The sequence below is a fragment of the Acinonyx jubatus genome, chromosome C1, assembly GCF_027475565.1.
Source record: "Acinonyx jubatus isolate Ajub_Pintada_27869175 chromosome C1, VMU_Ajub_asm_v1.0, whole genome shotgun sequence".
Classification (NCBI taxonomy): domain Eukaryota; kingdom Metazoa; phylum Chordata; class Mammalia; order Carnivora; family Felidae; genus Acinonyx; species Acinonyx jubatus.
In genome coordinates, this window is record NC_069381.1 from 9425448 (window position 1) to 9496407 (window position 70960).

Sequence of the window (70960 nt, forward strand, 5' to 3'; positions counted from 1 at the left end):
TTCAAAGGAATGGCTCCCAGGCCCCAGAGAAAAACTCCTGAGTTATAGGACAGATGCATAATCTCAAAGGGACAGAGGAAGCACCCTTAACTGAAAGCCCTTTTGAGTAAATGCTCTAAGAGAGGGAAGTTGGGCGCATTGTCCTGTGTTGGCTAGCACAGTGAATTCTGATAAGCTTCCTCAGGCAGGCACTTGATAGGGGGCTGGGGTCCTCCTAGGGACACAGCCATACGCTGTTAGAAGGCCTGCTGGAAGTCGCTCATGTCCTAGAGCAGGAGTTTGGGCACAGTCCTTAGCTCTAGCCGCGGACCCTTCTCCTGGTCCCTCACCCTGGGCTGGCCCCTGCCCTGGGCTCTTCGGGTACCTGCACTTCCTGGCAGGGTAACGCGTTACCTCTATCGTGATCATTGCTTTACTTGTTTTCTCTGCTACGACAGTGCTTGAAGTCAGAGACCGTGTTTGTTCTGTTTGCTGGTAGAGGACGGTGCCTGGATCCACGTCAACACTCAGATACTGAGTGAATGCATGAATGAGTGAATGAGCCAGTCCCAAGTGAGAAGCATCTAGACGAGGAGGATTGATGCAGGGTGGGGGAGAATGAGGAGGAAGTGTGGACCCACACAACCTCCCCAAACCGGTTTGAGGGGCATCTACACCTTGCTTGGGCTTCTGTGCTGTGTGGGCTGGGGGGCTCCGGGCGAGGGAGTCAGAGTGGGGACCAGAAATCATCCCGGCACTTAATCCCACGCTGAAGAGAGCTCTCCCCCCACCTCTCTCTTGCCCTCACACTTATTTCTCCCAGCAAGCAATCAGGCACTTTAGAAGATTCAGGATTAGCAAGAGAATAAGCTTTTAGAGGGAGCGCATTAAAGGGACAGACTGACCTCCACTGTGAGCAAATGGTTGGAAAAATCGAATAACCTGACTGGTGCACAGTCTCCTCCCTCTAGAGGCAGGTGGTGGACAAGGACAGGTGAAGAACATTCCCCCGTCGCCATCGCTGGGTTTTAAGCCTTTCTTGCAGGGAAAGCCTGTCCAAGTAATTAACGGAAGTAATTAGGGGTCAGATGGTCACGGATGGAGATCACTCAGTACCCCGCCGCTGATGCCAAGGCTGGCAGGGCCAAGGAGAGGAGAGTAAGGGGGAGGAGGGCTCGGGGAGGAGAGGAGGGGGGAGGAGGTGGCCCCATAGCCTAACAGGACTCGGCAATCTGACAGTCTGACCAGGGCTTGTTTTCCTGGGGCTCAGACAAAAGGCGAGGTGCAAAGTCTGGGGGTTGTATCCGTAATCAGCAGCCCGCACTGGGGCAGAGGGGAAGGTTCCTGAGCTACAGCAAAGGTGGGCAACTGCTAAGGAGGGAAACACAACAAGTGGTCCCCGATGTGGTTATAGCCCTGGGCTCGGAACTCTGCCCCCCTCAAGGTGAAGAGGCATTCTCCTTTAACACACTCAGTATGTCTTGTCAATCCTTTCTTGGTTGTATTCCTAGCACATTATGTGTGGCTTTCAAGTCCTTGGAAAGGGTAGAAACTTTTCTATCCACCCATCCATTCATCTACATGCCCAACCATCCATCTACCCATCCATCCATCCATCCATCCATCCATCCAGGTATCCATCCACCCATCTATCCATCCATCCATCCACCTGCCTACCCGTCCATCCACCAATTCATCCATCTATCTGTCCATCTATCTACCCATCCACCCACCCATCCAACCACTTCACAAATAGTTACCACTGAGGCTCTGTGGAGCCCATGACAAATCCGGGCTCTGGTCCTACAGGATAAACAAGACAAGGATCGACCTTGCTCTTGCAGTTTACCATCAAGAGAGGAGGAGACAGAGCAAACAAACAAGGAAACAAAACCCAAGACGCCCACACAGCAATGAGCGCTCTGGAGAGAAGGAAACAGAGTGAGGTGCATTAGAGGTGGGCAGGGGACGGTTCTTTAGCTGAGATGGGCGGGGAAGGCCTCACTGAGAAGGTGATCTTTGGGCTGTGACCAGAAGGAAGGAGCAAAGATGTGGAGGAAGAGCATCCCAAGTGGAGGGGACAGCCAGTTGCAAGGGCTCTCAGGCTGGAGCAAGCAAGGCTTGCATGCCCTAGGGCTGCAGGCTTGAGCACTGGGGACAGGAGCAGGCTGGCAAAGGCTGGGACCACTCACAGCAGTGTCACACAGACCAAGGGTCAGCTGCACGAACAGAGGCCCAGCTCAGTCACCCTGCAAAGAGTCAGGTGGAATGTGAGTACAATTCACATACCAGAATATTTTATTACTCTGTTTCGACGCTCCAGTATTACCACTCCCAAATACTCTGTTGGAACCATCTTGGTTGCTGTGGGTCAAGTGTAATAGGCTGCGTTGGACTCCAACTGGGACTCTGCTCTGCCTCCTTACCCCCTTGTACTTCCTTAAGGGAAGCTCCTAGTGTGGCTTCTTCAGATGGAGAAGAGTGTGTGTTCCTCATTCATGTGACAGTGGAGGGCTCCTTTCTGCCAGGCCTGCTCAAGGTGTTTAGTGATGGGGACCTGTTGCGTCTGACCTCATGGAGTTTACACTACCACGGGAATCTTTGGGGGCAAAGGGCTCCATGGGGCTGGGGGAGACGTCCATGGTGCCAGCTTGGAGCCCTGTGGTGGGAACATCTTGCCCTGTATTTCTTGTGTTCCCAGGCAGCTTTGCAAGGGTGTGGAGAGCCCATGGCTTTCCCCATCTCAGCAGATCCCTGCAACCTCCCCTACCAATCAGGAAGGAATGGAGGTGCTGAATGTCACCAATGTCCCTATCCCTTCCTGTCCCACCTGAGCCTCATCTGGCTTGTTGCCACCGAAGCTGGCTTGTTGCCATGGCTATGGATGGTGGTGTCCCTGCCTGGGAAATCTATTTGTTCATGTCCATAAACCTGAGTGGAGGAGGGCCTGATGAGAGGGAGATTTTGGTGTTCAGGGAGGAAGCCCAAGAAATGGAGAAATTAGAAGGATCTTAAAAGGTCTGCTTCTAAGCCTAGCCTAGAGACTAGTCTGACCCCATGGAGGGGGCATTGTCCCCATTTCCATGAGAAACACACTGAGGCTCTGTGGGGTGAGTGAGGGTTGAAAGGAAGGTGGCCCATGACAGCACCTCCAGGGATGGTGGTGTGGGACTAAACACGTGGGCAGGGCACCAATCATGGGGTAAGGGTCCCCCAAGGAGCCCCAGCAGGGCTCATGGAGGCCACACTGTCCAGGACAAAGGTAAACCTTCAGCAGACACGATGGATGCTTGGTGGACGCCAGTTCAGGGTGGGTTTTAAGCCTGAGACAGACTCTCCATCCCCAGAAATAATTAGAGTCTGTGGGGCGAGGAGTGGGCAAGGCAATACTTTCACGGACTTGCAGTCAGGCAGGGATCCAGCACGACAGCACAATTTGAACGAATCTTCACGTGGTGCCATTTGTATTCTGGCGAGTGGACCCCCGGGGATGCTCAGGTTTCACACGTAAGAGCCGCCTCTGACATTTATGCAGACTCCGTGAGCACCAAAACGCATCGAGGGCAGCCAGGCCACTAGCAGTGGGGCTGGGGACTGATTATAAAATGGTGACAAGGACAACTGAGTTCCTTCATTATGTGTCCAAGGTCTTCAGATTGCTCGCCTTTGGCTCCTGTTATCTAATGCTGGGATCCTGGCTATGATTCTCTGGTTCTCTTGAGACGGTCCCCTCTACTGTGCACCTGTGAGCGCTCAAGGAGACACCACTGGGATTCTGAAGGAGTGGGGGCGGACCTGTGTGCCAGGTGCTGGGTGGGCCGTCCCTCCCATTGTTTCATTGTTGTGGCTCAAGAGGGTCCGTGGCATGGCCAAGGGCACTTGGCTACAAGGACGAAGCAGACAGGCACTCCATTGGAGAGCTAACCTTCCACGCCCAAGGGCTCTTTTGGAGACTGGTAGACCTATGGTTACTTCACTCTGATTATTCAGTTAGAGGCTTGGATGGGGATGGTGGTATCATACTGAGTAGCACACCCTAAAAGAATGATTCTTGGAAAACCAATCCTTAGCTTAGATATCAGCAAAACTCCAGACAGCAAATGAGTTCTTAATGAACGGTCCCAAACACAGGTATGAGGTTTTACCAAAAAACACGTCGTATTTTTTGCCAAGGCCAAAATACAACAACTCGCACCCTGGAAAGGTGTGTTTTCCGAAAATGGATCGCATTTGCAAATAGCAGAAAAGTGTTCTTTTTCATTTTTAAAAAGTCTTTTCCGTGGAAAAACAATTTCAAGTTTGGATGTGTGTTCATTAGCCTGGAGTCTTAAAGAACAAAGCTACCTTGTTGACTGCAGGCACATGAAACCCACAGGGGTCTGCTTTGGGGTGGTTTTACCATACAGGGTTCAATAGACCATTTTTGCAAATAATAAATTACTTAACCCTCAAGGCTACTGGGAGCCACTAAAAAGGAGTTTATGGCCAAGGCCCAGGGCTGGTGGCTGGCTCAGCTGGTGGTGGCGGGATGTTAAGGAGACTTAGAGACTTGATATGCTCCGGGGTCCAGTTAAATTTAATAGCGTTAGAAAAAAAACACCCGCCCCCAGCCGCTGTTGGAACCTAGAATTCGTGTCTGTAACTTTGGCCATCTGAGCCTATAGGGACATGGCGGGGAGTGGGGGGAAGGAAGAGGAGGAGGGGGAGAAGGGGGTGGCTGAAGCATGGACGTTCAAAGCAAACCTTCTCTGTGGGTGGTGAACGCAACTGGTGTGCGTGCATTTTTCATGCTTTCTATACAAAGGCTGGTGTGGGTCAGCTCTGCAGAGCAGAAGCAGTGTTGGCCCCTAGGGCCACAACCGGGGCTTGTGGCTGCCCTTTGGTTGCTGCTGTGGTACCCAGGCCCCCCTGTAAGAATCCATGAAGCCAGGACAAGAGTAAAAATACCCTTCACATACCCACATCGGAACCGTTGTACGTCATAAATGAAGATGAACTGATAGAGAAATGTTCCACCCAGCTACCTTGGCAGAATTACCTTCTTAATGCTTGGAAAACCGGCTTCAAATGATTCTTGCATTCCTAGAAATCTGCACCAGAATGTGGCATGTGGGGAGAGCTGAGCTATCTAAGACCTCCCCCATTCTCTTCTATCCTGTGCCTCCAGGGGTCTTGTGCACACTTACATGGACACTCCAGCTTGCACAGCCAACCTCTGTTCACACACCCTGCCAACCTCTACTGCCTGGCCACTCGGTCCATCCTGGCAGAGGGATGGTGGGTGCAGATCATTTGACACCGTTTGTGCGGGGAATTCTGGGGTCCTGTGTTTCCAGAGAATGTTCTAGAAGAGGGCATTGGTTTTGAGTGAGTATGTACCCTGTCCCCTACAGATCCTTCACTCCAGGGGGAAGAGCTCAGAGTAAGGCGGGGATAGGACCCTCTAAAGCGCTGGGGCCCCAGGCCTGGGGTCAAGGGCTGTACTGGGGGTACCCGCTGTCATCATCATAAGGTGAATTCATCTGTGATGCCTGCCAGAATCCTGGTCATCAGACATCAAGGAGAGCAAGACAATGAGACAAGATGTCTTGGTGGTTTTGACTCTCCGGAAGGGGTCTGAGACGTTAGATTCGAGACTCCAAATAAATTCATCCTGGCTGCACCCAGCAAGGGCAGCTACTCTTTCTGGAGCCCAGCACACCGCTCCGAGAAGAGCGCCACCCGGGCTGTCCCCGTCAAGCCCGCTCCCACTGGCCTGAGAAGGGCATGCAGTTGGGTGGAGAGAGAGTGAGCGGTGGTTGGCGCCCTGTGGCCAAACTCCACTCCCTCACGGGCTGTGTCCTGCCAGCTGCCAGGCCGGTTACTCCCAGGCCCAAACCAGTTCTCTCAACGGCCACCCAGAGGCGATGGGTCTGTAAAAGGGGAAGTGATAATGGTACCTGTGTGTGATGGTTTGCTTCCTGGGTCAAGTTGGCTGGTGCTCAGATGTGCGGTCAAGCGTTACGCTGGATGTTTCTACAAGGGTGTTTTTAGCTGAGATTATTTAAACCGGTAGACTCTGGGGAAAGCAAATCGCCCAGTCAAGATGTGGCCTCGTGGACTCAGTTCCATTAAGTGGAGCTAAAAGGGGATTATACAGGGGACGGTGTCCAAACTTGAACTGCAAGACTGGCTCTTCCCTGGGTCTCCAGCCTGCCAGCCTGCTCCATAGATTTTGCACTTGTGAGCCTCCACCGTCACACGGACCAATTCCTTAGAATAAATCTCTTTCTCTGTCTATACGCATCCTATTGGTTCTATTTCTTGGGGAAACCCGGATGAATACACTGCCTTACAGGGGTTGTGAGTCACCTAATGGGCCTCGTCCAGCATCTGGCATAGAGTGTCCTCAATGCACACGAACTATGATCGTAACCAGGAGCACAGGCCTCCAAGCCCAAATGTGAATCTGGTCTAGCTCTGCCAGGTCCTGTCACCTACCCACCTTCTCTGAGCCTCAGTTTCCCTCATCTATAAACTTGGGATAGTAGCAGCTCTCCCCCGGAGTTATAAAGAGGTTTGAAAAGAGCTTATGTTGGTGGTGTTCCTGGTATGGTGCATGGAATTCTTTTGTTTGGTCTTTTAATCAACATGCATATTGGTTGTGCCACCGCTGTGTGCCAGGCACGGCTCTGGGGACACGCACAGCCCGAATCCCGGCTCTTGGGGAGCTCCTGTTCCAGTCCAGAGAGGTAGACTATAACCACATAAACAGGTGGAACAATGTCACATCATGGGTACGTGCTGTGCAGAAAGTAGCACGAGGTACTGTGCTACTCTGAGGAGGTGACATCTGAGACACAGTGACACTGGTGGTGATCTGACAGGGGGTATTTCTGGTGCAGGAGGCCCTCAGTCGGTATGTAGCCTTGTCCTTGTTGCTGTTAGTTATAACCTGAGACCCCACAGCCAGCCAGAGATCACTGAGTCACTGCCTCTTGCTTGTGCCACTGTCACTTCTTGAAAGGCATTTTCCCAGTGGAGCCGGGGCGCCCGGTCAGTATATATTTTCTTGGGCTTGGATGTCCCTCCCGTCCCCAACGTCCTGAGCATTTCACAGGCTTCATGTCCGGGCAGTGATGGTTTCAGCTGGTAATATTTTAAAGCCCTTCTTCCCCAGAGTCATGTTCCTTCCAAAACTCTGGGGTGCAGCCAGCAGAAGTGGGGGCTGATCTGTGCCCAGCGAGCCCCTGGCTGTCCCTCCCCCACTCACTCGTTCATTCACGAAATAACCACGGGCCCCTGTGCCATGCAGGGCTTGTGCCTTCTAAGGAAACAGCTGACTCTGTTGGCCACGAGGGGTGAAATAGACTCATTAAGTTTCATTAAGACTCATTAAGTCCCCCTGGAACCCATCAGACCAAGGCCGTGGTACTAATTTCGCAGCCCGGGGCACCAATTCCCCAGGATTCTGGGAGAAACAAGTTGTAACTTTGGCAGGGGCCCAGTTGGATCCAGGGCCTTTAGCGGTGTCCCTGGTAGGGTGCTCCCGGGGGTGGGGACCGGACCCTGTGACAACAGACAGCAATTCTGACCCCACACAAATCTCAGTGAGTCCGCGGCCAGGCTGGGGAGGTGCTGACGTTAGACTGTTTTGTGCCTCACACTCTCAGCCTCCGAGCCTGTGACACACACCTCTGCCATGGTCTTTTCCCTGTTCTCAGGTAGCCCGGTGTCAGTAGAATCCCCTCCCCTGACTGAGCACCTTCTCCGTGAGCCTTCATTCACAGGAAGGTGCACATGACGGCTGGAACCTGGAATTCACGCAGCACCTAACGTTCATGATGATCGCCTTCAGGCTGCTCATACAGTTTTCTCCAGGGAAGTGGTACCTGGGCTGAGGGGGAGCCCACAGAGGTGGCTCCTTCTGGCGCTGGGGTGCAACGGAGCGTGTGAAAGATGCTGCCCGCCTGCCCAGTGACTCTGTGACAAGACAGCTCCTGAGCTAGTGGTCTCCCCTGGGGCCAACAATGCTGGGGGCCAGACAGGGGCCCGAGTCTCCTCCAGGGGGAAGGGGGAAGAGGAGTAGAGAGAGTAGAAGAAGAGAAGAGAGGGAGGGAAGGAGGCAGGATTCAGCTTGAAGCTACCCAATGAGACCTTCCCTGATGTGAGGGTTAGTTTCATGCATCAACTTGCCTGGGTCTGGGGTGCCTGGATATGTGGTGAAACATTATTAAGGGTATGACCTTAAGGATGTCTCTGGATGAGAATAGCATTTTATCTGTAGACACTGTAAAGCACAATGTCATCCCCAGTGTGGGCGGGCAGCATCCAATCCATTGGGGGTCTGAATAGAACAAAAAGGTGAAGGAAGGGAGAATTATCCCCCCCGCCCCAAGCCCCAGCTTTCTCTGTCTGCCTGACTGCTTGAGCTGAGTCCTCTCCTGACCTTGGACTAGAACAGAGACCAGTGGCTCTGTCAGTTCTCAGGCCTTTGGACTCAGACTGGAACTACACCACTGTTTTCCCTTGGGTCTCCAGCTGGCCAGCAGTAGATACTGGGACTTTGCAACTTCCATATAATGTGAGTCAATTCCTTATAATCTAGATGGATGGATGGATGGATGGATGGATGGATGGTTGAATGGATGGATGAGTGGATGGACAAACAATAATAGATATATAGAATACATATCCCCTGTGGGTTCTGTTTCTCTGGAGAGCCCTGGCTAATATACCCATTTACCCATTCTTGTATAGCTTCTACCATTACTCTGTTGCAGGACCTCATTTCTTTCTTTCACGGTGCCTATCACCACCTTAATTACAGTTCTGTCTACCTGCTTGTTTTATGTTTCCCCCGCAAGAACAGAGGCCAAGAGAGGGGCGCCTGGGTGGCTCAGTCAGTTGAGCATCCAACTCTCGGTTTTGGCTCAGGTCGTGATCTGGCAGTTTGCAGGATCGAGCCCTGAATCGGGCTCTGCCCTGAGAGCACAGAGCCTACTTGGGATTCTCTCTCTCCCTCTCTCTCTGCCCCTCCTCATCTCTCTCTCAAAATAAATAAATAAACTTAAAAACAAAGAGGCCAAGCGAGCAGGGGCCCTGTCTTCTTAGCACACACCCACGCTGCCCAGACCAGTGCCTGGCCCTTAGCAAGTGACAGTGGGTCTTTGTGGAGGCAGAGATGGGAGGGAGCAATGGAGGAAGAGCACATAAGGAATATATTAGGAGAAACAGTGGAGAGGTGGTTCCCAGAAACACCCAGGGCTTCTCTCAGGCTCCCTCAAAGTCTCAGTCCCCAGCAGAGTCCAATGCTGCTGACACCGTCGCCCTACATTAACCCGCCAGGCACATGATGTGGCTTCATATTATCTCTGAACCAAGCACCGTCTTCCACATCCAGGAAAACACGGCCTGTCACAAACTATGCTCCAAGGAAATGTAACACACACCCTAAGGCCACTGATGGAGGTTTCTCAGAGGCCAAATCTCTGGTGTTTTTTTTTTTTTTGTTTGTTTGTTTGTTTGTTTTGTTTTTTTAGCATTTTCTTGGTCCAGCACAACCTGCTTTTTGGAATCCTGGCCTCGGGGGAAAGTTTACCACAAGTTCTGGAGGTGACAAGTCTGGACCCGTGCCAGCACAGAGACCAGCCAGGCATTAGCTGGCTGAGGAGGGATTCCAGTGGTGGGGGGGCTGGGGAAGGGGCCAGGGAAGGGAGACAAGTGGCTGTGTTTCAGGGGAAGGAGTGATGGGGCACAGAGGCCATGGAGACTGTATACAAGACGGACCCTCCTTCCTCTACAAGTTGCTTCCTCTCGGGCTGAGGACAGGGTGTGAGCTCTGTCAGGAAAAGTCTTCCTCACCTGCTCACCAAATTACAGCAACAAACGCCCTTTGGCCAGATCTTAGCTTTTCCCTCGGTGCCACTTTAGCCAAATGGGGATCCGTCCTGTGGACCTCTAGAGGCTGCCGAAGCCCTGTACGGCAGAAGTCCACTCCAGGGACAGGGCCCTGGACGTGAGTCCCTGTCTGAGCGGCTGCATCCCGGGACGAAGAGGCTGCTGCTCAGTGTCCCAAGAGAGGCCAGAGAACAGATGCACAAGCCAGCTCGGTGGTCAGAGCTGCAAGCGTCTGCTCTCCCCGGCTTGGGGTTCAGGGTCAGCGGGGAAGCCTCTCTCTACCCCATTCTCGAACCTCAAGCCAAGAGGCAGGTCCCTCCAGAATCCTTCCTGGGCTCGTCCACCCCTAAGGTCTTAAACTCTGAGATGGGAGGTCCCAGCGGGCACCCGGGGTGTGTGGCCAGGTGCACGGCCAGGTGCACGGCCGGGGGCAGGTGCTGCTCTGGGCACCGTGGGTTGACTGCTTCCCACTTCCAGCTTCCCCTCTTCCCGCTAGGCTCGGAGGGGAGCCCCGCCTGGGCTCTGGCAATCCAGGAAGGGAGGGGGCGGCTCAGTCGTCCTCATCCTCGTCCTCCTCGTCTTCGGTGTCCTTGTTGGGGGCACATCTCTGGAAGCACTGCACCACGGTGGCCAGGAAGAAGCTGGAGATGATGGCAGCGATGGACACTGCCACGCCCGAGAAGATGATGATGAACAGGTCCGTGAGCGACAGGCTGAACCTACACTCGCTGAAGCTGGCCTCGGACAGCTCATGCAGGAATATCCTCCTGTTCCCCAGGGGCAGAGAGCACTGGATTTCCTCAAGGCCTGTGAAAGAGGCAGGGGGAGGGGTGAGAGAGAGGTCTGCAGGGTTGCCTAGAAGTTGGCAAGGCGAGTGCTTACCGAGTGCAGAGCAGGAGTGTTCCCCCAGAACGGAAGAGGGGAGGGGATTGATTGTATAAGCTTTTTTTTTGTTTGTTTTTTAAAGTCCCAGAGTAACCACCATGAGAAAATCCGAACGCCTTGGTCTCCCTTGCCCTGCTCTTAAGGTGTGGAACTCTAGGTTTTGAACCACTCAGATGGTGACAGAAGGGGAGATTGAAGGTCAGGGCCTCTGTAGACCTTCATCCAGACCTGGGTACTATGTGGCCTTGGGGGTGGCGGGTGGAGGAGGGGCCAGTGCAGGGGGAGGGGAAGGGGGGTGACAGTGCCCATCCATACAATATGCTCCAGTGGGCAACGTCACTGCCCCAATCTTCTCCGTCATTGTCTTCAGGGCATAAACAGGGTTAGCACAGCACTACCCTAGAAGGGTTTTCCTGCGACAGGAGTGGGGAAAATAGGCTATATGTGAAGGAGGCCTTCAAACAGCAGGTACTGAAGCTTCTGCGAAGCCTCCGTGTTTTTCACAACCACCTGAAGAGTGCTTTAAGATGTGAGTTCCCCCGGGGAGTTTGAGAGCTTCTGGGACATCCACTCCAGCTGTGCCCAGAGGAGCCCTTGTTAACCTCTGTGTTATATATTGAGGGTCCCCTTAAGATTTCACTGGAAGAGTGTTTGGCTCATTTAAAAAGGAGTTTCATACCCTCCAGTCCAGAAAAACAAGGCATCTGAGTACGTGTGAGAAAGTGCTTTAAAACAATAACCATGAATGGGGCGCCTGGGTGGCTCAGTCGGTTAAGCGTCCAACTTTGGATTTCAGCTTAGGTCATGATCCCAGGGATCAAGCCCCACGTCAGGCTCTGTGCTGAGCATGGAGCCTGCTTAAGATTCTCTCTCTCTCTCCCTCTGCCCATCTCCCTCACTCACATGCCTTCTCTCTCTCTCTCAAATAAATTAATTAAAAAAACACAATAACCATAAATGCTAACTAGAACTTACCATGGGCCAGACGCTGTTCTAAGCACTTCACATACAATAAGAATCCTCATCATGCCATCAGGGGAAGAGAGGGAGACAGCTATGAGGATTGCAGGTGGGTGAATTCTACACCCTCTGTTGATTCAGTAAGCCCAAAGGAAAACTTGCCCAAGGCATGATAATCTGAGCACCATAAGGATGGGTCTCCAGATACTCGTTTATTCATTCAACCCACATTTATTGAGCATTTTATCCTGTGCCAAGGGATTGGTGATAAACAAGGCCCCCCCCCCAAAAAAAAAGGCCCCTACACTCAAAGAGTATCAATTCTAGCAGACACTCATTCATGCATTCAACAAATGTTTATTGAGTATCTACTATATACTTGGCCCTGGGGATACAGCAGTGAACAAAACCTAATGCAGCTTAGGTTTAGACAGTTAGTGAGTAGATCAAGAAACATATAAATGTTAAGATGACACACTAGCATGAAAGGATGAGTGTCTGGGACAGAGGACCGTCTTTAGATGGGTGTTCACAGGGTACTATTTTAGTGAAGATCTAAAGAATGAGATGGAACCAGTCATGAAAGACCAGTCTAGGCAGAGGAGACAGGAAGTTGGCAAAGAGTTTCGTGTTTGGGGAACACCACGTAGCCAGGGACAGAAGAGTGAGCAAAGGGGCATTTAGTATGAGCTGAGGTGGGAGAGGTGAGCACGGCTGAAGATGAAGCCCCCAGCTCACCAGGGTCTCCAAATGAGTATGATGAACAGAGGCCCCACCTGTACCACCAACCTGGACCGAATTGTATCCCCCTGAAATTTATATGTTGAAGACCTAACCCTCAATGTGTCTGTAATTAGAGATAATAATGAGAGATAATTCAGGTTAAATGAGATCAGAAGGGCGTGGCCCTAATCTCATAGGACTGGTGTCCTCATAAGAAGAGGAAGAGACAGGGGGCACGTGGGTGGCTCAGTCAGTTAAGTGTCCGACTTCAGCTCAGGTCATGATCTCACAGTACATGAGTTCAAGCTCCACATTGGTCTCTATGCTTCAGATTCTGCGTCTCCCTCTCTCTCTCTGCCCCTCCATTGCTTGTGCTCTGTTTCTCTCTCTCAAAAATAAATAAACATTAAAAATTAAAAAAAAAAAAAAAGAGAAGAGGAAGAGACATGGGTCACCTGGGTGGCTCAGTCAGTTGAATGTTCAACTCTTGATTTCGGCTCAGGTCATGATCTCCAGGTTGTGGAATCAAGCCCCACATCAGGCTCTGCACTGAGTGTGGAGCCTGCTTAAGATTCTCTCTTTCTCCCTCTGCCCCCACTCCCATGCTTGTGCATGTGTGCTCTCTCTCTAAAATAAATAATTTTTGCAAATTAAAAAAAAAAAAGTAGAGGAAGAGATCTCGCTCTCTCACAGATCTCACTCTCTCTCTCTCTCTGCATGTGCACGGAGGTAAGGCCATGTGAGAACTCTGCAAAAAGGTGGCCATCTACATGTCAGGAAGAGAGGCTTCACCAGAAACTGACCATGCCAGCACCTTGATCTGGGACTTCCAGACTCCAGAACTGTGAGAAAATACATTTCTCTTATTTAAGTCACCCAGTCTGGGGTATTCTCTTGTGGCAGCCCTAGAAAACTACTACAAACTCTCACTGGGCATGAACAAAAGATAAAGACTCGTGTGAGTAGTCAGCCAGCAAAGACTGTTTGTTACCAAGGGTAATCTACACAATCTGACTGATACACAATATGAACTATATACAAAGTCGAGTTACTACCATGATTTCACAAACTTCAGGTACAAGAAAGTGCTTAATATTAAAATCCATAAAGAGATCAGATCATCTGTTTCTGATCTGGAAGAGGGGAGAAAAATAAAGCAGTAGAAACTAGGACTCATACTGCACTTACTATGTGCAAACACTCTTCTAACTGCTACGTACATACTGACTTTTAATTCTTGCAACAAGTTCATGAGGTAGGTGGTACCATTATGTCTGTTCTATGGATGAAAAAAACTGAAGCATCAAGAGTTTTCACAGCTTGCTTTTAGCAACACACCTTCCCGGAAATGTGAGGACACCATTGCGGTGAGGACACTGCAGGACACTTACCTTTGGCTTCCTTTCAACTTTCAGGAAAACCTTCAACTCCTCTCTTTTTCAGTGCCTCCAGGTTTCAGAAAGCTGGCCCTCAACCCATCTCCCGAATTGTCTGAAAGTCAGAATGATCTTTTCACATCTCACTAATTAACTGGCTTCTGTACTGCAAACAGCAGCTTGCTAATTGCACGGCAACCCAGTGACCACCCTTTGGGTCTTTATTTGCATATCTTTCCTTCCCCAGCTCAGAAACAGAGGCTTCCTCCCTCCTTGGGTCTTGGCCCACCTTTTCTGTAATGTACAGCCAACCCACTGGGGCTGATGCTCTCCTCCCCATGGGAGCCGTTGCCTGGCAACCAGCCTTACAGCACCTCCTCTCCCTGATTCAATGCCGACCTTATATCCCCAAGGGATTAGCTGGACAAAACTCTGTGTCTTTCTCCAGGTATGCTTGACTAGTTTTTGACTTTCTTTTTCTGAAAGAAGCCAAAGTTGTTTTTTTTTTAACATATGAAATTTATTGTCAAATTGGTTTCCATACAACACCCAGTGCTCATCCCAAAAGGTGCCCTCCTCAATACCCATCACCCACCCCCCATCAACCCTCAGTTTGTTCTCAGTTTTTAAGAGTCTCTTATGCTTTGGCAGAAGCCAAAGTTTTGTTTACTTCTTATGAGCATTTTAAATGCAATTGAACAGAATAGGAGAACTTGAAGACAGAGTTATATTGGGGTTCCCTTGTAGACAGTTTTCTTCAATGGAAAAGTGGGAAAAATCCACTGACCTGCCTCTTCTAAACACCCCTTCCCCTGAGCCAAAGATGTTATGAACATAAACAAGGTAGACGCGAATGGACTCCATGAAACACAGACAGTTTCTAACTCTAAGATAATACAGTAAGACCCTGGATTGCGAGTAACTTGTTCGAGTGTTCCGCAAGACGAGCAAACATTTCTAGTAAATTTTAACCTCATAAACGAGCGATGTCTTGCAATACAAGTCGTATGGGACATGATCATCATGTCACATGATCACAACTGAACCAATGGTTCTTGAAATTCGTTTTGATATACAAGTGCTTTGGATTACAAGCGTGTTTCCAGAACAAATTCTGCTCGCAAATCGAGGTTTTTACCGTATTTGTAATCTTCAAACCCACAACGGGTCACTGTTATCTAGAGAAACTTTCCAGCAGTCCCTGTCTTCAATAAGCCATATTCACTGGAAAACAACCACAACAGAACAACACCAGCCCACAGCACCTGCTGTTTAAGCCCAACCTTGGCCTGCCAAGACTCCTTGAGTCAATTCTGATTTCTACGATGTTTTTTGTGCCTTGAGATTAAGCTTGGCATTTTTACAAAGTGACCCTTTTAGAAAATGTCATCTCACATTTCTCTGCGGCTGGAAGAAACAGGCTTGTTTGCCAAACGTCACATGCAAACCCACCAGGGGTGAGGGACTCTGGAACCACAACTGATGGAGCTAGCACGATAAGATACACTGTCTTCATGGATTTTCGTAGCTCAGGAAAGGCAGAGGAATAAAAAAAGTCAGACAAAGAGCGTTAGCTGGGCAGACAAGGCCCAGGAGAGGGGGCAGGGCATTGCTGCCAGAGAGAGCATTCTGGAGACGCGTTCTAGGCAGGCTGCAGAACTCAGCAGTCAAGGTAATCTGATTTTGGGGGTCCCGTCCCGTCTTCTCCCCTGCAGGATCTTACTCTAGACCAGAGCTTCTCACCCTTGACACTATTGATATGTTGCATCAGATCATTGTTGTTGGGGGACACCTGGGTGGCTCCGTCGGTTAAGCGTCGGACTTCGGCCTAGGTCACGATCTTGTGGTTTGTGAGTTCGAGCCCCGCAATGGGCTCCATGCTGACAGCTCAGAGCCTGGAGCCCTGTTTCAGATTCTACGTCTCCCTCTCTCTCTGCCCCTCCCCTGCTCACGCTCTGTCTCTGTCTCTGTCTCTTTCTCTCAAAAATAAACATTAAAAAATTAAAAAAAAATATATATATATATACACTTGTTGTAGGAGAGCTATCCCACATGGTACAGGACGTTTATGAGCATTTCTGCCCTCTACCCACTAGATGCTGGTAGCACCCCACCCAGTATGACAATCACAAATGTCTGCCAACGGTGCCACATGTCCCCTGGGTGGGGGGACTAAAGTCCCTTTGGTTGAGAACTTCAGGTGGAAGTGCCTGGAAAAGTAAGTTACCTTCTAAGGCAGGGCTATTATTCATTGCTGAGCTTAGTTATTAAATGGCTTTCTTTGATTAGGGCATGAGACAAAACAAGCGAAGCTTTATGCTAGAGGCTGTGAAGCACACACCAAAAAGAAGAAGAAGAAGAAGAAGAAGAAGAAGAAGAAGAAGAAGAAGAAAGAAAGAAAGGAAAAGAGGAAGGAAGGAAAGGAGAGAAGGTGGGAGGGAAAGAAGGAAGAAGAGAAAGACACAGTTCAGGCCTCAAGGACTTTAGGTCTAACAGAAGGGTCACCAGGACAGGGTGAGTGGAAAGGCGGGTGGGCATGGGCACGTGAGGGAAGGGAAGGAGTCGCTGGGATGTCCCTACTTGATTTGGAACGTTCTCCCTCCTTTCCTGACCCGCATCTCTTCAGCTGTCCGAGTTAAGAAGAGCAGATAAAAGCCAGCACAGATATAGCACTTTGTGTATGCTAGGTGCTGCAACTGGGGTTTTACACCTGTCAGCTTAGTTAATCCTCATGCCAACCCAATGAGCGACCTACTGTAATTATCCTCATTTTACAGATGATGAAACTGAGGCACAGAGACATCAAGTGACTTGCCCAAGACCACACAGCCAGGGAACGACAGAGCTGAGAGTGACCCCAGCCAGTCTGGCTCAAGTCCACACTCTGACCACTACCCTGCCACACCCACTCTCCCAGGGCTGCACAGTCCCACCCAGCAACTCAGAACAAGTTCCCTTTGGGCAGGTTGTCTCTTAAAGAGACTCTCTAGAACTCTCCAGCAACCCTCCTGTTCCCACGCCCTGACCTAGACAAACTGGAGTAGTCTCCCTCGTCAGGAGATGGGTTCTGAAATGCAGACGTGGAGGGACAGCCTCTAGTGAGTCTCAGAATAGACCCCCGGCTCATGGTCATGAGCATGAAATAAAGGGATATCTGAAAAGCTCTTAACATGGCGCCTGGCCACCATTTGTGCTTGACAAAAAGTGTTAGTTTTGTTCAGATTTTCAAGGTTTCAAGTTGTGCCCACACCTGACTCCAGATATCTGAGGAGGGTGCTTGCATTAGTCAGGGTTCTCCAGAGACACAGTTAATAGGGTGTGTGTGTGTGTGTGTGTGTGTGTGTAAAGGGATTTATTATAAGGAATTGGGCCCCATGATTACGGAAGGTGACAAATTCCCAAATCCACAGCCAGGAAGCTGGAGACCCAGGAGAACCGAGGGTGTAGTTCCAGTCTGAATACTGGCTCAACATTCAGGAAGAGACGATGTTTCCGTTCAAGTCAGAAGGCAAGAAAGAAAGAACTCAAGCCCCAGCTTGAGGCCATCAGGCAGGAGGAGCTCCCCCTTATTCACAGGAGGGGAGGGCCAGTGGTTTTGTTCTAATCAACTGATTAGATGAGGCCCACCCACCTTGGGGAGGACCCTCTGCTGTACCCACTTTCCTGGTGCAAATGTTCATTTCATCCAAAAACACGCTCCTGGGCACACCCAGTAATGTCTGCCCAAATATCTAGGCCCATCACAGTGCTCTCTGTGCTTTTCCTCAGCAACAAGAGAGAAGACATTTTTCTCATCATATTAGTCTGAGGTGGAAATTAAAACGAAATTGTCTTCTGTCCTCTACTTGCTTGGAATAGCTGCCGAGAGGCGGAAACAGCTCGGGGTTTAGCAGTGAGAACGGACGATCTGCACGCCCAGAATCATTCTCCGTCTACAGAGGGGATGGCGGCTTCTCCTCCTTCATCTTCGCTCCAACCTTCTCCTCCTCCTCCTCCTCCCTCTCTCCTCCTCCTTCTTCCCCTTTGCGCTTTTCATTGTGGCCAACTCGACACGACACAAAGCTTACCGTTTTGTTTATAAGTACACAATTCAGTGCCATTACGTATACCCACAATGTTGTACAATCATCACTACTCTCTGTTTCCAGAACTTTCTCATCTCCCAAACTCCGTGTCCAAGAAACAATAACTCTCCCCTTCCCCCTGTCTCCCTCATCCTACTCTCTGTCTCTATGAACTTGCCTACTCATATACACGAAATCATACGATATTTGTCCTTGTGTGACTGGCTTCTTTCACCAAACATAAGGTTTTTAAGGTCCCTCCATGTGGTAGCACGTATCAGAATTTCCTTATTTTTTAAGCAGAACGGTCTTCCATTGCAAGGATACACCACATTTGTTTGTCCATCCATCTGTTGACGGACACTGGGTTGTTTCCACCTTGTGGCTACTGTAAATACTTCTGCTGTGAACATCGGCATATAAAAAGCTGTTGGAAGTCTCTGCTCTGTTCCTTGGGATATATACTCAGAAGTAGAATGGCTCGATCATATGGTGATTCTACGTTTAACTCTTCGGGGAACCGCCATGCTGCGTTCCACAATGGTGGCACTATGTTACATTCCCACCAGCGGTGCACGAAGGTTCCCATTTCTCCACGTCCTTGCCCACGCTTGTTATGTGACATTAAAATAATAATAATGGCCATCCTAGCGGGTGTAAAGTCTTATCTCATTTTTTGTGGGTGTGATTTTGTTCTGCATTCCTCTAACGACTAGTGACATTGAGCATCCTTTCAGGTACTTATTGGGTTGCTCCTTCTTTTTAAATGAAGGCCATGGTCTCCTAAAGAGACTCTATGTGATATTTCATCAGGGATTAGCAGCCATAGCGCAAAGGGCTAGTCCCAAGGGAGTCAACACTGGAGGGTAGGGCTGGGAGAGCCCAGGGGAGACCCACTGGGCCGATTGCTGAAAAGAGAAAATAGGCATAACCTCCCATTCAGTATAATTCACCTACACCTTCCTGAGCTCTCACCCATGCCCTCAATCGGAAGGACATGTGTGCCCGTGTGGGGGTATCATGTGTTGGGCACCTACTGTGTCATACAGAGCATACCCCTTAACACACGTCATTCATCGCTGACTTCCCTCTGGGAGGTGAGCGGGAATATGCCCAGGGCATAGCTGAGGAAACGGGGCTCAGAAATCGTTGGCAATGCTTCTATTAAGTGATGGAGCCAGAATTCGAGCTACACTCGGTCTTATTCCGAAGCCCGTGTTTTTTCCGTCTGCCTACGTTGTCTGTAGTCCTGAAGAAAGTGAGTTCCCGGGCCCCAGGACATTAATAATCCAACAAAGGAACCAGAACTAAAAAACACGAAGCCACCGGAAAGGAAGATAATATACAGTTGGAGAATCTGCAGGGCTTCACAAATTGAAGAATGAAGACACAGGGTGTCTGGAAGGTCTCGTGTGTTCTCATCAATATTTATGGAACGAGTGAATACCTTTGAGTTTGAGGGATTATTAGAGCGGAATGCGAAAGGCCTTGCACATAAGAGGCGCGGGTGGAATCTGAAAGTGTGGGTGGGTGTTAGATGCACCTCAGGACTAGGATGGAGCCCCCGAGATATGGTATCTTCCCAAAGGACTGTCTCCTGGCGGATGTCGGGCTGTGTGTGCAGTCACCGCAGACTCATTGCCAGGAATTGAGAATTTGGATTAAGAGATTAAAAATGGCAGCCTATGAAGGGCGCCTGGGTGGCTCAGTCAGTTAACCGTCTGACTGACGGTTCAGGTCATGATCTTGCGGTTCGAGAGTTCGAGCCCCACATCGGGCTCTGTGCTGACAGCCAGAGTCTGGAAACTGCTTCGGATTCTGTGTCTCCCTCTCTCTCTCTGCCCCTCTCCTGCTCACGCTCTGTCTCTCTCTCTCAAAAAATAAACATTATAAAAAAATTTTTTTAATGGCAACCATGAGCCCCACTCAGGCTGCATTTTTTTTTCTTGTCAATGCGATGGTGGTGGTCTTTTAAGAATCTAAAAAAAAGGGGCACCTGGGTGGCTCAGTCGGTTAAGCGTCCGACTTTAGCTCAGGTCACGATCTCGCGGTCCGTGAGTTCGAGCCCCACGTCGGGCTCTGGGCTGATGGCTCAGAGCCTGGAGCCTGCTTCAGATTCCGTGGCTCCCTCTCTCTCTGCCCCTCCCCCGTTCATGCTCTGTCTCTCTCTGTCTCAAAAATAAATAAACGTTAAAAAGAAAAATGTTAAAAGAAAAAAAAGAATCTAAAAAAAAAAACAAAACACCACAATTTAAATCAGGAGACCAAGCGGCATAGTTATATGGACACAACTGTCAGGCTGCCATAATGAGACAGGACACATGCCGTGAGCCTCTTCACTCATTCGTGTCACCCGGCTGGTCCCCGTGCAAGCATCTGAGTGCCCCCGGGGTAGTGGGCTTCTTTCCCATGTCCCATGTCCCAGAGGCGGCCCTGGAATGAAAGGCATGACCAGAGGTTGAGGCAAAGACCGTGTGCCCGTGACAAAGATCTCTTGAGAGCCTATGGTCCAGAGCTGTGGTCCTCAGACTTTTGGATTTTATATGCTGGTAAAAAGAAAAAATAATAAGAAACGGAGAGACTGACATAGGACGGCAGCTTATAATTCTGCCCTGTGAGGACATGAAAAACACACTATCATCATCAACAACATCGTCGTTGTCATATCTTATTTTATTTTTTACGTTTATTTATTTTTGACAGAGAGAGAGAGTATGGGCAGGGGAGGGGCAGAGAGAGGAAGACACAGAATCCGAAGCAGGCTCCAGGCTCCGAGCTGTCAGCGCAGAGCCCGATGCAGGGCTTGAACTCATGGACCGCGAGATCATGACCTGAGCTGAAGTCAGACGCTTAACCGACTGAGCCACCCAGGCGCCCCGACATCAACATTTTATAAGAGAAACCTTTGTACACCATTGAAGTTAGGAAGGGTGGGATAAAAGGAAACAGCAGTAAATACGTTGAGCCTTAAGAACAACTCACCGCAACGCCCTCGTTGTTCTCATTTTGCGAAGGGTCTGTGCGTGCCTGGACATGTGACCACGGTTCCAGGGCCGCCTTTGGGAAGCACCATCTACCACGCTCCAGGGCCATATTCCACACGCTCCATTTCTCCTGGACAAGTGCTGGGCGATCGCTTCCTTATTCTTCGAGAGCAGAGGTCCGCAAACCACAGCCCAGGGCCACACCCCACTTCTTCCGCCCCTCCCATATGTGTTTGTGAGTAAAGTCGTATTGGAGCACAGCCAGGCCCACAGGTTTACACATCATCCAGGGCGGCTTTGCACTACAATGGCAAATCTGAGGACTTACAAGAGACTGTATGTCTCGCGAGGCCTAAAATATTTACCATCTGGCCCTTTCAGAGGAGGTTTGCCAGTTCCTGTTCAAAACTCAGTGCAGGAAACGCCTCCTGTGGGAAGCCTGCCGTGAATGCTACCTGTGTTCCCCCTTCCCCTCTCCTCCCTGCCCGCCCCCATGTCTCCTCCACGGGGTAGGGGGGCTGTGCTTACCATGTCTGCACCCACAGCTCCCAGCTACGAGCTGGCACACAATATACGAATGTCACAAAAACCAAGAAAATCCAGAACAGGTCAGAAATGTCTAGGTGGGAAGGATCCTAGCGTGTGATGCCTGGCCAGGGTCCCGAAAGGTGGGCTGCGGGTCGGTAAGGGAGGACCGGTCTCTCAAGAAAGCCAATCAGCAGCCACTCACTTGTTTGTGGCAAGGCCACAGAGCTATCCGTCAAATATGGGGTTTGTTTGGTGGACAAAATCTCTCAAAGCTGGGCTCTGGAAACATTAACCCATCAGGTTCTTAGTGGCAAAACTGTTGGGAGCTACCAATTTTTATGACTCCTCCAGCTTCTTCAATGACATGCATCCCAGATGTGAACTCTTCCTACTCATTACAGGTAGTTAGCCGTGTAACAGATACGACCTCTGCAAGAACACCCGTGACAGCTGATGGGCTCAGCGGATAACACCCTTCCCGCCCTGAGTCTAGAACTGTGTGGATGACGTGGGATCCCGAGGAAGGAGACTAGACGATCGGTCTCGTTACTGCAGGGGCCTCGGAGCTGCCCTGATGTTTTTGCTCTACAGGCTGCTCCAATCCTCCCTTCAGCAACCCCGAAGTGTCTTTTGCAGAAAAGCACTCATCCCATCATTCTTCTGCTCGACACATTTCCCTCCCAAGCCTCTTCATCTGTCTCAAAGTGAAAGCCATGATCCTTACTGCCACGCCCCCAAACTTCTCAGTGCACCTTGCCTGCCATCCCTCAAACACCCCAAGCACAGGTGACCTCAGGGCCTTTGCACCTGCTCCCTGCGTCTGGCCCACTCCTTCACTTTCTTTGGGCCTCTGCTCAGATGGCGCTTTATCAGAGACGCTCCCCCTACTCCACCCCCACCATGATCATTCTCCAGCCGCCCCCCAACGTGGCTTTAGTTTTCTCTATAGCACTCAGCACCACGTGACCTATGACGTATGTATATACTTGTTTATTTTCTGCTTCCCTGCCCCTCCCCACTCCAATGTCATCTCTGTGAAGTCAGGCTTTTGGTTTTGTTCCCTCCTGGATTCCCAGTAACTAGAACTCTCAAAACATATTTTTGAATGAATATATCAATAGAGATAGGATTGGAGAATGTGGCGTAGCCGTACAGCCACGAAGAGTTTCCTAAACCATCTCCTGTGACAGACCGTCCCACCTGATGTCCGATTGTGCTGGACAAGCACAGACCCTTCCCCTGCAGGACAAAAGTCCTTCTCCCCAAATTCAGCAGCAGATAATTCTCGGTTCCCTACGATGAAAGAGAAGCTGTGTTTCTCCCATGCTTCTCCTTCTCGAAGGCTGGAAATTCTCAGCACTCTTCAGGCACGGATGGCGTGGGAACAAAGAGCCCCCACAAATAGTGGGGGCAGATCAGCTAACCCCCTGGAGGAACCCCAATGCCTGGTGCTCTTCTAAGCACTCTGCACTGTCTACGCTGCTTTAATCCACAAAACAAACTCTGGGGCAGCACTGTGATGACTGGTTCGCAGGTAAGGAGACAGAACAGTTGTGTTACCTGCTTAAGGTCATGCAGCTAAGAAACAGTAGAGCCAGGATTTGGCATCAGGCAGTCTGACTCCAGGGTCTGTGCGGTCAGCTGTGACCCTCCCCCCGTTGCCTTCAAAACGCTCCCACAAAGTTCTTGCAGAGGATACTAAGCCCCAGTGGGTCATATAATTACGCCAAGGCTGCTCGGTAAAAGTGCAAACCCAATTTGGAATCCATGCCACCTCCAGAGGTGGCCCCAGCCCAGGGTTCTCAGTGGAAAGAACATACAAGGTCATGCTCAAGGATCTGGGTGCTGTATTTGTCTCCTAGGGCTGCCCTGACGACTTACCACAAACTGGGTGGCTTTTTTTTTTTTTTTAAGTTTACCCATTCATTCTGAGAAAGAAAGCATGGAGAGGAGGGACAGAGAGACAGAATCCCAAGCAGGCTCTGAGCTGTCAGCACAGAGCCCGCTGTGGGGCTTGAACTCATGAACCGGGAGATCATGACCTGAGCTGAAACCAAGAGTTGAACACTTAACTGACTGAGCCGTGCAGGTGCCCCCAGACTGGGTGTCTTCAAACAAGTTTACTCCCTCACAGCTCTGGAGGCCAGAGTCTGTAAATGAATGAAGCCACAAGGCCAGGCTCCCTCTGAAGGCACAAGGGGAGAAGAGGTCCTGGCCTTCTCTGGTTCTGCTGGCTCCAGAACTTCCCTGCTTTACGATGGCATTGCTCCACCTTCTGCCTCTGTCTGTCAAACCTCCCTCTCATAAAAACACACCTGGCAGGGGGTGCCTGGCTCAGTCGGTTAAGCATCTGACTTCGGCTCAGGTCACAATCATAGTTCATGAGTTCGAGCCCCGCGTCGGGCTCTGTGCTGACGGCTCGGAGCCTGGACCCTGCTTTGGATTCTGTGTCTCCCTCTCTCTCTGCCCCTCCCCTGCTCCCGCACACATGTTCTCTCTCTCTCACTCGCTCTCAAAAAAAATGAATAAACCTTACAAAAATAAAAAAAGAAACACCTGTCATTGGATTTTAGGGCCCATCCTAAATCCAGAATGATCTCATCTTGAGATCCTTAACTACATTGGCCAAGACTCTTTCATCAAATAAGGTCCCATTCGCAGGTTCCAGGCTTTAGGACTTGGACATATCTTTGGGGGGACACAATGCAACACACTCCAGGTGTCTTATATGGGGGACAGTCCTCTCCTGCCCTTTGGCTTCTCCTCCTCTGTGTCTCCTTATTTGGAGGCTGCTCCCAGGTTTCATTCTGGGCAATCACCTCTCACCCCCCTGGGGCTTCTTAAAATGCACTCTTTTCTGAGCTTGCTTCCTGGGCTTCCCTTCCATTGTGTGAACTCCCCGACATCCCTGCAGTGAGTCCCTTCCTCGCTTATGTCAGCCAGAGGTTGGCTTCTGCTGCTTACAGTCAAGAGGCCCCACAAGTGGACTGCACGAAAACGGAGTTCAAGGGTGAGCTAAACGCCCATGCTTTCAGCCTCTGTTTCCCCGGCTGTAAATCAGCTGGCTCTCCGCAGCTGTCCTACAAAAGCATGTGCTCCGTGGCCGCCGGGTCCTGAGGGGGTGGAGATGTTTCGGTGCAGCTCCCACCCCCTCCTGGGGAGACGACACAGCGGAAGGGCCCCGCTGATGGGAGGTTGAGCTCCTACCTCTGTCTTGCTAGGGGGTTCCCTCCCATCCACATCCACCATCCGCCGAAACAAACTGGGGTCCAGCTCATTCCGGCCGAGGCCAGAAGGACCCCACCACTCCTTCCCTTTAGAAACATTTCTTCCTTCTCCACGGGGCGCACTCCAAAGGGACATGCCTCCTTCCTCGTGCAGGGTGGCCAGCGCCCCGCCCGCTGCCGCTCTGTCCCCTTGACTGATGACTTCTCCCAGCAGCTGACACCGGAGCTGGAGAGGGTGAAGAGCTGCCACTCTCCCAAAATAGATGGTGACACAGCGGATGATAGATTGAGATTAATCTCTTGCCCCTTGCCAACAAACAGGCCTGCGGCCAGAGGATCTCTTGGGGCCCTTCCCCTGATCCGGCCTCCTGGGAACTGCCTAATCCAGATCAGCGATAGGCTGTCCGAAGCACTTTTTGTCATCAAAAATATTTTTTTGTTTTCCCAACTCCACTTACGCAAAGCCCGTGTATACACTGAGAGAAGAGAAATAAACAAAAAGAAGCAAGATAAAAGGACCCATAAATACATGTTTAACACACTGGCTTATACCTTTCTAGATTTTTTCTGTGCGTACGTGTACATAAATCGTCCAGGTAGGAATCTGCTCAGCCACTCTGTTGGATAACCATACTGGGAACCTCTTTCCATTCGACCAGTATAATTACCAAACATCATAAGTAACGGTTGCGGGCACTGTATTACGTAGACGAGTCATAATTTACTTACACAATCCTAGAACACTCTTCCAGAGTGACTTCTTCCTAGAAGCAATCTGCTATGGGCATCGATGCACACATTCTTAATTATCTCCCCACGATAACATTCCCACAGGTTGAAGATTGTCCGCTGAACTTGTGCCAGTGATGGGATTTTGTCACTTTTTTGTCTTGGCCAATCTCATAAGCCATAACAGAGCACAATTATTGATTTAATTTACATTCCTCTGACTACTAGAAGAGCTAAATGTTGTATCATGTGCTCACTGACCATTTGGAGTGGCTCTTTTGTGAACTGCCTGCCCAGGACCTGTACTAAAAACTTCACGAGTCTTATCAAGGGGTGAGAAGGCCCTGGGGCCAAGGAGGGTTGGGGAGAGAGTGCAGCTGATTGTCTCCACCCAGCCCACTGCCAGAGCTCCAACTCCCAGGGAAGGGGCCTCCACTCCCACCCTCTGGGAGGAAGGACCAACCCCTGGGCATCCGTCCCACTGCGCTTGGCCAGCGCTCACCCTCCTATCACTTTCCTCTCCTGCACTCCGGAGTAAGAGGGCTCAGTTTGGGCTGGTGAAATCCTGCCAGGCCCTGCCTGCCAGCCTCCCGGAACTCCAAACCCAAAGGATCAGGAGACAGAATCACCCTTGTGTTCTTTCACATGCTCAGCCAGACTTCCAGCCAGGGCTTCCTGATTTCACAGCAGCATAGAAGGTTAGATCCAAACGCATCTGTGACTCTACCCCCACCCCACGTCTCCCCTTTATTTTACAGATGAGAGGTCCAATGAAGTTAGACACCCTGTCTAAGGTCACATGGAGACTGGATGGGGCCCAGGTTCCCTAACTCCTAGTTTTGTGCTCTTTCCAAGCACCCAGCTCTTCGTTTACTATGAGCACCCGAAGTTGTGGGTACCATGGCCCTTGCTGTAGGCTCTTGGTGTCGCAGAGGAAGACTTCTCAGCGAGGCCTCCCTGCATGGACTGCAAGGGAGTGGGGCGCTGGGAACGGCAGCTCTAATTTCCCGTAGTGCTGGCCTTTGTTCCCCACCGTAACTTTCATTAAATATGGGCTGCTGCATCAGGGGAAATTCCCAACTGTCCTCCCTGTCTCGGCCGCAGACACTCTGTCTGATTAAGCAATCAGCTCATTTCTACCAGGGGAAGATGCACCGGCAGCGTCGGGTCAAGGGCTCCTGCTCGGTCCTGGCCCCACGGAGCATGTTCCGTAGAATGGGCAGCAGAGTGCAGTCGGTCCTGTGCCAGGGTTGTGACTCCAGCCTGACTGGCAGCCCTGGACCTCAGGACACCCACATCGGTCACTGCACATGCACAGAAGATCGACAGACACACAGTGCAGGTTTCCCAGCCTGTCCTCCTCCTGGTAAGAAAGGAGCAGAGATGATCACCGAGGGCTGAAAGTCTTATTCTCTGGGGAGGCAGGCGCTCACTTCCACTGCCACCTCCCGCACCACCATCACTGCCATCGTCTCGACTATCACCATTACTACTCCTCCCACCCGTCCCATGGCCACCATCCCACCATGATGTCTCCCACCCGTCCCAGCCACCATGGTGACATCACCGCCTGTCCCGTGGCCACCACCTCCACCATGAAACCACTCTCATCACTGCCACCTCAGTAGCAAACACTATTTGCTAGTGCTAGGGATACTCACCTGTGTCTAGTTGTTATCGATGATCTAGTTAAAGAGAACATTCTGGCAGGCTCCTCTGTGTGGGGAAGTCTAAGACTGGCCCCCTGAGGCTGGTACCTCCCATACTTATAATGATCAATGTTCCACGTTGCCATGGAGTACTCAGGGGCACCCACTGTGGCTCCCTCCCTGGACCTGTCCTTTGGAGTTCTCATTGCCCCAAGGAAATCTCTAACAGTGGGCCCACTGGCCAGGTGGGTACAGTGATGTGTTGAGTGTATTGGGGGTAATGTGGGGCGTGCATGGGAAGTGGGCCCCTTCCAATTATACTGTTGAGATGACATTCGATAGGGAAGTCATATTTATTGCAACTCCTACTGTTTACCAGGAACTATGATGGGTTCACCATTATCAACTCACTTAATTCTCTTCCTCAACAGCCCTTTGGACCAGTGCTTCTCACAACGGCGGGTGATTTTGCCCCTCCGCAGGCATTTGGTGATATCTGGAGGTATCACCACCTTCTATCACCAGAACTCATTTCAGCCTGCAAAACTGAAACCTTGTCCCCATTAAACACTAATTCCCCATTCCCCTGACCCTAGTCCCTAGCACCCTCCATTCAGTTTGTCTCTATGAATTTAATTCCTGTACGGTGCCTCACATAAGTGGAAGTTAGAGTGATTTGTCCTTTTGTGACTGGCTTGTTTCACTTGGTGTAGTGTCCCCAGGGTTCATCCCTGTCACAACAGGTGCCAGAATGTCCTTCTTTTAAGGCTGATTGATATCCCATTGTAAGGACAAACCACATTTTGCTTGTCTGTTCATCTATCGATGGACACTTAGGTTGCTTCTACCTTTTGGCTGTTGTGAATAATACCGCCATGGACTTGAATGCACAAATGTGAGGTTTGTTTTAGATGCAGAGACCAGGGCTCAGAGAAGCTGTGCGGCTTTCCCAAAGTCACACAACTTGTCTGTGAGGGCCTGGACTTAAAGGCAGGCCTGGCCATCACCAAAGCCCATTCTCTGTCCATCACACCATGGTGTCCTCAGGACCGTGTGGGCTCACGCACACAGTGGTCATTTCTGGAACTTCCCTGGGCCGCTATCAGGTGGACAATTTCATCCCAGTTGCGAAACTCGCCTTCATGTCTCCCCATCTCCGCTCACCGGTGCCACCTTCCCTCTCTGTCTAGGCCCCATCCATCCTTCACTCTTAGCATGTGAGACCTGCCTCTCTCTGGAGCTCCCTGGTGGCTGCTTACGACGGTCACCCCAGGACAGCTGCCCGCGACCTGCTGGCGTTGACGCCTCAACCGTCTGTGAAACCAACACAGCAATTCTGGTTTTCTTGGGAAGTCAGGAATCAGATTGGATTTTTTTGTTATATTTATGAATCTGCCAGCAGCTAGGTGGCCAAGGGTAGACCTGGGGTCCCCGAAACAGACACCTCCCCTTGCAGTTTTCAGTAGATCCCAGCACTGTGACAACTGGTGTCACTAGGGCCAGAGTTGTGCCGTGTTTGGAAGTGACTGCGGGGGCAGGGGTCGGCAGGGGCTGGGGTTGGGGGGGGGTGTCATTAGAAACAACCTGTGCAGGCAGAGAGGCCCTCACCTTTACTGACCCTCCACTTTCACAGGTGGGGAAACAGACCCAGAGAGGCGCAGTTAATTCCCTGCGGTAGACAGAAGAATGCTCCCAAAATGCCCGTGCCCTAATCCCCGGAGTCTGTGACTATGTTACCTCATACGCAAAAGGGACTTTCAAGATGTGTGATTAAGGTCTTGAGATGGGGAGAAAATCCTGATTATCCAGGCGGGCCCAATGTCGTCACCAGATTCCTTGTAAGACGGAGGCGGGAGGGCCGACCTCAGGGAGGAAATGTGACAGAGGTCACAGTGATGTGGCCCACGAGCCAAGAGTGTGGGGCAGCCTGTTAAAGCTGGGAAAGGCCAAAGAAGCACAGCCATCTCAGGCTGTAAGACCTGACGTGTTTTTTTAATATTTATTTACTGATTTTGAGAGGGATAGACGGAGGGAGAGAGAGAGAAAGCTGGAGAAGGGCAAAGAGAGAGGGAGACAGAGAATCCCAAGCAGGCTCCACACTGTCAGCACAGAGCCCAAGATGGGGCTTGAACTCCCAAACCGTGGGATCATGACTTGAGCCAAAACCAAGAGCCCGACGCTTAACCGACAGAGCCCCTCAGGTGCCCCCATGGGACCTGTTTTGGACTGTAGACCTACAGAACTGTAAGATTATAGATCTGTGGTATCCTAAGACACTGATTTTGTGGTAGTCTGTTACAGGAAATGAACACAAAACCAACACAGTCCCCAAGATCATACAGTGAGTCAGTGGCAGAGCCCTGCCTGGGAGCCAACTCTGAGTCCTGAGCACCTGCAGTGACACTGCGTATTGGTGGTTCGGCGTGAGCCTCCAGAACTGGGTCCCTGGGGAGGCGACACACGGGTGTTGATTTACAGCTGATAGTGATAACAGCTGGTGTTTATAATGGGCTTTCAGTGTATCAGGCACTGTGCTAAGCCCATTACAAGGGTTCTCTCTTTGACCCTCATGAGAGAGTCATGAATATTATTATTGTCCATATTTTATACATGAGAAAACGGAAGCCGAGAGAGGTGAAGTGATCTGCCCAGGCTCACCCAGCTAGTAAATACAGGAGCGGGGTTCAAATGGTGGGGGCTCTCGATGCAAAGCCTGAGTTCTCAGTCATGGTGCCACATCCCCATCTGGTGAGTGATGAGTGATATGAAACAAGAGCACCAGCCCGGAATTGGGGGGCCTTGACCTTTGTCTGCTATTCACTAGTTTGCTGTGTGGCTTTGGGCACGTCACTTGTTCTCTCTGAGCCATGTTTTCCTAACCGAAAATGAAGAAAGATACACCAGAAAACTCTATAATCTAAGCTTGTTGAGTTTTCTAGAATGTTCCCTCCAAGAGAGCAAAGTCACTGCCATGTCCTTCACTTGGCGCTGAATTTGTTTTCACAGATGTTTGGTCTGCTCTGGTTTCTGCTAAGACATTCAGGTCCTCTTTGGATTCAGGCCAGGTTCTGAATCTGGAAAGCTCACTGACTAAGTGGGGTTCTGAGCTCAAAACAGAGGCTCTGGACCCGAGAGGATGGGCTCGTAGAGAAGGTACCCTGGTTTCTGACATGAGATTTGAGAAGCTGTACAGTGACCGCTGACAAGGATCCTGGAGCCATACCTCCACTCTGGCTGGTGTCCTGGGCCAAGTTACATTAACCTGCCTGTGCCTTGGCTTTCTCATCTGTAAAAGGGGGTGATGCCAGCTGGAAACATTCTCCCTGGAAAACACTAACAGACTCGGAGCTATGCCACCCACTGCAGTAGCCACTGGCCACATGTCGAGAAGTTGATACACGGCCAGTCTGCAGGAGATGTGCTGTAGGTGTGCAATACACCCCAGATTTTGAAGCCTTAGTGTGAAAAAAGCAACGGGAAAATATCTCATGAATGACTTTTCTACTGATTCCAGGTTGAAAAAAAATAACATTCCGGATATACTGGATTAAATAAAATATTAAAATTAACTTCACCTGCTCATTTGTGGCTCGCTTTGTCTTTTCCCTGGGTGGAGCTACCATAGGGTGCTTAGCTCAGTGCCGGGGACACAGTAAGACACAAAATAAGCCACGGGGGGCAGCCTGCTCAAGGCAGGGGGCAGGGACAACCCCCAGAGAAATAAACAAGAGGCCGATTTGCACCTTGAGGGCTTATGTCCCCAACATGCAAACAGAGTGAAGCAATTTGCTTCGAGGGCATAAAATCGTCCTAAAATCTGACGGCTGGACACCATTTTGGAGGCTATTCAACCCCAGCTCCTGGGGGTTTGCTGGTAATCCTTGGCAATCCTTGGCCTGTGGACCTTGACCTCTGCCTTCATTACATGCCTTCTCCCTTCCAGCCTGTGTCCAAATTTCCCCTCTTCATGAGGGCATCATTCATGTTCATCCTTTAGGGCCCACCCTCCTGACCTTACCCTGACTAGATACATCTTCAATGACCCTTGGATTAATCACGTTTCTGACATCTTAGGGCCTTGCTGCCTGGGGAGCGACAGCCCCTCCCAGGGTTAGCCAATTCCTAGAGACAGAAAGTCAACAACCAGCTCAACAGCACACCTTTGATATGCAAACTGACTGGTCCACACCCCCACCCACCTTTTCCTGTCAGACTCTTGTGGTCCGGAACACCGTCTGGGCCCTGGATGACGCCAGGGCCAGGGACCTGATGACTGGGGACCACCCCTAAAGCGCCCAGCCTGCCCCAATTCTTCAAACAAGCCAACCCCAAACCTGCCAGCCCGTCTACCCTGCCCCTTCTTCCTGCAAAAAACACACTAAAGATTCTTGCCTGCACCTTCCCGTTACCCCCTCTGCCCCCCGACCATCCCTGGTGCCTCCCAGGGCAGTCCTGCGTGGCATCCACGCTTCCTCTTTGTAGAGATCTGTGAGTGCTAAGTGTCCTCCTTCGTGGCGGTCATTTCTGTGTCTGCAGGTCTTACCGGGCCTGATTAAAACAAATCCCAGCGACATTTAAAACAACACTATCTCGGGGCACCTGGGTGGCTCCGTGGGTTAAGCGTCTGACTTCGGCTCAGGTCATGATCTCATGGTGTGTGAGTTCGAGCCCCACGTCAGACTCTGAGCCGACAGCTCGGAGCCTGCTTCTGACCCTATCTCCAAATAAAGTCATAGTCTGAGTTACTGAGGGTCAGGACTTGCACACCTGATTTTGGGGAAACATAATTTCGCCCACAGCATTCTCTTTCTCTTTCCATTCCTTGCGGAAGAATCTGCAAGAGCTCCTCAAGTCAGGGTCCCAGCAGGCGAGTATGGCCCACCCACATGGGTTATTGGACGGGAATCTAACCGAGGGGCTGTTTACAAAGGTGTGGACTGGCCTCCGGAAGTCAGCAAGGGGCAGTGAGGTAGCCAGGGCTCTGCCAGGGGGACGGGGCGGCCTTACCTGACAGGATAAAGGGATAACCTGGCGAGGCAGGAGAGCTGTGGCTAACGCAGATGTGTGCACCTATCTGTCACGTGCTGTATTAAACATAAAGGTAAGGTGGGGGAGGGGGAACATAATACTTCCCCACTGCACCAACATGGAAAAGCACACAGAGGAAAAGGAATAAATTAAAAACTCTATGACCTTCTGGAAAAGGCAGATGATAGAGACGGTAAAAAAAAAAAAAAAATTAGTGTTTCCCAGACAGGGGTTCCGGAGGGAGGGGAGAGGAATAGATCCATGCAGCACAGGACGTTTTTAGGACAGTGAAATTCCCTGTGTGATACCACGATGGTGGGTACATGACATTATCCATTTGTCCAAACCCATAGCATGTACATCACAAAGAGTGAACCTGGTGTAAGCTGTGGACTTTAGTTAATAATAATGTAATAGTATCATCAGTTCCTCTATTGTGACAAATGGGCCAGACTAATGCAAGGTGTCAGTAATAGGGAACTGAGCCGGAGGGGGTTTATGGGAATTGTCTGTATCATCTGCTTTATTTTCCATAAACCTGTAACTGCTCTAAAAAAGTCTATTAATTATTTCTTAAAATAAAATAAAACAACTCTTTCACCCAGAGAAAAATCACCAGTGGCACTTGGCTGCCTCCCTTTTCCACTCATTTTCCCGTGGGACCTGGTTCTTTCTCCCGGCCTCCCCGGGGGCTCCCCACAAGCTTCCCCGGCCTCCCCGTTCCTGCACTGGCTGGGCAATCTTTTCTCTCCGCACCACCCCCTCCCTCTGCTCCCGTCCCCACCAACGAACATTAGAGCTTTTCCATCATCCAGCAGTTTCTGTGACCTGGAACGTCCGCCCTCTCTCCTGTGTCCCATCAAGGGGGTACAGAGCGTTGGCTGCTGGTCGCTGTTCTGTGGTTCTGTCTAGGGGGCTGAAGACCTAGAAACCATTGTCTTGTCATTTTACTGGGTTGACAATGGCCCTTCTCTTTCGCAAATGCTCCCCAATTTTCTTCTAAAGCTTTTTCATGTCAGTATTTCCCTGATGACCCGGGGGAGGGTGGGAGGACAGACAAAGAAACCAAAGCCCAGAAGAGTTAGCGACCTGCCCAAGTCAAGGGGGTGGCAGTGGGGGCAGGATGTCCTGACCTCAGCTCTAAGCTCCCAGCCCCTCAGCGTGACCGTGGGCAACTTTCATTTCTGATGCAGACAATCATTTGTGGTGGTTGTGTTTAAAAACAGATATTGTTGGGGTGCCTGGGTGGCGCAGTCGGTTAAGCGTCCGACTTCAGCCAGGTCGCGATCTCGCGGTCCGTGAGTTCGAGCCCCGCGTCGGGCTCTGGGCTGATGGCTCAGAGCCTGGAGCCTGTTTCCGATTCTGTGTCTCCCTCTCTCTCTGCCCCTCCCCCGTTCATGCTCTGTCTCTCTCTGTCGCAAAAATAAATAAACGTTGAAAAAAGAAATTTTTAAAAACAGATATTGTCTCGTTGGCATCTTGTGAAAAAGCAAGGCTATCCTGATAATTTGGGGGGGGGGTCTTTTTTTAAATTTTTATTTGTTTATTTCTGGGAAAGAGAGCACAAGTGGGGGGGGGGGGTAGCAGAGAGAGAGAGAGAGCCAGAGACAGAGAATCCCAAGCACGCTTTGCACTGTCAGTGCAGAGCCCGACACGGGGCTCGAACTCATTAACCGTGAGATCATGACCTGAGCCGAAATCAAGAGTCAGACACTTAACCGACCGCAGCACCCAAGCGCCCCTAACTTTGGGGGGTCTTTTCTTGATATCGAGAGGGAGAAGAGGGGAAAATACTCTTGTACCTCCTTATTTAAAAGACAGCTGCTGGCGGGTAGGACCTGTGGCAAGGGAACCCACCCCAGAGATTCTTGCTAGGAGCTGGGGTCTCTTTGGACCCCTCATCCTGTGACCTGGAGGAGGCTGACTCAGGAGGGAACAGAATCAGCCAGAATCCGAGCAAGAAGGAGTCCTCACTGCCATCTAGCCTGGGGGCCAAAGACTGGAAGTCAGTCGGAGGAACGCAGCCACCAGCTTGTTTGGGGAGTTCCAGTGGGTGCTCTAAATTATCTTTCATGCACGTGTTCTCTGGTTCTGCTCCCGCCCCACCTTCTCCAGTGACTCCCACCTGCTACCCTGAGGGGCCTCTGAGGTGATCTAGGGTCCCACTGACAGCTACAGATGCAGCCAGGACCGGGACCCTAATTCCTGCCTCTTTGGTTTGGGTTCACCTCTAAGGATCTTCCCTTTAATCCCGAGGGGTCTGATGCTCCCTCAAGGTCCTGACCCTTGCCCTTGGCATTTATGCCACGACCAGCCCAGAGGATGGGGGTCATGGGGCACCAGGGGCTCTTTGATCAGCAGCCTCTGAAGCGGACAGGCCAGGCTGAGAGCCACCGGGAGGATGTGCTGTAAAAACACAGTGTCCACCTGCGTGGGTCACCAGACACTTGGGATTTGACCAGCCATGCCGAAACCCAGTGGGATTTGTAAGGCTGTGTGCATATCTGGTCCGTGCATCAGCATTTCTATGATCTGCATAAAGAGAAAAAAAAAAATAGCTCCTATGTGTGGTGGTGAAGGAAATTGCACTTTGAGCTTCTTCATATGACGTCACTCGAGGTCAAAGGGCAGATGCCATCACCTGTATTTGACTGAGGGGACACTGGGACCCAGAGCATCAGGGGATTTATCTGCCATCAGACAGTTAAGTGGAAGCACGGCCACGGTCACAGATGCCTCACGGTGGCTGCCCAGCCCCCCCACGCCCTGGCAGCCCTTGGGTACAATGTCACCGCGGCTGTACCCCCAGCCGACTGGACTGAGAGGGACAGCTCCCAAACGGAGCCAGACACAGCCTCCTACGGGGACCTGGAAATCAGGACCAACAGAGCACAGTCTCTCCCGCCCCCCGCTGGCCTCTTGAATGGAGTGGTCTGCTTTTGCCACGTGGATGAGGAAGTAGAGAGAGCCTGTCAGCACGTGGAGGGGAGAATAAGGAAGTGTGGGAGGCAGAGATGAGCGGGACAGAGGCCCTGTGCTCCCTGTGGCCTCCCAGGTCTCGGCCACAGCACTTCCTGGGGCCCGACGGCCTGGGACCCAGGCTTGCCGGTGACACCCCACATCCTCACCAGAACCCCTTCTGTTTGCTCCAGATGGAATCGGCTTCCGGTTCAGCTGAGATCAATGGCCTTGGTGACACAAACTCTGTCCACCGGCCGCTCACCTGCACCTTGCACAGCAGAGAATACCAGGGCACTAGTCGCCCCAGGACCCCCAGATGGCCGCCCCTTCGTCCTGCCAGCGGTGCCCCAGCAGAGAGGCGGGCACAGCTGCACCCCCCTCCTCCTTCACAGTGGAGAGCCCGAAGCTCAGGGGCCGTTGGGGTCTGACCGGATCACACAGATCTGGTACAGGAACCCGCAGAACCTCCCTTCCAGGCCTCTGCCTTTGCTGAAAGATGCTCTGGATAGCCTTTGCTGACCACAGTCGGAGAGGGCTATGTGCTGAGGACAGAAGCCAAGGCCAGTGATCTCTGTGACAGAGGCCTTGGGCGCGTCTGCTCGCATATGCCCACAGCCCCACCGAGCCCCTTCTACGCTGGGCGTGGCCCCAGGTGCTGGGGACACAGCAGCGAGCATGCTGTTCTCTGGGAGCTCGTGTGTCTGCAGGGACACGAGATATCTCGTGGACAAGGTAGCGTGGACCTCGTGGGTGCTCTGACATAAACGCAACAGAGCTGGGCTGGGGGTGGTGCGGGACTACCTAGGCAGGGGGGACAGGGGAGGTCTCGGAGGCGGGGGCGTCCGCCTGGGGACCTGAAGGTGAGGGAGATGCAGCCATCTGAGAAGGAAATGTCCTAGCGGGAGAGACAGCAGTAAGTTCAGGGTCCCGGTTGGACAGTGACACTTGGCGTGTTCCAGGGACAGCTGGGGGTCGGTGTGGCTGGGGTGGGGTGGGCAGGGATGGGGGAGCGGGTGGGGGTAGGTCTTCTGGGGCATGGGAGGGAGCTGGCTTGTTCTAAGCGCAGGGGACGCCATCGTCCAAACATGCCACATCCTGTACCAGCCTCTGGGGGTTCAAGGAGGAAAAAGACGTATCTCGTGTCCTCCGAACAGGCCACTCCTGTGACCTGGCAGTCTCAAGCAGTGGTCACAGAGACAGTACAGGATCCAATGAGGTCACACAGGAAAGGCTCCCAACCCAGCCTCGGGGGCCAGAGAGCTGGAGGCTGCGTGCTAAGTAGGAACCAGAGACATAAAGAAGTAAAGGTGGGGGAGGGGAGGGAGGGCGGGAGGGTAGGATCGGGGACCTGTGACGGCTGCCGCAGAGCCCTGAGGGCAGGAGCCCAGGACAGCTCCCCAGGACCTGGGTCATGCACCCTGCGGTGGGCCTGTAACGCCCACGTTCAGGACAAACGTGCAATTCTGCAAATTGCGTCCCTTCCGGGTCCTCACGACAACTCACATAGGTCCGTGGAGGTCCTGCTGTGCTATCACTGACACAGCCAGCCCGAAGGCGACGAGGCCTGCCAAGCCCTCCCTTCCACACCACATCCAACACCACGAGATTCTGGGATAGCGGAAACTGGACGGGCCACTGGCTGGAAGGCTCGCTCTTTGGGTATGTGAGTCAGCTGGCAGCCAGCTAACGGCAATCGGGGCCTCTCCGAAAAAAATGCCCAACTGTGTCCCCCAGGGCTGCCCTAGTTGGACAGGAAGGTAGGTCCGCCGTCCTACGTTGCCCAGCGATGAGGCTGCCCTTTGAGTTAACTGACAGAACGGCACAACCAATGTGACATTTCCAGAGAGATCCTGTGTTTGGGACGAAGCGGCAGGCCTCGGCCGGGCTCTCCTGGGAGCCAACAAGACAGGGCGAGGTGGCCTTGTGTCACGTTTTCGGCTCACTCTCCACCGGGACTGCAGACCCCGGTGCCCGTGAAAGCTGACGCTCGGCCCTGGATGCCGGTGGTGACGGGAGAGGTGTCACCCCGTGACTCTACTCTAAATAAGAGATGAGTTAAGAATACACCCGCTGGTCACAGGACGTGCACAGACCCGTCAAAGGCACGAGGGAGACCACCTGCCAAAGGGAAGAAGATCTCAGTCAACCTCCGCCAGGAACGTGGTTCTCAGGTGTATAAACATACCCAAAACATCCGCTCGAATGGTCAGATTAAAGAAAGAAGATGTCCCTGTTTTGTCTGCTGGGAAACAGGTTTAAAAATAATAACACATCACGCTGGGAAAGACGTGGCAAGACAGGTCTTCCCTGCCTGCCAATGGTGCCACCTCCCTAGGGTGCCATTAGGCAAAAAACATATCCAGACCAAAAACGTATGGTTTAACCAAAAAACGTATGGTTAAAACAACCACAGACTTTCACCCTGCATTTCTGCTTCAAAGAATTTGCACCAAAGAAATGAAATACCAAGAAGCATCCACAAGCTTTACATGTGTGGGATGTTTAGATCAGCACTGTTTATATACCAAAAAAAAAAAAAGATAAAAAGAAATAAATCACATTTCTAACAACAGGAGACAGGTTCAACGAATAGATCCATAAAATGACGTATTCTGTGGCCATTAAAGGTTAGATTTTTGGGGCACCTGGGTGGTTCAGTCAGTTAAACGTCCGACTCTTGGTTTTGGCTCTGGTCATGATCTCACGGTTTGTGAGTTCAAGCCCCGCATCGGGCTCTGTGCTGACAGGGCAGGGCCTGCTTGGGATCCTCTCTCTCTGCCCCTCCCCAGCTTGTGTGCGCTTTCTCTCTCTCTCCCTCTGTCTCTTTCTTTCTCAAAATAAATAAACTTAAAAAAAAAGTTACATCTTCTAAATCTTTTTTTTTTCATGTTTATTTAGTTTTGAGAGGCAGAACGTGAGCAGGGAGGTGCAGAGAGAGAGAATCTGAAGTGGGTAGGCTCTGAGCTGTCAGCACAGAGCCGGATGCAGGGCTTGAACTCACGAACCGTGAGATCATGACCTGAGCTGAATTCAGATGCTTAACCGAGCCACCCACGTGCCCCAGATTACATTGTCAAAGTACTGTAATGACAGGAAACTCTCACAACCCAATAAGAGAAAAAAAAACATCAGTAATAAGATCTATAATACCACAGCAATTTGTTTAAAACTATGTATGTGCATAAGAATACGACCGGAATAAAATACAGCAAAACTTTAGTAGTGGTGGGATTTCGGGTGGTTTCTATTTCCTTCACAATACTCATCTATATTCCCCACGTATACAAGGCGGCTGTTATATTATAATTGGGAAAATAAAACTGCTTTTATTTCTAAAGAAAAAGAAATAGAGTCACCTTGGAGTCACCTGCAGCCCCGAATTACCTCCAGCAAAGCATCAGTTTTTGTCTCTTTCGCTGAAACACTGTTTACTTTGTCAGTATGACAAGACGTCCCCACTTGTCTGACCAAGCCAGGCCCTCATTATGTCTGACATGAGAAAAGGAAGTAGGTTACCGGCAAGTGTGGGCAGCTCCCCCAGCGAGCAGTGAGTCGGGGCTGGAAGGAGGGGTTAGTCATGTCACTCGTCCAGGACCTTGCCTGTCACAACACCCCTTCCTAGAGAGGGCTCGGGGACCCCCAGGAGCTGAGCCCCCCAAATGCTTGGATACTCCAGGCACTATAGTGGACCTTCTCTAGGAGGCTGCCCACGCAGGGGACCAGGGTTACAGACCCAAAGCATGACCTGTGGCCCCCCTGGCCCCCTTCCCACCCCCAGCCCTTCCTTCCCTCCCTATAGCTGCCTGTGTCAAGGCCTTGGGGTACAAGATAAGCTCAGATCTCTTCGCTGGAACCGGGGCCTGTGACCTGCCGGCCACGTGCACCGTGGTTAGAGACGGTGAAAGAAGGTGTCTAGGCAATTTGGCCTCCACCTGGGACCCGCATGTGCCTTTGACGCACTCTGGGGCGTGGTGAGGGTTGTGGACAGTCCGCGGGCTCCATGCACCTCCGAAGTGGAGCACAGACACAGCCCCTTGCCTGGCCCTAGGGTTTCTCAAACCCAGCAGCCTTTCCTCCCTGTGGCTCCCAGATCTAGGCTGGGGACAGGTGAGGCGTCCTGGGAGCCCCGAGTCCTGAGTGCTCTGCCCCCACCCTACTACACAGAGACCACGGCCCCCTAGATTCCAGCAGAGGACTCTCTAGAGGGACCTGGCCTCCCCTCACCTCAACTTCCTGATCCTTAATGAGGACAAGATTCCCCTTCCTTGAAACCATCGAATTTTAGAGTTGGAAGGAGCCTTAAAGTCCTCCTACCCACTCCTTTGTTCACAAAAGAAAAATCTGAGATACTGGCACATAGCTAATGAGCTGCTTACTGACCCAAGACAAGACCTTGGGTTTCTAGAGATGCAGAGGCCCTCCAGGGCTCCTCCTACCTGCAGGGGCCTCCGTGTATACTGAAAGCCCCAGGGCAGGGGGTTAAAAATGCAGACCTTGGGCCCCTACCTGCATCGGCTTACTCAGTAGGCCTGGGGGCCCAAGAATCTCCTTTTCCACCAATCTCCCTTGTGTCTTCATTCCCAATCCATCTCACTGGGCTGCTAAAGAGACCAGGTGCTGGGCCAGCACGAAGCTTTAAAGCTCAAGGGTGTTACCTTGCTGCTCCCCGCTTTCCAGACCCTCCCACCCTCTCCCTCTCTACCCCACGGCTCGCCTGAGTGGTTGCCGAGGACTCTTGCTTCCAGGTCTGGAGTCCTTTCTACCTAAAGAGGGATGGTCACTGTCCCCTTGGCAACACACTGTCCCAACCTGCCCGGAACCCACTGTCTCACCAGACCAGGTGCGGGATCTGGGGCTGGAAGGTCCGCCAGCTGTCACCCAGGGCAATCGGACACTGGGGGGGGGGGGGGAGGGGGGAGGGGGTTGGGGATATTCTCGCCCTCCTCCCTGATCTCTGCCCACCAGAAAGAATGAGCTGTAGGGTGAGGCACTCCTGAGTACAAACTCATCTCAGCCACTAACCACATGACCACAAACTGCCTCTTTGCATCTTGTTGGGTAAACTGTGGGCAAAGGCACCTGCCGGGCCCAGTTGTATTAAAGGGGGTGGCACTCGTAAACTACAAAGTGACGCACACCGCAAGGTCAGGCCAGTTATGTCGAGCCAGGGTGGCTCAGTTATGCTGAATTTCAGAAAACAACAAAAAACTTTGTGTGTAAGTATATCCCAGAGGCTGCGTGAGGCATACTTATACTAAAATATTATGCATTATTTATCTGAAGTTCAGAGTTAATTAGGCATCCTGGGGGAGGTGTCCCTTGGTTGTTTGTTTAGGTTTGTCAGCTTTGTTTGTTTTGTTGCTAAGTTGGCTGATGGGCATTCCAGCAGGCAGGCATTCGGTCTCCTCTTCCTTCAGACCCAGCCCCAGCCTGGCAGTCCCTCCTAAGGTCCCAGCCCCAGCCCTGACTAAGCCCCAAAGGAGCCTGGATGGAGGGGACCCGTCATCCCCAACACGTCCCTTCCTCCCGGCTGTGGTGTGGTCTGTGAGGGGAGCTCTCCCATCAGCACAGCGGCCGCACGAGAGGTTCGCCTGGCGGATGAATGTATTTTTGTAAATGTCTGAGCCTGTCAAGGTCACTTGCTCTGCTCCTTTCTGCTTCTCTGGGGGAGGGGACAGGGAGGCGAGGAAAAGGCAATGAGGACAGGATCCCTTTGCTCCTGCCTTTGAACCCCCTCCCCCTGGGGGAGGCAGGGCACTTGTCTAGAAAACCCTGCAGCTTGGACTGACTCCACGGAGCCCGATTTTCCTCGGCAGGAAGTGGGTGGCCACATCGTGGCAGGGGGCTGGAAGCCTTGAGGGCCCCATGTGCCCCCAGCTGTTGTTAATTCTCTGTGCCCTCACCTCTCCGGACCTTCCTGTTAAAACAGGATAATAACAACAGCACTAACACTTCCACAGGATTGCTGGGTGCCGGGCACTGTTCTTGGTGTTTCATAAACCAAACCTCTTTAATCCTCCCAATAACCCCAGGAGGTGGGTGCTAGGCATCATGTCCATTTCACAGAGGAGGAAACCAAGGTCACCCAACTAGCAAGAAGTCGAGGCGGGATTTGGGCCCAGTCTGGTTCCTCAGCCATGCTGCCCTGAGCCTCTGCGAAGATGCAAGGCGCGAGGAGGAGGGACGGGGCGGCTGGCTTCCAGGGAGCACCCTTGCTGTGCTAAGCACCGCTGCGCCCTCGCCAGAACCGACCTTCTTCAAACCTCACCGCAAACGACGCGGGGGATACTCTTACTGCAATCTGAAGGCAGAGGCGAGGGAAACTGAGGCTCAGAGAGAAACGTGAGTCAAAGTCGGAACTCAGCCCTCTTGCGTCGAGGCCCCGGGCTAGTTCCCTCGCCACGCACCCCACTGTGGTTCGCGGTTCTCGGGACGCTGCTCTGGCCACGCTCACGGCAGCCCCCATGGAGACCACGCGCCCCCTCCTCGCTGCCTCTGTCCTCTCCCCGCTGAACCAGACCGACTGTCAACCAGGGCCCGGACTCTGCTCCTTGCTCTGAACCTGTCCATCCTTTCCCCCGGCCACACATCCCCATCTGGTGTCCCTTTTCTTCCCTCTATCACAGACCCTGGGAGGAATAGCACCTTGCAGTCTCACTGCCCTCTACTTTCGCCCACATTATCCGGTTTTGATCCGGACGACCACGCGGTCAGATGGGCCACCCTGCATTATCCGTGTCCCAATTTCACATGGGAGGAAGACAGGGCTCAAAAAAGTTAAGGGACCTGGCCAGACTCACCCGGTTTTTTACACCGGGACTCAAACCTGTGTCTTCTGACTCTACATCCAGGGTTCTGTAGACACCTCAGGGGTCAATCAAAGCTCTTCCTTCCTTTCTTTCTTTCCATGTTTACTTATTTTTTGAGAGACACAGAGAATGAGAGCATGAGCAGGGGAAGGGAGGGGAGAGAGAGGGAGACACAGAATCCGAAGCAGGCTCCAGGCTCCGAGCTGTCAGCACAGAGCCCGATGCAGGGCTAGAACCCACGAACTGCGAGATCATGACCTGAGCCGAAGTCGAACACTCAACCGACCGAGCCACCCAGGTGGCCCTCAAGCAAAGCCCTTTAGAGATGAGGAGTCTGAAACCCAGACAGGGTACGAGCCCTGTGCGAGGTCACAGCCATCCGTGGCAGAAGTGAGACTGAGATCTAGAGCCTCCAACTCTATAACACCTTGCCCTCATGCAAGTGGAACCAATTGTGCCAACTCAACTACCAACAGGGCTTAGGGAGGCCAGCTCCACCCAAAAGCAAAGGCAGGAGCGGTGAGAACCAGGGCGTACCGCCATCCCACAATGACGTTTTTATCTGGACATTCCTGTCTCCCGGAGGTGGGGAGGTGGGGAGAACCAGGCGGCTGAGTGAAGGCAGGTCACATCTGCTTAGGACTTGCTCATGTGGCGGAGCCGGCCTGGGCTGAAAATGCCAGCTCAGGGGCCTGCGTCTGCTGGGGAGTGATTGCCCCCCGACGCCTGGGGGCCGTGCTTAGGAAAGTCCAGAGTGAATAAGGGATCACAGGAATTCAGGGCATAGATGAGCAACGACCTTGAAATCGCCAGAAATGGAAAAAAGATACACCAAAGCGAAACCCGCATCTATGTCACCTATTCTAACGTGTGACTTACAGCTCTGGGTCCCACTGTGCCAAAGCCTTGGGGGCAAGGGGGGAGGCTCTGCAAGGTCACTGCTAGGACCGATGCTTACATGCTCGCCAGTGGAAAACTGGAATCCACTGAGGGTAGGGACATTCTGCCTGCTCCCCATCCTGGGGCTCATCTCTGTGGATGCCGGGGTCCCCTCTTCTCAGCTCTGCCTCGCTTCAGGGCCCCTTAACTTCTGTGCCCGCTGTGTCCCCATCTGCCAGAGGGGTCCGTATGTCCATGTCGCCACTGGAAAAGCACGCCAGGAAAGGAAAGGGGGCACCGGCCTGCAAGGTTTTTGTTCCGCTATTTCACATCTGGGCTGCAAAGCCCCAGACTGCAAATCTTTACTGCATCACTGGCTGTTAGCAGGCTGCCATCACTCCTCACCAGAAAGACCTCTCATCCCTCTCAGACACCAGAGCTGAGAAACAGACCTGCTCAGGCTCTGGAGGCTGCCGGAGAGCCCTCAGAATTGGCTGGATCCTTCCACGTTCAGCGTAGCGAGGACGGCCCTCAGCTCTTTCCCACACGGGAGGCGTCTTGCCCTTAGGAGGGGCCCCTAAATAATCTGTACCCACCAGGACTAGGACCCAAAGCCCGATGCGTCCATCTCAGACGTGGGTAACAGAAGGATGGTAGGTCCCTAACTTTGGAAAGTGAGTTGTTGGAGAAACAGGTGTAGAAGCATGGCATCCGGGCCCAGAAACCCCAGAGAGTCCAGATGTGAGCCGGCCCACCCGCTGTCCCCGGCAGACCTCCGGGCAACGTTCAGGCTGGGAACCTGCCTGTGCGACACTCCTGGGGCAGTTGCTCTGAAGCACCCAGTACCCCCCCCCCCCTCGTCCGGGCCGGACCCGAGGCCGCCTGCTCCCTCCCCGTCACCCCCAGCCCAGGGTACGGGTCCCCCCTGCAGGCTCACCTTTGGGCAGCTTGGACGCGTTCTCCTGGATCCAGGAGAAGAGGTGGGCGAAGTCGCAGTCGCAGAGCCAGGGGTTGCCGTCCAGACGCAGGGTGCGCAGCGCGGGCAGCGCGGCCAGGGTGGCCACGTTGAGGCTGCGCAGGTTGTTGTCGTTGAGCTCCAGCACCTGCAGCGACTCCAGCGTCTCGAAGGCGGCCTCGTGCACGCCCGTCAGGTTGTTGTTGGCCAGGCTCAGCTTGACCAGCCTCCCGGCCGAGCGGAAGGCGCCGGCGCCCAGCTGGGTCAGGTTGTTGTAGCTGAGGTCGAGGAAGGCCAGCTTGGCCGAGCCGCTGAACGTGCCCTCCTCCAGCGAGCGCAGCGAGTTGTTCCTGAAGTCCAGGTAGACCAGGTCGCCGTAGAAAATGAAGAAGTCCTCGGGGATGTGCTGGATGCGGTTGCCGGCCACCAGCAGCTTGCGCACGTCCAGGGGGAAAGGGTCGGGCACGCTGGGCAGCCCGCGGTCGCGGCAGTCCACGGTGTGCGGGTCGGTGCAGGCGCAGCCCGCGGGGCACGCGTGCCCGGGCCGGAGCAGTAGCAGCAGGAGGAGGCTGCGGACGCCCAGCGCGGCGGCGGCGGGGGCGCCGGAGGGGGCGCGGGGGGCGGCGCGGGGGCGCATGGCCGGGGGGGGGGGGGGGTGGGGGACCCGCGCGAGCCGCGGCTACGCGGACGTGGCTCTCGGGGCGAGCCCTCCCGGCGCGGGGCGGTGCGCGGGGCCCCGGGCGGCCGGGCGCTGGGAGCTGGAGGGCGGCCGGGGCGGGGAGGGCGTGCGCCCGGGCGCGCGGGGGCGACCGAGCGCGACGCGGACGGACTAGGGGAGTCCGGGGCGGCGGGGACGCACAGGGGAGAGTCGGGGAGGGAGGGGCGAGCACTCGCGAAGGACTTACCCGGACAGGAAATTAACCCGCTGGAAAATCCCAGGGAGAGGCGGGAGCGATAGAGGTTGCCGAGGGGACTTCGCCGAAGCGGCCCCACCCGGGGCCGCTTGTTTTCTGAGACCCGGCAATAAGACCTGTCGCTGGGACTTGCCAGGAGCGCGCTCGACGACTAAGTTCGGTTACGGAGCGCCCCCCACCCCGGCGATTTCCAGAGGACGTGTGGGGGGCGTGCGCCCGCCTGGTGCCTAAGCGCGCTCCCCGGGCGCCAGGCCGGTTGCCAAAGGGAACGCGGCCTGGGTCCCTCTGGCTCTGCGCCCCGGGGGCAGTCCCCGCGGGCTCTGGGAGGCCAAGCCAGGAGCTGCTGACCTAGGGTTGGGCGGGGCTCCAGAGTGGCTCGTTTTCCTGCCTCACTCCGCCCACCCGCACTCGACCCATCTCAGGGAGGCACTCGGGGTCAGTGAGGCGGGCAGCTGCCTGCCCCACCCCCCCTCGCTGTAGCCCAAAAGGAAGCCAGGGCCAGTCAGCGCTTTCCATGCTGGCCGGAGCTTGTCGGGAACCGGAATCCCCCTTGGCACGATCCGACCTGGCTGCTGGTCTGCCCGAGGCCCAGCGGAGAGGCACTGTGGCCTGGGGTCAGAGACCTGGCTCCCCAGGGGTGTGGCCTCAGTTCCAGTGCCTCCGCCTCTCTGGACCCCTGGCGTAAAATTGGAGAAGGTGATAGGTATGATACCGGCAGGAGATTTCCCTCCTGGGGAAACTACTCCCCAAGCAAACTCTTTTCCCCACCCCTGCTCATTTCAGAAATGTTGGAGACGTCCCCAGAGAACCACCCGGAGATTGTCTTGCTGTTGGCTCTCTTGATCCAAATACGCTGGAATTGATAAGCTCCCACTGAACCAAAATAACCCAGGGAACAGCTGTTGGGCAACAGGCCCCCGGAGACCCTGCCCTGGTCCCTGGCCCAACACAGACTGGTGGAGGCTCAGATTCTAAAACCGTAAGAGCTAAGCCTCAGCCTTTTTCCAAAGGTACATGCAGTCTTGATGCCTTCCGATGGATCAAAAACCTGAGCCTCTGGGGCTGAGCCACCAGCTCAACAGATGACAAGTGTTTGCAGAAGACCAGGGCGTGGTGGCGGGTGGGGGTGGGGGGTGGGGAGCGGTCATGGATAAGAGTTCCAGGGAACAGCTCTTGGGGCCCTGCAGCTCTTTTCTCTGCTTGTACTCCAGGCCACCATTCCAGACCTCCTGAATCCTCTGTGCCCCTGCTTTCCCAGGGTCCCCCGCTTGCCTTTATCATCCCCAGGTGCAGGGGTTCAGTCCCCGCTCTGGCATCATCATCCCCTTGAAGAGGCAGGTGCAGGGAGAAATAATCTGAATCCTCCTAGAGTGGGTGAGAGTACCCCAGGCTGCATAAATGAGGTAGTATTTTAATGTCAGACAAAGCACAGGCAGGTGGCAGAATAGACAGGTCCCCCTGTTGCAACTCTCCGGGAACACCCTGCACCGATCTGTTACCTCCTCCCCCTTTCCAGTCTCAGGCTTGGTTCCGGCTGCTCACTGCAGTCCCCAGGAGAACCCGTTTGTCACCGGGCTGAGCCCTCAGCATCCTTGCTTTGGGACACCTGCATTTGGTGGCGGCCACCTTGTGAGTGTGTCTCAGTGTGTGCCAGCCATTCCTACCAAAGTAGTGTGGTTGCTGGAAGCCTGGCCTGGGAGTCAGGCTCCTGGCCCCGGTCCTGGCCCCACCACAAGCCACAGAAACTTTCACGGGCCCCTTGATGTCTCTGGGGAAGTACTTCTTCGCCTGGGGTCCTTGGGCCCCTTGGTGGTGAACTCTTTTCAGAGTTTTGTAAAAATCTGGTGAGAACTGGACCTTTACCTGTGAAGAGGTCACCCGGAGCCAATGCTGGAATTCTTGGTGATGAACTTGACGGTAGCCCTAGTTCTTTTGTGCAGAGCAGAAACTGGCACTCATGGATGACTTTGATGAATGAAAACAGAGATGCATTCCTACTTAATAAATGCAGAGTATTTACTTAGCAAGGGCTTGCAAAACGGAGATGCAGGATGGTAACGTAACAAAAGGGGCTCCCGGTAATGAAAAATGTTGAGAAATACTCCCTCCTGGCCTGGATTTCCTCATCGTGAAACCAGGGAGAAAATAATTTCCCTCTCCTCTTCCACAGACTATGTAAGGCCCACGTGGGGAAATACCGGGAGGGGACGTGATCTGAAGCGTATTTAGAGGAACGCTACATTAAAAAGAGGCCGTAAGTCTCGCTATGGCAGGAACTCTTTGCTTCTTGCTTTGAGTGTTCCCCCAAAGTCCCTCGAATCTAAATCTAAGCCTTTTCATTAATGTCAGTGGGAGAAGACTCTCTTGGGGTTTGTGGGGGGCAGGGAGGGGCCCCTAATGTCCCAGGACTCCTATGCCTTGGGGAAATGCAAACTTTGCCACCTCTGATTTTCCGCAGGCGAAGAAAACATAGCTGTGACCTCAGCAAGGTCACACGGTGAGTCAGTGATAGCTGCTGGAAATAGAACACAGGCATCCAGACTCCCCAGCTGCTCTGCTCACCCTGCTCCTGCCCCAGGAAGGGGGCCTCTTGCAACCTGAGGGAAAATGTTGCAGGTGACAGGGACAGACCTTCAGAGACTGTCAGCCAGCTCCTTCTTTGTGATTCCTATTCAAGAGGTGGCAAATACCCAAGGTATTCTGATGTGTTCAAAACCTGATGTCATGCCTTCCCCAACTAGCCAAGCAGAGCTCCCCACTCCTCCTGTGCTCCCGGAGCCCTCCCCGCCTTGTTTTATAAGTGCCCCATATCTGTCTCCCCGTGAGGTTGGGTCTTGGGAAGCTATGTGCACAATGCCCCCCCCCCCCAGGAAATTTCCTATGTGAGGGCCTGCTCCCCGTAAACAGAAACAATCCGGTCATGAGGTTTTCTCCCTTTGCTTGGCAGACAGACCTCTAAATGAGCCAAAATCCCAGGCCCTAAATTGTAAGCAAGATGATGCCAGTATGGTATGTGCAGGAGTCTGAGTTTAGGAGCGGATGCTAGGTTTGAATGATGAGTGTGGCTGGTGTTTGGTGATGTCATTTGGGTTACTGGTGGGTGTTGCCTCTGATGAGCGCCTGGCTGACCTGGGAACGAGGCGTGAGGACACCCCAAGGGCCCCAGGAAAGGAGGCTGTGCCTGGGACAGCCTGGGACAGCCTGACTCCATGGAGCCGGCTCCCTGCTCCATGGACACTGCTGTGACTCTGTCCCCCCAACTAACTGGCCAACCCCGAGCTCTTCCATATCCCCCCCCCCCACCCTTTCTCATGCTATCCGCGGCCTGCGCTGGTAAGGGCTGGACCCTTTCTTGGGGTGACTGCTCTGTCTCCTAACCACTAGGTCAGGGCTGACGAGAGCTCTGATGAGCCTGGACCCGCTTAGAAGAAGATCTCCTGCCCCTAGTTTCATCCCTTGAGCCAGGAAACGAATCTTCAATCGGCCTAAATGAGAGGCAGTAAGGTGGTAGGGGTTTCGAACGCGGGTTTGGAGTCAGACAGACCTGGATCAAATCCTGGCCCTCCCACTCATTGGCTCTGTCACCTTGGGCAAGTTGCTTAACTTCCCGAAGCCTCGGGTTTCCCATCTGTGAAATGGGGTAATCCTGGTGCCTGCTTCACTGGGTTGTTATGGGGATGAAGTGTATCTGTCAAGTGCTTGGCCACGGGGCCATCACAACAAATGGCAGCCACATAATCATCTCTCATTTCACCCACAGAGGTGGTGTTCTTCAGGTGAGGAACGTGTTTGTCTCTCTGGAACGTATCTGTTTGGAACGCCCTAAAACTTGACGGTGGGTTTTCAGAACTCTCCCTTCCCTCTACCGTATTCCCCACTCCAACCGTAGACCTTCTGAGCCATACACGCACGCACACACATGCACGCGCACGGACGCGCACGCGCACCAGGGGGCGCTGAATGACTTCGCCAGCGCAGTTCCAGGTGAGGGCTCTCCAACCACACCCCCGCTTCGCTGGCTTGGTTGGTCTGAGCGTGGGCGGACTAACCAGACCGAGGACATGGGGGTCAGTCCCTCAGCCCGGCACAAGGAGACGTCTGTGCTGTGCTCCCGGCCGGTGCTCCTGATGCTGGCTAACCGTCCAGCGAACGTGTGACCTTGGGGAGGGCCAGAGGAGGATGAGGATTCTCTTTCCCAGGGGAAGAAGAAACGCAGAGCGTGCGTCCCGGGAGTCAAAGGCACCCTCATCCTGCCATGTGACTGCAAGCTCAGGAGTCATGCTCAGTTCCTCTGTGCTTGTCCCCGACCCCTCCTATCCGTTGGTGAGGCATCGTTGGCTGTCCTTCTCTGCCTCTCCACTGTTACCTCCTTAGTCCAAACCAGCATCATCTCACACAGAAGCCCCCACTGACCTCCCTGCTTCCATTCTTGCCCAACCCCTGCCCACACTGCACGTACTCAAGAAAGTCAATGTGATCCTTTGAAAATATACATCAGATCACGTCATCTCCCTGCTTAGACACCTCCAGTGGCCTTCTGTGTGTGGCCAACAGACTTTTTTTTTTTTTTAACGTTTATTTATTTTTGAGACAGAGAGAGACAGAGCATGAACGGGGGAGGGTCAGAGAGAGGGAGACACAGAATCTGAAACAGGTTCCAGGCTCTGAGCTGTCAGCACAGAGCCCGACGCGGGGCTCGAGCTCACGGACTGCGAGATCATGACCTGAGCCGAAGTTGGCGGCTCAACCGACTGAGCCACCCAGGCGCCCCAAGGCCAACCGACTTCTAACATGACCTCCCCGGTGATGCCCCCTGCTGATATTCTTTGACTGGGGGCAAGGCCCATGACTTACTTCTAATGAGTAGGATATGGCCAAGGTGACAGATGCCGTTTCTAAGATTAGGTTACAAGAGACGGTCACTTCCATCTTGCTGTCAGACTCTCTCTCTCTCTGCTGCCTCTTTGGCTTGTGGGCTTTGATGAAGCAAGCTGCTACATTGGAGTGGCCTGCATGGTAAGGAAGTGAGGATGAATCCAGACCAGCAGCCTGTGACGAACTGAATCTTACCAACAACCACATGGGCAGCAAGCCACCACACGAGCCCAGCCAACAGTTTGATGGTTGACTGTAAGAGACCCTGAAGTAGAGGGCACGGTGAGGGCATCCCAGATTCCTGACCCACAGGAACTGGGAGGTAAAAATAAAGCGTGTTTTGTTTTAAAGTGCTACTTCTTGGGGTAACTTGTTACACAGCAATAGCTAGCTAATACACTGTGGCACTTGGCATAAAATCCTACCAGACCCTGTGCAGTTTGGCCCCACACGCCTCTCCCACACCATTTGGGGACCACTCCCCCTCTGGCTCCCCACCCTCTAGCCACTCTGATCCTTTGTGCTTCTAATTCATCTGTACACCCCAGCTTTTTAGCATGGCTGGTGCCATTCGGTCATCAGGCTTCCTCAGCTCAACTGTCACCTCCTTGGACTGGCTTTCACTGGCCTCACTCTCTCTCTCCCCAGTTACTCTCTATGCTACCATCTTGTTTCACCTACTTCCAAGCTTTTATTACCACCTGACATTACCTAGCTTGCTTGTTACTTTACTTACCTTCTGCCACTAAATGGAATACCTGGCCATTATGTAGACCCAGTTCCTAGACTCAGCCCCAGAGCATAATAGGCCCAGAAGAAATGTTTAATCAAGTTCATTGCTACCTGCAGGTGATGCTTCTCAACTAACCTACCAGTTTATCAATAGCTTCCAGTGGTGTCTCACCTGGAGATGTCCATCCACCTCTTCCGGGGAGCAAGGACTGTCATCCCTCCAAAACTGGCCTCAGCTCTGGTCTCATGGAGGGAAAGGCAACTGTGTGTGTAGCACATAGTGCTCCAGTGACACCCCTAAAGTAGTCTGGGATTTGGGGGCTCCTCCAAATTCATTTCTAGTTCCTCTCCACTCCATCAAAAGCACGCAGCACCCGCAAATGGCTTTATCACACCCACCTTCAAGCCTTCGCACACACCTTCTTTCTGTCTTGCCTCTCACCAGCTTCCCAGTTTGGCTCAAAGAAACTTGGCCTCTTCCGAGGAGTCCTTCCAGAATTGCCCCAGACAATTCCCTGGTCCCCTTATTCTCCAACCTGGGAGAATAGGTGTCGTGCTAGTTGTGGGGATACAAAGACAGAACAGGCACATGCTTTAGGAGCCATGGCTTAGGAAGCAGCCATGAGAAGAAATAACCACAATTTGGTTAGAGCTTAGGACTTACATGCCCGTCTGTAAAACTCCAATTCATACTGTTTTATTAAGTGCACTGAACAAGGGCAGTAAAGTTGGGTAGAGTCAGAGCTAAAAGCATCGGTCCTTGGGCCAGTCACCCAGTATTCAAATCCTAGTTCGCCAGGATGAAGCTGTATCTCGTCTGCAAGTAATCTCCGGAAGCCTCAGTTGCTACATCTGTAAAATGGGGACTCGTAGTAGCCACTTCGTAGGGTTATTGGGAGGATTAAATGAGATAATGTACAAGTCAGCATGTGGCACAACATGTCAAAAGTAGCAATGTCCCGACACTGTCGTCCGTTTGGACACTTCCCGCAACAAACGTCTGTGGCCTGCCTAATAGTCACAAGAAAGGCACTGACCTGGGTCCTAGAGGGACAGAGATGGAGTAGACAACCTCTATTCTCAGATGACTCACAGTCCCCTTGAGGAGATGGGACACACGGGAGCAGCAGGCAGCAAGCCATTCAAGGACTCGCTGTATAATATAACCACCACACAAATCTCATGGGTTCGTAAGTGTCACAGGCATTTGGAGGCGTCAGGGATGCCCGGGCTGGCGTGAGTGGGGAAAGGCACATCTTGACACTGTTGGCCATATTTCCCAAATCAGATCTTGGAGCACATGGCCATGTAGCTTCATGCTTCTGTACCCTGGCGCACAGCATTCCCTCTGCCGGCCCACCTGGCAGACTCCTGCTCACCCTGGAAGACACCATGCATTTTTCCAGGTGGCCTTGACCTTCCCAGGTGCAGCCAAATCTTCTCTATTTTCCACCTCTTGCTCTCCAGGCTTCTATTATTGTTTCTTGCATGCGGCATGGCAGTTATTGATGACGTACTTGTCTCCCCTGCTGGATGGTTAGTGAGCTCTGGTGTGAGAAGAAAGAGGTCCTTGGGAGCAAGGACACAGCAGAGACACGTCCTTGTGAGCAAAGATTGTGTCTTTGCCATCTTTGAATCTTGGAACCCAGCATAGGGCCCTGCCTGGGGCAGGTGCCCAATGTCTTTGCTGAATGAATCAATGAGTGCACATATGTATGAATGAATGATTCTGCCATATGGAAGTATTTGAAGCTTTCCAAAGCTTTGAAGCAAAGCTTGAGCGGTTCATGAGTTCGAGCCCCGCGTCGGGCTCTGCGCTGACTGCTTGGAGTCTGGAGCCTGCTTCGGATTCTGTGTCTCCCTCTCTCTTTGCCCCTACCCAGCTCACACTCTGTCTCTGTCTGTCTGCCTCTCTCAAAAATAAATAAGCATAAAAAAAGATCTATATAAAACAAAGCAAAGTTCAAGAGGTATGGGTCTCTGTAATGATGCCACAGAACTATTTGTTCAACTCCACAAGGCCTGCAGACTGCTCCGTGGCCCTGTGGCTTCTGCCCCTTGCCTACATCTTCCTTCACAGTAATAAGCACGGTGGTCCCAAGCACTCTCCTAAACCACTTGTCAGACTGCAAAGCCCCTCCTACCCATAATCACAGATAGTCCTTAAAGCACTTGAGTGACCAGGCCAGGGGTCATTGTGTCCGTTTAACGGAAACCAAGTCTCGGAGGGCTCAGCTCTGCACAGCTGGCGAGCTCTTTCAAACCAGGAACGAGGTTCCTGTGCTCCATTTGTGGCTCCCGTGTCCTCAAGCGGGGTCTGTAGTAATGAGCGCGGGGCTGCAGAGTGGAGGCACTGATTGGAGGCAGGCCCTCGGAGCCTGGCATTTTAAAGTTTATTTTGGACGAGCCACACATCTCTGATTGCACAGCAGTATTTAAGCTGTCCTCGCTAGCCTCTCCTGCCCTCCCCCCACCTTACCGCACACAGCCCTGCGCGTGCCCCACGTGCACACCTCCACGTGCGTGCACGCACCTCTCTCCTTCCAGGTGTGTCGGAATTTCTGAGAGGGCAGATGGGAACAAATAGTGTAGAGCCACCCGACTTCTTTCTAGTAAATGCGGGGGCACACCGGAGGCTATTTTTATGGGAATTTGTATGTGATTTGCATAAATCTGCATGTATTTTCCAAAGCCATCACTCCCCAAGTTCAGGAAGCAAGCCATTAATGGGTGAATACACTTCACTGGTGCCAGCCACTGGCAAAAGTGGACACATCTGCTCTCCTAGCTGCTTTGGCTCATTTTTTCCCTGAGATTTCTTCTCATTTGACATGAAATCATTTTCAATATTACTGAAGACCTCAAAGGGTGCCGGGAACATGACATCTTTACAATAATAATTAATAATAACGGTATCTAACATGGAGGGCTTGCTATATGTTAAGTACTGCTCTGTGGGCTGTAACTATATTATCTTAATCTTGCTGATAATCCGAATGTTGGGTCCCATAACTATCCCTACTTTACAGGTGAGAAAACTGAGGTCCACAGGGTTAGGGTAACATGGCTTGTCCCTGGTTCAAACTTGGACATCTGGCTTCATTTATTTATACAGCAAATTTGAGCTCGAACATCTACTATGGGCCAGGCAGTGGAAACACTGCAGTGAACAACAAAAAAAGACAAAGTCCCAGCTATCTCAGAGCATCAGCATGCATTAGTTAGGGGAAGGCTGGGTTGCTGTAACAAAGAGATCTGGAGATGTATTAAATCAAGGAACAAAGAAGTAGATTCCTCTCTCAAGTAGTAATTCAAGGCGTGTTTCCCAGATTGGGGGGCGGGGGAGGGGCAGCCCTGCCCCTCATGGTCACTGGAGACAACCCAGGTTCCTTCCAAGCCATTGCTCTGCTCAGCACCTGGGACACCGTCTTCACCTGGTTGGAGGGAGCTTGGCTGCTACCATGTCTGTGTAGTGGGCAGGAATGTGGAAGGGAGCACCGAGGGACTACCACCAGCGTGCTAAAGCCCAGGCCTGGGGGTAGAGGCAACCGTCATTCTTGTTTTCTTTTCTGTGAACAAAACTTAGTCCCGTGGCCACATTCAACCTCAAGAGGGGCTGGGGAGCGGGATCTGGCCAGAGACCAAAGAGGATGGGCCAGAGGATCTGGGTGGGCAAACAGCCGCTGTTGCCACAGCATAACATTCATCAAGCAAATCACTAAATTGGATGATGTCCCAGAGTGATAAGGACAAGGAAGAAAAACAAGACAGGGGAAGGGGCTGGAGGGTGATGAGGACAGATTTTTAGACAGTCATGAGCTCTTAATCACCGTTCTGAACTGACTCCCCAACCACACCCATGGTCACAGTGATGGTCCTGAAGGCGTAGGAGAGCCCCAGGCACTTCCTGAGCGAAGTGAGGCCAACTTGTGTCCAGCTGAGTAACCAGAGGCTCTGGCCAAGCAGCATCTATTGGACTCGGCCTTCATGGAGACTCTCATGCTCGTTTTCAAGGGATTTTTATTTATTGGTCCTTTTACTCTCATTTGAAAAATGCCTTCAGGCGGCGAGGGCAAATGTTGTCATTCCCCTTTGACAACGGGGGAAAGAGAAGCTTGAGAGTGTTCAGTTCAGTTAAAGAATAAACCGCATTGAGCTCCTGTGTGCCAAGACCCTGGGATAAAGAGGCAAATGGGAGGTAGTTCCCCCAGATCCCGTGACACAGAGGTTAGTGTCGTATACAGGCCTGCAAGCAAATAATTTGTGAACCATGCCATGATCTTGGCGCCTGGGTGGCTCAGTCGGTTAAGTGTCTGACTTCAGCTCAGGTCATGATCTCACAGTTCATGAGTTTGAGCCCTGTGTTGGACTCGGTGCTGACAGTTTGCAGCCTGGAGCCTGCTTCAGATGCTGTGTCTCCTTCTCTCTGCCCCTCCCCCATTCTCTCTCTCTCTCTCTCTCTCTCTCTCTCTCTCAAAAATAAATAAACATTAAAAAAATTTTAAACATGCCCGGATCAAAATGCATACAAAATGCAGCGCACAGAGGAGGAAGGGAATGATAATTCTACCTGGGTGGGAGGGAACAGGCAAGGTATCAACAGAAGAGGTGATGGCAGACCATGTTTTTGAAGGATGAATAGGAGTTCTTCAAGCAGATGAGGAGTCTGCTCCACGTAAGAAAAATACGTTTCTGGGAGAACTGTGTATATAAAGGCAAAGAGATCTTACAGCATCCTTCCGAATTTGGCCATGAATGTTTGAGAAAGGCTCTTTAAACTTCTAAAATCAATGCTGGAAAGCAACCCAGGCCTCCTGAGTCCTAGTCCATGCTTTTATCTGACCCTCTTTAGCAGCTGTCCCAGGGTCTGGTGGCCCAATACCTGGGTGTTGTATCAGTATTTGAAAAGCTCTGGTCACACAGCTACCAGCTCCATGGATTCATCCAACAATACTGACTGGGCGCCTTCTAAGTGGGATTGAATATTGTGGATACAATGACATCCCCGGGATGGCGTGAGCCCCACTGTGAGAGGGCTACTCGAGAGGGGGCAGTGGGGTGGCACCAGGGAGAACGCTGTATATATATTTCAGGGTCAGGACTCTGGACCTTGTTCTGAGCTCTTGCAAGGCTTTATGCTGCAAAAAGACATAACTGAGTGTGCCTTTCAGAGAGATGGTTATGAGGACAACGTTGGGCTTGGATTGGAGAGAGGTGAGACTGGAGTCAGGAGAGACAGTTCTAGAAGACTTCCACAGCAATTTAAGGGGGAGATGATGTCACCAGCACTCTTAGCAATCTACCCAAAAGAAAGGACAATCTAAGTGCACCCCAAACCATCTAGGCTACTGCTCCCAGCAGTATTATTCATAAGTGCCCCAAACTCAAAATAACCCAAATGTCCACCAACAGGAGACTGATAAAGTTTGCACGTCCACACAGTAGAATACTATTTAACAGTAAAAAAGAATGAACTAGTGATCCATGGCACATTATGAGTGAGAGACTAGAAATCTAGAAATCTAGAGAGACTGAAAACACATCTGCCTACGGAAAACAGTGGCAGTGGGGTCTAACACACAAGCAGGGGGAAGCTTTTCATGATGGAAATGTTCTAAAGCTGGACCGTGGTGATGGTTGTACAACTCTATACGTTTATTAGAAATCATTGAATTGTACACTTACAATGAGTGTAAGTTGGCGGTGTGTAAGTTATATTTTAATAACGTTATTTAAAACAAGGGTGACGATGGGGCTCTGACCTGTAGTCTGGGTAGTGGGAGATAAGAGACTGGAAATCTCTTAAGGGGCAGATGTGAGGGACAGGAGTGGAGTGGGGGTTGTGCCCACCACAGGTCCCACTGACCTGCCTTTGGAGCCCCCAAAGCCCGCTACCCTGCCTTTTCTTATCCTCACTGCTCAATACCTCATCTTCAAATGGAAGACCTGAGTGAAATGGGCAGGAGTTAGTGCTGGGGGACACAATTCAGCCAAGATAACTGTGGGGAGAGGGGGGCATAGTTCTAGGGACTTGGCCTTAACTTCAAATGGACTTCGGGCTGGTGTGCAGCTCCAGGCTGAGACCAGAGATGCCGAGACCCTGTCATGTGAATGGTCCACTATCCTTGCCTCTTCCAAGGAGGACACAGGGCGCTGGAGCTGGAGAGAGGTGAGTTTGTACCCTGGTGCCATTTACTAGCTGTGGACTAGCTGAGACGGTGAGCCTCAATCTTCTCATCCGTGAAATGGACCAACATCCTTCCTTCATATGACTGTTGTTGAAGATTAAGGAGAGGCCCGGCACATGGAAGTCCTCAGTGGGTGTCAGACTTTGACTTCCAATTTTTCGCCTACTCTTAGCAACAGCCACCACCCCTCGCAGCTGTTTTCCTAGGTCTGCTAGCAGCCATGACTCTTGGAGAGTGCCGGACATCCCTTCCACAGTCCATTCCTGCCATCCTCCAACTTCCCCTCCACTACCGCCCTCCATTCCAACCGATTGAATATACCAGCACCTGCTTTTATGGAGGACCCACTCATTTTTGAATCTTACTCCTGGGTAAAGTTGGATTAATAAGCTTCACTCACCAGCAAATGCCTTTGCATCAAATAAGGTCCTTTTGGAGGCGCTGACCAAACGGAGTCTCCCAGGACCAACCAGCACCTTGTAGAACTGACCTCCCGCGGATCTACAGGACATCTGCATTTAATGGCTGGGCATTTCACAGCTCTTCCTGCTTAGCACAAAGCAGAAGTCAGTAAGTGACTTTAAAAGTGTATGGTTATGTAAAGAAAATGGTCAGTGCATCAGAGGGGACGGCCAATACTGACAGTGGTGAGGGATGGCATGAGGTTGGGAAGCAGCAGCCAGTGCGGGGGCGGGGGGGGGGGACAGGTAACAATGAGGGGGGCAGGGCAGATTTGGGACTGGGGGGCTTCTGGCTGTCCCTCGTGGTCACTACACTTCTGATCACTGCCTGCTGCACCTCTATATAAGGCTGACCCCCTCCCTGGCAGGGAGTGGGGATGAGAAAAGAAGGCAAGCATACAAGGAGACACTGAAGTTACCTGTCAATAGCCAGTTGGTAGCATTTTCTCTCTGTGGTATCTCCTCCGGGCTGCCGTCAAGGTGAGAGCCATGGCCCTGGGTCAGCCAGGCAGGTGGCTGCCGGTCCAGGGGCACTCAGTGGCTGGGGCTCTGCAGATGCACCGAGACCCCACAAACCAAGCAGGCAGCCTAGCCTGTCCCAGTCACCAGTGTGTTCCCCCAACCACACCCAGCTTCTAAGGCAGAGCCTCTGATTGGTCACGTGGCCATGTACTCGTTGGACAAATCTTTACTTCAGACCTGTTGTGCAAACATCCAGGCGCAAAGCACTGGCCTGGGAACGCAGACAGGCATCCCACGGGGTCATTTGGGGCCTCAGGGACTTTGCGCTCCATTCAGAGATAAAATGCTCATACTCTGTCCAACGCCTCCCCTCCCGTGTTAGAAGGGCCACCAGCCACCATGCTGTGGTCCAGGCTGCGAGGACAGGTGGGCAGTGCGAGCACCCAGCTAAGCTTGCAGACGGTGCGGAAAACTCTGCCAGCATTTGAGTCCCAGCTCTGCCATTTGCTAGTTACATGAGGTTAGCTCAAGTTATTTAAATGGTCTGTGCTTTATTCTCCTCCTCCATAAAATGGGAATCATAGGACCCCCGTCCAAGGGTTGTGTGAGGATGAAAAGAATAATACAAGCTTAGAATAGCCCTTGATAAGTATGAGTTCTAATGCTCTAATTGTCTTCACCATTATCACTATTATGTCCCCAGATGCTGCTGTTTCTCCCACATCCACTGACAGCAAGTCCTGGACATCTCCCTTCGTCTATTTCTTGTGTCCTTATCCCCTTCCCCAGCTGAGCACAGTTGTGGTCCAGGAGAGTGAGCCTTGTCGTCTTGATGGTTATGAGACATTTTCTCCTAGCTGGTTTCCTGTCTCCAGTCTCTGCCACCACCTGAATCTCACTCAGCATTCCTACCCCTGTGGTCTTCCAAAGAGAGATCTGATCTTTGCCTAGAGCCTTCTGATGACCAGAGATGTGCACAAAGATGTTCATCACATTATTTATAATGGTGAAAGAAAGAAAGAAAGAAAGAAAGAAAGAAGAAAGAAAGAAAGAGGAAGAAAGAAAGAAAGAAAGAGGGAGGGAGGAAAGAGAAAAAAAGAAGGAAAGCAAGAAAGGGAAAGAAACAACTGGAAATATTGTCTTCATCCACTCAAATTGCTAGAACAAAAGGCTTATGTCTTACAGACAACAGCAATCAGTTCATGTCTGGTGAGGGCCTACTCCTGGTTCATAAATGGCCATCCTCTCGCTCTGTCCTCCCATGGCGGAAGGGTCTAGGGAGCTCTGTGGGGTGTCTTTTACAAGGGCACTGACCACACTCCTGAGGGCTCCACTTCAATGACTGAATCCCTTCCCAAAGGCCCCACCTCCCAACACCACCGCCTTGGGGGTTAGGATTCCAATATGTGAATCTGTTGGACGGGGGAGACACAAAACACTCAGGCCATAGCAAATACCCAGCAACACAAGACCGGTTACATAAATTGTGCAATGTCCACGTAATGAAATGCCGTGCCGCACTTAGAGACCTTGTTCTAGAAGACCATTCGGTGATGAGGAAAATATTAGGTGAAAATGGGTTGTTCACAAAACTGTGTGTGCAGTGTGGTTCCAATTAGTTTTACAGATGTGCACACAGAGAAAAAGAATGAAAGATTAACAAAGCTTCTAAGTGGAATTTTATAATCAGAAAAAGATATTGAAATCCAAACAGAAACTCCCGATGGCCTAAGTGATGGGTTAAACACAGATTCAACACTGGCTGAGGAAGGGTCTGGGTACCACGCAGAGCGGCTAAGGCCACGGCTGGCCACAGCGCTCAAAGGGCTCCCGGGGTAACGTTTCCTGCTACGTAGAGGGAGCTGTCTCGGCCTCCTCATCAGGGAGAAAGGGCAGCTGGAAGAAAAATGAGTGTGCCTAACACAGCCCTTCTCTCTTCTTGGGGAGCTGTGCTCCTCCGAACTGGGGATTTGCAGGAGCAGCTCTGCCTTGCAGGGGGAGGCCCGTGCTGGCACAGCTCTCCCCGTGTCCGGGCACACCTGCCATTTTCCATCCATCATAGGGTGTCTACATGCGCTCGAATTTAAACCAGCTTCTCCTAAGTCAGCTTTCTTAGTAGTAAAGAGAATGTCCCAGCCTCTTATTCTCAATTTATTCAGAACCCAGTTCGGAGTGAGGGAAGGTATTTTTCCAGTCTCCGTGAACCCTGCCACCTGCCGGCGCCTATGTCTCCCTCTTTGTGTGTCTGTTACCGGCAAGCTGGATCAGCACACGCTCTATTTTCTTACTTCCTTCTCTAAGCTGTTCAGTTCTGACCATCCCATCGCTCGCCAAAGCAACCTTCTTCCTCTCAGGGATAGTTAGGAAATCCCTGGTGCTACTTCCCGCCTGCTTTCGTCAGTTGGCTCTTGCTTGTTTTCTGGCTGAGTTCAAATGTGACTTTTCCTGAAATCCTATGAGGCTAGCCAGTTGGTGTCTCCCGAGGAGCCCCAGCTCGCTCCCCTCAAGCACAGCATCTCAGTAAGTGTTTCAAGTTTGCTGTGTGGATTGGATGGGATGATATCTATGAAGCTCCTGGTAAGTTCTGCAACACTTTGCAAACATGAGGTCCTCCTTCTCCCACACCTCTGAAGCCCAGGACATACCCATCCTTCACTCGAGTATGAAAGAGCAGAAAAGGTAGACGCACCTGTTTTCCACTGAGAATGTTCCCTTTCTCAGATGTCATAGAGCAGATGAGTTCCAAGTTCTTTGGGAGATAGGGAGAGTGCACTTCATACCGGTGCTTTTGTGGAAATCCTACCAGATTAATGACCCGGAAGATTATGTGTACTTCTTGGCAAGCATACGAGAAGCTCATGGGTTATTCGTGTGCCGAGAGGTTTTGTTCTGAATTTTCTGCAGTGTCCTCTAAACAAGTGTCATTTTGTTTATCCATTCAAACATCAGACAACTTGGTTCCCCAACTGGACTCTGGGGGACAAGAAGATTTGAAGTCTATACTGCAGACTCGTCTCTGAGTGGGGGAAATGAATTCATTTCAATGGACAGATGGAAATAAATTGCACCAATTCTGAGCAAGCAGTCTCTTGCTCATTTATCCTACCTTTTCCATGAAGTGTCAGTCCTCCTTACCTTCAATGCTGCCAAAACTATGTCTCTGGGTCTTGATGATAATTTATGGCCGTTCCAGTGGGATGGCCACATTTGGGGGAATTCTTTGAAGCAATGTACCCGTTTAAGTTGGGCCCTATCACGCTAGAAATGTATAGCAACCAGTGACATGCTGGTAAATGTTAATCATTGGCTCTCTAGAAAAACAAGAACAAAAACCAAACTAATATTTAAGTACATAAATCAGTAAAAATTGGGGGCGCCTGGGTGACTCAGTAGGTGAAGCCTCCAACTTCAGCCCAGGTCATGATCTCGTGGTTTGTGAGTTCGAGCCCGAGTCGGACTCTGTGCTGAGCGCTCAGGGCCTGGAGACTGCTTGGGATTCTGTGTCTCCCTCTCTCGGCCCCTCCCCCACTTGCGCTGTCTCTTTCTTGAAAATAAACTTAAAAAAAAAAACTGCCCTGCAATAAGTAAAAATTTTGCCAACAAAAATGATGTATAGCACATAATTTACAAATAATGTCACACAATACTTGTATTATAAATTCCATACAGCCAAATGATTCTTGCGAAACAGTTTCACTGATTTCTTTTTTTTTTAATTTTTTTAATGTTTGTTTATTTTTGAGAGAAAGAGACAGAGCATGAGTGGGAGAGGGGCAGAGAGAGAGGGAGACACAGAATTGGAAGCAGGCTCCAGGCTCTGAGCTGTCAGCACAGAGCCCGATGCAGGGCTTGAACTCACGGATCATGAGATCATGACCTGAGCATAAGTCGGTCACTTCACCAACTGAGCCACCCAGGAACCCCTCACTGACTTCTGTAGAACTCTTGATCTGTAGCAATCCAAGGGGTGCAATTCAACCATGTTGGCAAAATGACTGTTTGATCTGACTCCACAAAGAAACTGCTTGCATCTTTGAGGATCGCCTGTAGTTCCGATGTGAATATTGACTGATCTCTTGATTTGTACTGGTGAGTAAAAGAAAAGTAAAATGATGTCTACGTGTTGAAACTTCATTTAATGAGATGAGCAACTTCTTCCATGCTGAGTGTGGAGCCTGCTTGAGATTCTCTTTCTCTCTCTCTCTCTCTCTGCCCTTCTCTCCCAACCCCACCCCCCCCCCGTTCACACTCCCTCTCTCTCTAAAATAAATAAATAGAAGTTAAAATTTTTTAAAAATAAGGTATGGCACAATGGGATATTAATGGGGAAAAAAAGAATGAAATCTTGCCATTTGCAACAACATGGATGGACCTAGAGGGAAGTACACTACGTGAAATAAGTCAGATTAAGACAGATACTATGTGATTTCGCTTCTATGTGGAAATATAGAAAAAAAAAAACAAACCAAAACAAATCAGCAAATGAAACGAACCGAAAGAGACTCATAGATACAGAGAACAAGCCGAGGGTTGCCAGAGGGGAGGACTGTGGGGGGATGCGAAATAGGTGAAAAGGACGAAAAGGTACAACCTTCTAGTTATAAAATAAATAAGACACAGGTATATAATGTACAGCACAAGGAATAGAGTCAATAATATTGTGACAACTTTGGTGACAGATGATAACTAGACTTATCAGTGGTGACCATATAATAATGTATATGAATATCAATCACTGTGCTGTACACCTGAAACTAACATATTATATGTGAATTATTCTTCAGTAAAAATAAAGGGGCACCCGGGTGGCTCAATGGTTAAGCGTGCAACACTTGATCTCGGCTCAGGTCTTGATCACAGGGTCAGTTGTGACTTCAAGCCCCGTGTTGGGCTCCATGCTGGGCCCGAAGCCTACTGTAAAAAAATAGAAAATAAAAAAGAAAGAAAGAAAACACGTAGGTCAGTAAGCATTTATTGAGCACCTCCTACGTGCACGCAGAGCCCTGCACCAGTCCTGGACCAGGTCCTTGGGAGGAGAGGAAAGCAATGGAAGTTCTGGGCCACAGACGTGAGTCCTTGGTTCTCAGCAGCCATTAAACTCTAATCTCCCCATGGCTAAACTCATCATGGAAATGTTCTTAATCATCACTGGGTTTAAGGGAGAAGCACTTAGGCAGGGCCGCTCAAATCAGATTGGAGATGCTGAATTTGGAAACTTTCCAGTGTCTATTAGGAGGCCAGCCGTCTGATTCCTCAGGGAGCAAATGACCTCAGCAGACGGCGCATTTCATCACCTGAAAGGATGGGAAGAGGTGAGAGGGGATGCCTCAGAGGAAGTGACACCTAACTACTAATTTCCCCATCCTGTTTCCAGGCCCAACAGGCAAAGTCCCTGTGGACATCTGGTCTACCCTTCACCAGCAAATGCAAGGCACAAGCACGAACACGCACAGAGGGTGAATCAAGGCCTTTTTCTCAGCTTCATCACAAGCCCTGTAAGAGCAGAAAATGAGTTCTGCATTGTGATTCTCCGTCTCCCACCCCTGATTACTTATTCGGGAGCTGTTGATGGGTGACACTTGCCTTGGGGTTGTGGCGACTTTCAATATCCCTGAGTGCAAAACGTAGAGACAGAGCCCTCTGCGCAGAATGACAATGCATATTGAAAAAGGAAAATAGCACGGTTCCTGCCTTGAAAATAAGAATGTGTCTTTGATGAGAAAGCACTTTGCAGATGAGACTCTCAGGAAAAGAAGTCTCGAAGTGCTTATTTCTGAGAAATTGCGCCTGTAGACAGGCAGCTATTTCTCCAGAAGACACTCGTTGTCTGATTATGAAGGAAGGAATGAACAGAAAAGAGACAAGGGGACTTCTGATCTCATCTGGATACACATGCCCCTCACTTTAGGGAAGGGATGTGTTCCTGAAAAGTTAACCGCAAATTGGAATTTTTATAGCCTAAATCATTTTTTTCCCATTACTCTCCTTGCAAAATGGGCCCTCAGAATATTCCTAGGCTCTAGGATATAATAAAGCCACAGCTAAGACCGCAGCAACCCTTTTAACGTGATCACTTTTATACTTGGAAGGGACCATTTTCTTATATTAAAAAAAAAATACATTCCAAAAAAGCTGAAGAACATGAAATAAAATGCTAGGGTTATTTCTCCATATGGTACAATAATTTCAGTGTCAACCACCATTTCCTGGGTAGTTTCTAAGTTTGGGGCACCAGACAAGACATTTTTACACTGTATCTAAATTAATTCCCATAACAACCTCTGAACTAGGTATTATTTTCTTCTTTTTCTAATGCAATAATAAAGTTTAGGCAGCTTAAGTCACTCACCCACGTTCACGCCTGAAAGTGGCAGAGCCGAATTCAAACCAGGTCTGGTGATTCTGGGTTTGGAGTATTTTCCCCTCCACCAGAGATATCTGGTTTAAAGGTCTAAAGTAAAACACTAAACAATGACCCCAACAACAACTTTAGCTGCTAAATGAAACAGGTCTGGAGCCCAGATTCTAATGGCTTTGGTTTCTTTTTTCTTTCTTTCTTTCTTTTTTCCTTTCTTTCTTCCTTTTTCTTCCTTTCTTTTCTTTCTCTTTCTTTCTTTCTTCCCTTTCTTTCTTTCTTTCTTTCATTCATGTTTATTTATTTTTGAGAGAGAGAAAGACAGAGCATGAGCAGGGGAAGGGGAGAGAGAGGGAGACACAGAATCTGAAGCAGGCTCTAGGCTCCAAGCACAGAGCCTGACGCAGGGCTTGGACTCACCATCCACCATATCATGGCCTGAGCCGAAGTCGGACACCCAACCGACTGAGCCACCCAGGCACCCCCTAACAGGTTTCTTTCTTTTTTTTTTTTTTTTTAATTTTTTTTTTTAACGTTTATTTATTTTTGGGACAGAGAGAGACAGAGCATGAACGGGGGAGGGGCAGAGAGAGAGGGAGACACAGAATTGGAAACAGGCTCCAGGCTCTGAGCCATCAGCCTAGAGCCTGACGCGGGGCTCGAACTCACGGACCGCGAGATCGTGACTTGGCTGAAGTCGGACGCTTAACCGACTGCGCCACCCAGGCACCCCAACAGGTTTCTTTCTTAAGTGTCTTTCAGAAGGGTAAGAAAGCAGCCCCACCTTTTGCTGTCTAGATCTTGAGTGCAAACCTTGTATGAAATCTGTTGGCTTTCCTGACAGCTTGGGCAACACTGACTGGGCGATACGACAGAGACCTCACCATCAAAGCTCAACTGGGAAGGAACAGGAAGGGGGGGCACATCTGCAGAGCACATATCAGGAGTGAAAGTCTCCATAGCTGAAACCCCCAAGGCCTACAAAGTCTGGGGACCCCTAGCTGGTGGATCTAGGCACTGGCTCCGAAATGTGACTTTCTAAGGACGCCAGTGTTCCTGTTTTTGCAGTCTCGTGGCAGTGGGCCTGCAAGATGGCCCCCAGTGTCCCCCCGACCATCCTGGGATGCACACCCTTGCCTAGTCCCCCCCACATCATACTGCAACCAGTAACTTATGGCAATTCAGTTCTGATACTAGGTTAAGAAAAGACTGTAATTTCTGTCTCAGGCACTCTTCTCTTGCTCTCTCTCTCAAATCATTTTCTCTGGGGAAGCCGGCTGCCACTGAGGACACTAAGTCAAAGAGAAGCCCACGTGGCCAGGAGCTGAGGTCTCCCACCAACAGTCAGTGAGAACGCGAAGCCTCCTGCCAACAACCACGTAAGTGAGCTTGGACACCCCGGCCCCAGGTGAGGACAGCTCTGTGTGATATCTTGACTGTAACCTCCAGAGAGGTCTTAGGCCATTACCATCCAGCTAAGCCTCTCCTGGGTTCCTGACCCACAGGACTTGTGAGATAATAAGCATTTGTTGTTTGAGGCTGCTAGGTTTGGGGATGATTTGTTTTGCATCAATAGAAAACGGACACGGGTTGTCTTCTTTCCAGAGCTTGGCCATTGCAGACTTTCAGGGACAGCTGTCTGTGTGAATGGCGCCCCCTGGAGGTGGGGTATAAAATGCACACAGCTCTAGCTGTGCCAATTCCCAATGGAACTTTCTGCTGGATGGAGCAAATGGGGCAATATCTCCAAAGATGACAAACAAGAGAGGTGGTGGTAAGGCGACTGGTTTTCACTGGGGCTGGTGGGCCCATCTTTAGGTGGCAGACAGAGCCCCAGGGTTTAGGTCATTATCTCTCTTCCTGGCTCAGGAAAGCACCTGCCGGGCATGACGGGATGGTGGTCACGAGCTTGGGCACTGGAGTGGCACCGAAGGGTCTGGTCCATATTATTAGTTGAGCCACTAGGTAGGCGGCCTCACCTCCCTCTGGGACTCAGATTCCTCAGCCATCAAGTGGGATTAATAGTAGGGCCCCTATGGGGTGACTGCAGCTTCCAGTGCGTTCACACACGTACTGTCCCTGGTTCAGTCTCTGACACCCAGGTGAGCCCCACCCCCTGCTTGTTACATAGCAGGGGTTCAGTAAGGATTTCTTGAATGCATAGAATGAAAGGCTCCATTTCTCCAAGAGGGAGACAGCTTTGCCCTCGGGTTCTGGGTAAATCAACAAACAATAGTAATAGTAATCATGGTAATGAAGTCTCACTTTTCTTTTAATTTTGTTTTAATTTTTACTTATTTTTGAGAGACAGACAGACAGAACATGAATGGGGGAGGCGCAGAGAGAGAGAGACAGAGAGAGAGAGAGAGAGAGAGAGAGAGAGACAGAATCTGAAGCAGGCTCCAGGCTCTGAGCTGTCAGCACAGAGCCCGACCCGGGGCTAAAACATGGAACGGCGAGATCATGACCTGAGCTGAAGTCAGATGCTTTACCGACTGAGCCACCCAGGTGCCTCTGAAGTCACACTTTTAACTGAAAAAGAAAATGCATACAGTCCAAATGAAACCCTTTGTCCCCCAGGTCACAGCCTTAATTCAGACATTCCCCCCCCCCCCCCCACTGGAGACATTTCAGAAGAAAACTCCTGACCCCATCCATCGACAAATTACAGACTCAGAGGAAGCACTGGTGCCCTTGGAAGGTTCTGAATCATTCTACCCTGGGGAAGCACACGCAAACATTTAGTCCATAACTTAAGCCTGACTTCACTTGGATGAAGCTGCTGAGTGTCCAGCAGCTATGAGCAGGGCTGTCTGGATGGTAGGCCATCCCTCTGTCTCGGGGATCACCTCCGAGAGGCTCCAAGTGGGAGAGAAAATGCCACACATTCCTTCTCTTCTTTGGCTTCAGGACACAGGTCAGATCCATCTCTGACTTCAGAGGCAAGTCCACTCCCCCTGTTCTGGTCTAGAATTTCACACTGGCCACGGCTGGAAGAAATGAGCACCATCATGGACGCACAGAGCAGCACGGGCGGGGTAGAGAGGGTGCTTGGGTGGTCTGCACACCAGTGTTCAGGGGAGATTTACAAAGAAAAGAGAGGGGCGCCTGGGTGGCTCGGTCAGTTAAGTGTCTGACTCTTGATTTCAGCTCAGGTTCGTGAGTTCGAATCCCGAGTCCGGCTGACTCTGACAATGCAGAGCCTGCTTGGGATTCTCTCTCTCCCTCTCTGTCTGCCTCTCCCCTGCTAACTCTCTCTCTCTCTCTCTCTCTCTCTCTCTCTCTCTCAAAATAAATAAGCTTTAAAGGGAGAGAGAGAGAGAACTACCTGCCCCTTCACACGGCGTGGCCCAGTTCCCTCCTGCTCTGCCCCACTGTCTCGCACCCACCCAACTCCTCTACTAACACTCACAGGCACCGGTGCCCACAGAGCCAGCTCTGTGCTCTGAGCGAGGACACAGCTGTGGGCAGACGGCGTGATCAAGACGAGACAGACAACAAACACGGAAAGAAAGAAACGATAAGGTCATTTCAGACACAGATGGTGTTGTAAGAGAAATAAAACGGTTCCAGGACCAAGAAAGACCCACTGAGTCTTCTTGGACAGGTGGCCAGGGAGGGACTCCCTGAGGAAGTGACCCTCAAGCCAAGAAGGCTCTGGTAACTAAAGGAGACAGACATACCAAGGCCAGAGTGTTCTAGGTAGAGGTAGCACCTGCCAGATGATGCTTGCGGTCCTGGACAAAATGAAAACATGGGGCCTGGTTCCAAACTCATGAAGAATTTCAAGATGGTGTGAGCAGAGCATTGAAGGAAGCGTGGGGCCCCTCTAGGCTCGGGCTCCGTGTCACTGCGAGGTCATTTGCTCAAGAAGTGGGCCCTGAGAAGAAGAATACCAGTCTGAGAGCCCTTGGAAATTTCCAGAATTAGTAAGAAGACCCATGATCCAGAGGGCAGAGGGCAGAGGGCAGAGGAGGAGGTCAGAAAGGTGATCAGGCAGACTTCGGTAGCCTGTGGGAAGGTGTGATGGGGCTGTGCGCCTGGGAGAGACTCCACTTGATTCATATTTTTAAAGATCCGCTTGGCCACCGGGTGGGACTGGTTGCAGTGGGGTCCAAGGGGGAGTAAGTAGGGAGCCAGCTGAGAAGGCAGAGGTGGTGGGGGCGACGGACAGGCCAAAGTGCCTGCAGCGGCTCACAGTCATGCCTCAGATTTTCGCTCATCCCCTGCCCTCACCTGGCTTCCATGTGTCTGGTAACTTTGCCTTGCACACTCACACTCAGCCCTCAGCAGCGCCTCAAAAGCCACCCGCTAGAGGCACCTGCGTGGCTCAGTCAGTTAAGCGTTGGACTCCTGGTCTCAGCCCAGCTCATGATCTCACAGGTCGTGAGTTCGAGCTCCGCGTAGGGCTCTGCACTGATGGTGCGGAGCCTGCTTGGGATTCTCTCTCTCTCTCCCTCTCCCTCTGCCCCTTCCCGTGCATGTTCTCTCCCCGCCCCCCCCCCCGCCCCACTCCCCGACCCCACCCCACAACAGCACCTGCTCCTGGAGGGCACTTGCCTCCCCAGCTGCACCAGGGCATATTGTTGTGTTCCCAGTGTCCTGCAGAGTGCCCAGAGTGCCCCGCACATGGTGGTTTGATAACTAGTTGTCGATTGTGTGAATGAGTTCATTAATTCATGTTAGAAGGAACAGGGCCCTCCTTCAACTCAGCAAATCTGAGCCCAGGCCTTGACCTGAAATAGAGGTTCTATTTCCAAACTCAGCACGCTTCCCTCTCATTAGACGTCTTAAAAAAAAAAAAAAAAAAAAAAAAAAAAAAAAAAAAAAGTCAAAAAAAGAAGGAGAAGCGGCTGGCATCGGAGGCTGTCGCACCCAAATTGCAGCCTCTGACTATTGTTTACGCTGTATTTGTCCTGTCTCCTGGTGTCATCCTGGGAGAGGAAGGAAGGAGGCAAACCTGTCCTCCAGGCTTGTTGCCTTGTGGCGCCCTCTCGTGGTCAGGACAGACACTGCAGATGCCCAGAGTGATTTTTCCAGACTGAGGGAAAAATGGGATGATTTTGATGGTGAAGGACTTAGCCAGGAGGACTGGTGAGCTGCCAGAGAGGCTCCGGGGAGCTGAGGGCTTCTTGGGCTGGTGGCCTCCATTAACCTGGGCTGTTATTTATCCTGGATCGTCCCAAGTCACAGGTCTACCAAACAGCACAAGGACAGCTTTCCTGGATAGGCAACTTGCAGCCCTTGCCAGGAGAGGACAGAAACACTAGGCCTTTACAGGGCTTTTTACGGTCCCTTCACAGGGTTGTTTTATTTACCTGCTGCGTGGATGAAGCCTGAGAAAAACCCAGATCCACCATATAATTTAGAGCTAAGTACATGATGGATGCCCAGAGCTTTAAAATTAGCCAAGTAAACTTAATATGGGGCATTATGCTTGCTTTCAAGCGCCTGCATGTCTGTTAGGGAGGCATCACTTGAGAAGGACTCTTGATAAAATAATCAGACTCTATTCCACCCTGGAAATCAAAAAAAAAAAAAAAAGAAAGAAAGAAAGAAAGAAAAGAAAAGAAAAAGAGAAAAGAAGACAAAAGAAAAAAGAAAAAGAGAAAAGAAAAGAAAAAGAAAAGAAAAAAGAAAAGAAGACAAAAGAAAAGAAAAGGAAAGAAAAAGGACCCTCTCTGAAGGGGACCAGTTATCCCAAATTTCCTCTAACCGAATCTGTGAGTAGAACTGGTTGTCCATGTGTATACATGTCACATGTGTGGGACTATTTTGTGGTGGCACCAACTCAAGTGAAGTGTGGGGTGACTTCCGAAAGGCAAATTAAGTATTGGCTATCCTATAAACACATCCCACTTAGCTTTCAAAACCGAGGTCCTCCCCCTCCCCCACTGGGTCGCAGGTGAATGGCAGATGGGGGGTGGGCAGTGAAGAGGCTTGTCCCCTGGGGAACCTCTCACAAGTTCGAGGTAAGAAAAGAGTTGGCTTTATTATTCACATTAATAGCCAGCACATGAGGGGACTCTTACATGCATTATTTCATTTCATTCTCAACAATTTTACAAGGTAGCTATTACCTCCATTTACAAAATTGAAAAGGCTGAGGCTTAGCATGGTTAAAGTGAGTGGCCCGTGATCATGTAGGAGGAAGTAATTGCAGGAACCAGGATTCAGACTCAGGTGTGTGCTCAAGCCCTGTTTCCTCCCAAAGCAGACCAGAGTCTACTGGGCACCGTCTGTTGGAATGGTAGAGGGCCGATCAATAACACCTTTTACTCCCCTTCGGAGTGTACCAACAATTGAGAAACAGACGATGTTAACTATCTGTTTCTGTGTGACAAACTTTCCCCAAATTTGGCAGCTTTGGACCATGAGAAACGTGCATTGTCTCACCGCTTCTGAGGGTCAGGAATCTTGGGAGCAGATCAGCGGGGTGATTATGAGACAGGGTCTCTTAAGAGATTTTGGTCAAGAGGTCAGCCAGGGCTGTGGTCACCTAAGAGCTCAGTGGGGGCTGGAGGAGTTGCTTTCGAAGCTCCCTCACTTGGTGTTGGCATTCCTTGCCATGCAGGCTTCTCCCTAAGGGTGCCCAGGATGTTGAAGCTGGCTTCCCCCAAAGCAACTGATGAGAGAGGGGAAAAGAGAGAGGGAGTGGCCAGCCACCATTTGCCACATGCCAATGGTCAGATAGACCGCCCCTGATGCAACACGGCACCCCAAGAGAGCACAAATACCAGCATCTAGGAATTCCCAGGAACCATCTTGGAGGCTCCCTACCGGTAGACAGGAAAGATGGAGAACAAAATGATGGCTTTAAAATGAAAAAAAGCTGCCTCAGAGGATGTGGCAGAAGATGTATGACCACAAAGGACTTTGTAATCCCTCTTCCCTGAAGTAGACACACTTAGCCACCTGGTCACAGCTGGGGCTCCCCCTGCAGGAGCCCAGCACAGTCAGGTAGGCTTGATATTCGGAGAAGCCAAGAATGCACCTTCAGACAAGACATCCTGCAGAGAGAATGGGCAGTGCAGCAGCTTCTCTGAGCTGCCCAACCCAGGTCATTTCTCCTCTCCTAAGAGTCTGAGAGTGCTTCTCTAGCAGACCTGACCTCACGTGAACATACAGCCAAGGAATGGATTTCTCACTAACACCATCCTTGTTCCGGCGAATTCCGTGTTCCGCCACAGCCTGCTACATCTGATGGATGTTTTGTGAACCCCTGTGGGCAAGGGATTTTCTCACTGATGCTGGTGTCCCCAGAACCCAACGTGGTATATGACGTGTGCCCCCATCATCACCACCACCAACATATACCATTAAGTGCCAAGCAGTATGCAGATTCCTTCACAGGAATG

The 70960-nt window shown here is 51.5% G+C and overlaps 1 protein-coding gene and 1 long non-coding RNA gene across 2 annotated transcripts; both read right to left on the reverse strand.

The window, feature by feature from the left end:
• Nucleotides 1-9161: 9161 nt before the first annotated feature.
• LRRC38 (leucine rich repeat containing 38) lies at nt 9162-44252 on the reverse strand. The gene is made up of 2 exons (XM_027060368.2): nt 43598-44252; nt 9162-10665 (listed from the first exon to the last, which is right to left on the reverse strand). Exons 1-2 carry the CDS (start codon nt 44250-44252, stop codon nt 10409-10411), a joined length of 912 nt encoding a protein of 303 aa, XP_026916169.1. The 3' UTR covers nt 9162-10408.
• A 5113-nt stretch (nt 44253-49365) lies between these two features.
• LOC128312656 (uncharacterized) lies at nt 49366-58277 on the reverse strand. Its single transcript, XR_008292216.1, has 4 exons — nt 57205-58277; nt 56725-56870; nt 50556-50692; nt 49366-49538 (listed from the first exon to the last, which is right to left on the reverse strand). It is a non-coding gene; the product is annotated as an uncharacterized LOC128312656 (long non-coding RNA).
• Between the last annotated feature and the right edge of the window lie 12683 nt (nt 58278-70960).

Bases quoted from the DNA above. Each gene is read 5' to 3' on its own strand.
- LRRC38 (XM_027060368.2), bottom strand. From the start codon at position 44,252: ATGCGCCCCCGCGCCGCCCCCCGCGCCCCCTCCGGCGCCCCCGCCGCC. The intron at 10,666-43,597 runs GTGAGCCTGCAG...CCTCTTTCACAG, and splicing joins CGCGTCCAAGCTGCCCAAAG to GCCTTGAGGAAATCCAGTGC.